Source organism: Gorilla gorilla, chromosome 3, assembly GCF_029281585.2.
Source record: "Gorilla gorilla gorilla isolate KB3781 chromosome 3, NHGRI_mGorGor1-v2.1_pri, whole genome shotgun sequence".
NCBI lineage: Eukaryota > Metazoa > Chordata > Mammalia > Primates > Hominidae > Gorilla > Gorilla gorilla.
This window is the reverse complement of record NC_073227.2, coordinates 137,155,830-137,227,918: the sequence shown is the minus strand read 5'-3', so window position 1 is coordinate 137,227,918 and position 72,089 is coordinate 137,155,830. Positions and strand designations below refer to the sequence as shown.

The following is a 72,089-nucleotide window of genomic DNA, read 5'->3' as shown; positions in this document are numbered from 1 at the left end:
GATGAATTCTTGTCCTTTGTAGGGACATGGATGAAGCTGGAAACCATCATTCTCAGCAAACTATCGCAAGGACAAAAAACCAAACACCGCATGTCCTCACTCATAGGTGGCAACTGAACAATGAGAACACATGGACACAGGAAGGGGAACATCACACACCGGGGACTGTTGTGGGGTGGGGGGAGAGGGGAGGGATAGCATTAGGAGATATATCTAATGTAAATGACGAGTTAATGGGTGCAGCACACCAACATGGCACATGTAGACATATGTAACAAACCTGCATGTTCTGCACATGTACCCTAAAACTTAAAGTATAATAAAAAAGGATATCAATTTGTAGTGTTTAAGGTATCAACCTTGAGGCAATTTGTTAATGTAGCAATAGAACATAAATGTACCAATTGTATTAAACATTGTTATACAACAGTTTTGTAGTCTCTGAATATTATGAATATCCCTCAGTTTAACAACCAATTGGCTTATATTGTTTATAGTTTTAACCATTGTTAAGTAATAGATGAATATGATAGCGTATACAGAATAAAAGGATGCCAGGACATAAGCAGCTCATGGGATGTGTTTCTCAGGAAATGTCATTTGATTGACTCTGGAAGATGGTCCACTTAGATATGATGGTATATACGTAAAACTCAAATTTTTTTTTAGTTAAACATTTTTTAAAATTTAAAAACATGAATGTCATACAATATTATGATATTCATGTATTAAAGATTTATTTAAATATATAATAAGAGCATCAGCAGGATAACAAAGTTGATTATCCATAGATTATTATTGTTTATTTCTGAAGTCTTCTGAGTGCTCTGAGAAGTTTTCTGAAGTCTGCTTAGGTTTACAAAATGAAAGAAGGAGAACAGCATTAAGATTTCTCATTTTGGATAAGATGAATTACAAATACTATTTAATTAATGGTGCTAAAGTAATATACATTTGAAATATTAGATTATCTGAATTTTATTTTAAAAATGAACAATAATTCTGTTCAATTATTAAATAAGCTTTTTTAATTTTTTTTTTTTTGGCGGAGAGAAGAATTGGCAAGTAACAAGCCAAGCAAGAATTTCAATGGAAAATTACAGAGATACTAACAGGTGACTTAAAAATGGGAGTTTGAAACAGAACCATTTGTAAAGTAATAGTTGCTTCTCTGCATAGAGATAAATGCCAATCAGTCATAAAGATATAGGCTTTTATGTATAAAATTATTATTTAGATTTTAATAATTATTTTCTTCCTACATAACCTATCCCAGATTTCAGTATCTATATGATAACAGAAGGGGCTTAAGTCCTTTTGTGTTTTCACAGACTTTGTAATATTAGATATACATCTGTTATTTCTGTTTCATTTACTTTCTATATTGCCTTAGATATGCAACAGCTCTAATACTTGTTTTTATCTTCTCATTATTTAAACATTTTTATTATGTTTCAAATATGTGTGTATATAATCTAATCTTAGAAAGTGGTTTTTGAATTAGCACCAACTTTCAGAAATAGGGATAGTTTTACTGGTAGAATTTAGTTATAATACCCACAGTGCTAAGATTATGGATAAATAACAAAGATTGCAAAATGTTTGATTTTTATTAATTTTGCATTTCCAATCTCTTTTGTTTTTCTGCTTCCAGGTTTGAGTACTTATGAATACAAAATAAATAAACGGATTTAAATTACTTTATTATTACAATGCAGAAATGAGGAAGTGTAATAGCCAGCTAGTCTTGGAACATGGCACTGTGAATGTAAGTACAATCCAATAAGAACAGTCATGAGTTTCAAACAGCAATTGGGCTCACATTGAATTTTCTCCATAAAAATTATTAAAGGCATTGTCTAAAAAGGTATGGGGTCTCTGACTAACCATGAGTTAGAAAAAGTAAATGATATGAAAATAAACAAAAGATGTCAAGGTTTAATAGGAATATTATTCAGCATTACATGTAATGTTAATCTGATTTCTACATTTCTGGGATTTGTGCAGTCCATTTTAGAAGCTGCTATCTCATAATGCACTAAGAGATGTTATTTAACATGCCATTTCTAAAAGGTATGAGACAACTGACACTTTACAATTTAAAGTTCTCCCTTCTATAACTGGTACATTAGCCTAGAAACTGAATTATTTTAACCAATACAAATGTGCTACTTGAAAAAAATACATATTAAGCATTTGAAATGCCATATATTGTAGCACAAGAAAAGAGTATTATCTGCAAGTAAGTTTCATTATTAAAAGCCTCAAATATACTTTTATCATTTATATAAAAGATAAACTGTGCTATACAATACTGCAAAACATACATAAATATACTAATATGTTTTGTTATATTTAGCATTAAAGTTAACTGTCTTTGAGATCTGCATGCCTGATGATTGAGATTAGTCATTATCTAAAATAGCAGCACAAAATCTTGTCCTCAGAAAATGCTTGAAATATTTAGATGTAGAAATAGAATTGCTTTAAGAAAGAGACTAGCACTTCAATTACAATTGTACAGTATAATATGTAGAAAGTATTTTTGGATTAATAGTCATTTCAATACTTAGAGCAATGGTAAGGTGTAAACTTTTGTTTTGTTTTGTTTTACTTTTTTATTTATTAGCTTGTATTTTAAGTTCAGGGGTATATGTGAAGGTTCGTTACATAGGTAAACTTGTATCATACGGGTTTGATGTACGATTATTTCATCACTCAGATATTAAGCCTAGTACTCATTAGTTATTTTTCCTGATTCTCTCCCTCCTCTCACACCATGTATCAATAATTTTTAAACTGTTGTAGTAGTTTTATCATTATCATGAGTTTTATTATGTTAAATTAATTATTATTCTAAATTTGTGGAAATTCTATTCAGAATTTCCACTTTGAATCTTAAGGTTTTAAAATGTATTGCATTCTTAAATCTATCCTGAATTTTTTTTTCTAGGAAATGATTAATTGCATATTCATCTGGTCTCAGATACAGGACATTCTCTTGCATAGGTTAAATGTATTAATGGTAGAGAATTATGCAAAAAATACTCATTTTCTCCAATACCAGAACATACAGGAAGCAAGTAAAGGTAATTTCACAATTCATCTAATTTCTTGTACTCCTAAAGAAAAGTAAAACTTGAGGATCAGTAGTGGCCATGGTATGGTTTGACTATGTCCCCTCCAAAATCTAGTGTTGAAACTTAATGACCATTGTGATGGTAGTAAGAGGTGATTGAGTCGTAAGAGCTCCTTCCCTCATGATAGGATTAAGTCCCTCATAAAAGAGGGCTCATGCAACATTAGATTTTCTCGTGTCTGAAGCTATGTGAAGCCAGATGAGGACACAGTGTTCTTGTCTTCCGGAAAATATAGCAAGAAGGCATAATGTTGGAAGCAGAGTAGCCTTTGTCAGACAACAGATCCTACTGGTGCCTAGATCTTGGACATCCAGCCTCCAGAACTGTGAAAAAAATAAATTTATGTTCTTCATAAATTATTTGGTCTCAGATATTGTGTTATAATAGCACAAAATGGAGTAAGGCACCATTAGTTTTTTATTGGTGTGGAAACTGTAGCTGAATAGGTTTGCTGATTTATTTCCAGAAACATACGACTAATGGAAGTTTTCATTCTTAACGAAACAGTCTTTCCCCTGTATTATTTTCTACATTCTAAATCCAGAGGTATAATGATAACAGGATCACACTTCTAGGACATAGATCTTAAATGCATGTTTTGCTCAAAACTACATTTTCAAAAATAAAAAAAAAAACCCCGATGTTTTGCATCTTCTAAGATCTAAGAATACTATCTGTGAAAATAAATTGCTTATATGCTTGACAATTTAGTACCACATTGTAAAACCATCTTATAGACTAGTGATAAAAAAGAACAATTGATAAGTAAAACATTTTAGTACACTGGGCATGAACACTTAAGTAGAACATAAACACTACTAAAAAAGGCACACTAACTATAATAGAAATTTAAAGACAGTAGATTACATATAGAAAGAAGTATTGTTTTTGAAAAAATTAAGTCCTTGCATTATACAGTTTATACATGAAGTGATACCTGATGTTCCTTTACATATCAAATATGCACTATATAATTTGAAGCAAAAATACATTACAGTGTATTCTAATTTAGTCTCTTCAATTTAATTTCATGATTATAACTTTGCTTCTATCTTAATTTAGTATTTTAATTAAATCTGTAAGTATTTTTCTTTCTAAAAGATATCCTTCATTCTGTAATATTGTATAACTAATCCCAAATGAAGTAATTTTCCATCCCAATCAACAATATATAGTTATAATTTTAATAGGTTCTAAATGATTTAATGTTATTTTTCAACTTACATCTTGAGGAGAATTGAATAAAACAGGCTTTGTAGGCTCTGTTTATTCATAACATTTAAATATATATTATAATTTCTGTTAGTTATAATATTTATAAATGAAAATGAGACAAAATAAAAAGTTCATGAATAGTTGGGAAAGTATTCTATCTCAGATAGCTTGGTTAGTGAAGATGTCTGATAGTTAAGCAGAGACTCTTGCTCACTGCTGTGTTCCCGCTGCATAAAACAATTCTGGGATGAAGTAATTATGTTTGTTGATGACTACATGGTATTCAGGGAAATCTCAAAATAGTGGAAGTAATTTGACTTGGCAGAATAATTTTTCTTGTATTATTTACTAGATATTCAATATATCAGAAATATTTTCTAATACATTAAATCACACTTACGCTTCATTACAAAAGAACTGAGATATAAGAAAGTTGTGAGTGATGCACAATATCAAACATGACTCAGCATGGAGAAGGGAACTGTTGTTTTTCTCCAGGTTTGTAAAGTTTTATAGTCACAAAATAGTGATACCTAGAAACTTGGGTTACAATGTAAGCAAGAAGATTTAAAATTGCAAGAGAAAAGAGCTCATGTAGAAAACAGTAATGTACGAACATTTAGTCATAAATGAATAGATTGCATTTTTATACTGTATGTCATATAGTGTATGAAATGCTTAAAATAGATATAATGAAATAATCCCTTTAATGTATGTCATGTGTAATGTATCAGTAGTATAACAAATGCCAGTACATATATAAAGTTACTAGCTAATATATATTCACTGCATACTCTAGTTCAGTTATTTTTGAAGGATTCAAAGGTATTAATCCATTTTTTATTGCCTATATAACTCCATGATCTAGGTACTATTATTAGCCACATCTTATGATTGAGGAAACTGAGGTTAAAACTGAGACTGATAACTTGTCCAAAGTCACACAACTAAGTAATGGCACTATCATGAGTCAAACTGAGGCAGTCAGGTTCCAGATCCTGAGGTCTTGATGCTATTGTTATATCATCTTGCATACATAGCCTCAATATGATATATGCATATATAAGTACAAATTTTAACTCTCATGTGTGCTACATATCACTTGATTTTGTTAAATTGTCTTTTACTTTTAGCTATTACTTTAGACAATATATTTTAGAAGTAGCAACAAATTAATGATTGCCAATTAACTTTGAAAATATGGCATCACATACTTCATTTTGGATAGTCAATAAATATAAAAATCATGAGCTTGCTTACATTTCTTTAAAATCGAATTTTTATTCACATCAATATACCTTTTTGGTTTTCTTTATTAAAGGTGTTATTAAAATAAAACAGATCTATAATTTAGATATATATTATCCTTTCTGAGTCATGTTGCCATTAATCCAGCCTATATTGCATATTTTATCAAGTAAGAAGTGAACTTATCAAAATAAGATCTTTAAATATTGACGTACATAGTATTGAAAATAATTTCTAAAAGTTAATAGCTCGTTCTTAAATCAAACTGTCTCCGTGGATCCATCCTTCAAAATATTAAAATCAAGGAATAGTATAAACAACATCATCCATAGTTTATCACTTCAACCTCACTAGGAGACAGAGAATACCAAAAACTTCAAATTGTCCCTATGTGAAGAAAAGACCTCCAAATTCCAAGGTAGTTCCCACTATCTATTCCTATAAGGCAGAAGGGAAAGAGAAGGCTTACGGGACTCGTTAACAAAAAGAAAGGGAGGGGTGTTTGGAGAGTAAATTGAGAAGAACAGAAAAATTTTTGTCTAAAACAAAAAAGTTCAAGACTAATTGTTGAAATTAGTATAATTGTGACCTTGTAGTGTTCAAGAAAAGTGCTTAAAAGTGTGCTGGACTGTAGGGGCAGTTGGATGGAAGCACTGATTATGGGGAATAATCATGTAAATGGCAGTGAAGGAAATGAAGGCACTAATAGGGAAAAATTAAGGATCCTGCAGAAATGTAAAAGACTCAGAAACTAGGCTGATCCAACCATTTCTCTACCACCAAAGCTGTCCAATGAAAAATTGTACTCTGCTATACTGAAAAAAAATGATCCTCTCAAACATCATAATTTGTCCCCCAAAGGGATAGGGACGGAAAGCAAACAAACGAACAAAGAAAAACCCCTGCAAAAAACCTCCATAGCAGTGTACTGTAAGAAGAAATCAGAAAATATAAGTTGTAATATTTGATATGATTTCGCGCTGTGTCCTCACCCAAATCTCCCTCAAATTGTAATCCCCATGTGTCCAGGGAGAGACCTGAATCCCCACATGTAGAGGGAGAGAGGTGATTGGATCACAGGGGCAGTGTCCCCCATGCTGTTCTCACGAGAGTGAGTGAGTTCTCACGAGATGTGATGATTTTATAAGTGTTTGGAAGTTGCTTCTTTGCTCTTTTCTCTCCTGCCACCTTGTGAAGAAGGTGCTAGCTTCCCCTTCACCTTCCACCATGATTGTAAGTTTCCTGAGGCTTCGTAAGCCATGTGGAACCGTGAGTAAATTAAGCCTCTTTATAAATTACCCAGTCTCAGGCATTTATACAGTATGAAAACAGACTAATACAACATTTCAGCTGATATAAACATCCAGCATAAGAAATTTAAAACATAAAAACAGAAATGAACAAAAATAGAAATGCATTGAATTGGGTTCAAACTCAGCAAAGAAACTGAAGTAAAAAAAAATCCATCTTAAAAATAAAAAAAAAAATTACGAAGAAAACAGATAGGAGAAATAAGAAAAGTGAGGAAAACAAATAAGAAATTGAAATACATGCTGTCTATCCAAAGTATGTATACAGGGATATAATATGGGGAGTTAATACTTCACTCATAATTTCACTTTCAATAAACATCTGCAGTTCTAGACTTCTTTTTTCCTTATGCTGTATTTGTCTTTATAGTGTTTACTAAAATGTATTTTCATGTGTATATCTCATAATATGCATTTTTATAACTCCCTTATTTAAATTTTCTACTAATTTATTATTTTCATCTTACAAAGTATCAGTGTGCATTGGATTTGGGGGAAATAGTAATTATCACAGATCATGTGAGAAACAATATGATTCATATACTTAAAATGCATATATAAAACATCAGTACATACTTCATAAGGACTGTCAAAGTTACACATCAAATAATATATTGGCTGCATTTTGACAGAAGTGAGTGTTGTGGTTAAAATAAGTATATAAGCACACATATTTTATTTTGTGGTTAAAATAATTATATAAATACACCCCATGAATGGGGTCCTGTACTAACTGATAATAACAAAGTTTCATTAGCTGAATAATGAGATGACCTAGTCCCTCCGCATTCAAGATTTCAAGAAAATAAAATATGTACAACATAAAAAAATATACCAACTGTAACAACCCAAAATATGCTCTAAGCCTTTATTTGTATTTTGAGAACATCTGGAAAATGATCCTAACCCTTTGTCTGCAGCAGCATTAAAAAAAATTTAATTTTTCCTTCCATCTATTTTCAACACACTTGGTAATTCTGCCTATGCTTCTGTCTTTGTCTGCATCCCTGTCTGAAATGACAAACATGTAGAAATATTTTCTTTCAAAATTCTAATATTAGGACTGTATTCCCCCTTTGTCTTTCTACTGATGTGATAGTACATAATTGCTTTTGCACTTGGAGTTCAGCCTTCTCCCCTTTTCTTTCAACTCTGAAACTCAGTCACTTTATTTCCTTCGTCTTTTACCTTATTAAAACAATGTTATAATACCTCAAACTCTTATCTAACACAAAGTATACTCTTTGGAAGATTTGGAAAATGGTCCTCAGGCAGAGGTATGTCAGGGTGACAGGACAGGTGGAGCTGCAAAGAAAAGTGGGTGCAAACAGGAGAAAATTAATGAGGCAAGCTGGAAAAGGAAGATTGCTGTAAATATTCACAGTGATGAGGGGTTTATTCTGTCATACATATAAGACAATTTCAACCTCATCAATGTTGAAATATTTAAAAACTATTTTTCATATATCAAATAGCTGAAATTAAATAAATCTAATAGCATCCAAAATTCACATTTTATATAAGTCTTGATATACATTGATTTAGTGATACTCAGTGTAAAAATGAGGGGTTTTTGTTTGTTTCTTTGTCTTGAAACAAGGTCTAGCTGCGCAGGCTGGAGTGCAGTAGTGGTGTAATCTCAGTTCACCACAGCGTCAAACGACTAGGCTCAGGAGATCTGATTCTCCCACAGCCTCCCAAATAGCTTGAGACTACAGGCATGCACCATTGTGTCTGGCTATTTTTATTTTTATTGTTTTATTTCTATTATTTTTTTGAAGCGATGCGGTTTCACCGTATTGCCCAGGTTGCTCTTAAACTCCTGAGCTCAAGCGATCCACCCTCCTGTGCCTCCTGAAGTGTTGGGAATACAAGAATGAATGACTGTGCCCAGCCAAAATGAGCTGCTTCCTACATCAAGAACTTCATGTTGTTTTAAAATGAGGAAGATACATATAATGAATGTACAAAAGATAGCTTTCATTCACTGGTGAATAAAAATTAATTCCTTACAACAATCTCTAAGATTTTAAAGCATTATCCTAACCTGTATGAGACCATTCACCTTAAATACTAAAAAGTAAAATCAGTCAAAATAATGAACCCAGCAACCCCTGTGTGTGTGTGTGTGTGTGTGTGTGTGTGTGTGTGTGTGTGTGTGTGTGTGTGTATGCGGGGTGGGGGTGTAGGTCTGTATTATTATTATTTTTTTAATAACTGATAGGAAAAGTCTTAAGAGAAGGCCAAATTGGCTTCTGGAGATTGAAAGAGTGGTCATGGTGCCATGGACTCTTCTGCAAAAAATCCCAGCCACATGGAGAGGCCACAGTCCTTGGTCTTCATCCAGGGAGGGATAAAGAGATAGTATCTGGTCTCTCAGTGAAGGAATTTGTGCTTTGTCCCTCAGGGGGTTCTCACTTTCAGAATCTAAGGAGAATCTCAATTTGGTTAATTTCTTCTTCAAAGTTAGTACAGAAATGGCCCCGGTCACGAATTCCCAGTTGGAAATGACTAAATTTCCTTTCTCTAACATCATTTCCTTGTTTTATTAAAGTATTTCCAAGAATAGTTATAAGAATAAGTATTCACAAGGCATTGTTAAAATCATTGATTATTTAAAACATCCTGAGGCATGCACATTAATATTTCACTACTCTTGCACTGTCCACACCAAAAGCCAATATGTTTTATAAATCTAATTGAAATACAGGTAACATTTATAATAGTCAACGCTCATTCCGTGCTTGCTATGTATACATTGTATGAATATATTCAATATTAATGTCAACTTCATGAAGTAGGTACTGTCATCACATGCATTTCTTGGATGAAGAATGAACACATAAGGATTGTACGCATATTGGTCAAGGCCATGGGGCTGATAAGAAGCAATTTCTAATCCAGAGAGTGTGACTCCAGAGTCGATGTTTGGACTCACCACACAGTATTGCCTGAAGCAACACAACACAAATGCCATAAAATAAACGAGTCATATTTGAAAAAAAAAACATTTTTAAAGAATACTTAAAATTTTTATTAAAAAATTAAATTGAAGTTATAATAGAATTTGTAATCAAATTTTAGTTAATGTTTACACACAATGTAACAACACTTCAAAAAAGCAATTGAAATAACTTTTGCTTTTCTGTTAAATGAGTTACATACCCCTAATTAAAAGCATTTCTTTGATACAACAATACAATTAAAAACATGTAATGATACATTACATATTATGTTGGCAAGTCAAAATCAATATTCTATGTAGAGTAACAAAAATTATACAAAATATTCAGCTAATGTAAATATAGCAAGATGCTGGGTCATAGTGTGTTTACAGTCTACTCGGTAAGAATCCTATCACCTTGGCATTTTCCTGCAAGCTACCTGATTGTGTGCTACATGAGCACAATTAAAATGCAGAAACCCATGGTGGTAGACTTGTGTGCTCATTGATGGTTTATTTATTGATGTAATTACTTATTTTTTTCAGGGAATATTAGTTAGAGCCTTAAATGTTAAGGTAACTATGCTAAACAATGGGGATACAGCATAGATAATGGTATCTGGAGTCTCTGCTCTCACAGAGCTTAGTTCTAGGAGAGGTGAGAGCCAAGTAAACAATATTAGCACAATGCCACATGTAATTATTCATTGCATCAACAGAGAAGACTCTCTTGGAGCACTTAGGAAGGACACCTCATCTGTTGGAGTAGGAAGGACTTCCTGGAGGTAACTTCCACATTCTGACATAAGGAATGAGGAAAAACTAGCTAGGGAAAATAGAAGAGGTAGTAGAAAAAGTGAACAGCTAGTACAAAGGCCTAGAATTAGTAGAAACCTTAGTGACCTGGAAGAAATAAAATAATATTCTGTATATTTGTTTAGTTTGTGATGGAGAATAATAAAAGATAATATTAGGGAAGTGAGGCAAGAGCAGACTTGAAGAACTGTTTAATCCAAGTTCAAATTTGATTTTTATCCTGAAGGCGGGTGATAAAAATAATTAATATGTTTTTAGAAAGAGCATAATATCTTCAGATGTGTATTTTATAAATATCACTATCATTGCAAATTCTATAGTTTTTCAAGTGAAAGATTATTAGACATAGGCAGATACTATATAATATAGTCTATTTAATCATTCCACACATCTTTGTGAAGTTCTAGGTAGTCATATAAGTGAGAAAAACAGATAGAAAACCTTGCTTTCTTAGAGCTTACATTCCAGTAACAGGAAAATAAATATAATAAAATGATACATTACATATTCTGTTGGAAAGCCACAAGCACTGTCAAAAAAAACTAACGAGCAGCCAGAGCAAAGTCACAGGGAGTGAGCGTGCCTAGATTGTTCAAGGAACAACAAGCAGGAGCCTGGTGGTTGGGGAGCAAGTGGAGGAGAAAGATAAGACTTTGTAGCCCCCTGCAAAGACTTCACCTTTTACTCTTGGTACAAAAGGACCTCATTGCAGAATTTTAAGCCCAGGAGTAACATACTGTGTACTCTTTTAAACATTTACTTTAAAAGAATCACTGAGTACTATTTTGAGGGGGAAAAAAAACTGTAAGAAGGCAGGTGTAGCAGCAGAAAGCCTTGTTAAGAAGCTATTATACTGACCCCTGTCAGAGTAGATGCAGAGTGATAACAACAGAGGCAATTAACAATGATTAAATAACACATATATTTTCAAGTTAGAGGCATCAGGAATTTCTGATGTATTGGACAAGTGGTATGACACACAATAGTCAAGGATGGCCCCCATTGCCTGGGCAACTGAAAAATTGCTGATACCAAATAAATTGTAATCCCAAATCAGTATGGTGGCATGTGGATAAGTTTTGGGGAAAAAACATGGGGTTACTTTTGTATATGATAAATTTGGATGTCACTTCACATTGTAAGACATGTCAAGTAGTCAGTTTGATATGAGTATGTAGTTCTAGTGAGGCATCTTGGCAGAGATATAAATTTGGGAGTTTTGCCAGCACAGGTATTAAAGCTATGGGACTGGATGAGATTAACTAAGGAAATAAAGGGAAAAAAAAGACTGAGACAAAAGACACCTCAGCATTAAAAGATCAGAGATATCTAGGGTTCCTCTGTCAGTAGTCACCTTTAAAAGGCAGGGAGGAAATGGAAGGGCAGGTTTGGGCCAGAGGCTTTGCCTGCTGAGTGTGGTGCTCTGAGGTGTGTGAGGTGCAGTCTGTTTCATCACCAGCAACTCACCACCAGGAAGCTCCTCATTAGAAGATTTCTGTAAAAGTGCCCTATGGAGTTGCTGCAAAATCTCGGGAAGTACTAGGTTTCTGCATTATATGAAAAGTATCTGGAGATTGCAGGTACAAGATTTATAGGTTAGATCTTGCAAATAAAGAATATGAAAATCCAGTCAAATGTCTTAATGAATTCCTTTTCTCAGAGAATGTTAGCCGAGATAACTGAAAATAGCCAAAATGACTGAAATATTTTACATTTCCTGAGAGACTTTTGCAAATGGAAAACAATTTCACCATGTGCTGTATTCTTAACTAATGGGGATTTATTAAGTCTGACAAGCTTCAGGAATTGCATTGCAAACAGAATGTCTCAGCATTTTAGCAGTGACTTGTTGAAATACTGAGAAATATTTACCTCAAATTTTTATGGGTAGAACATATCTCTGAATAATATCATGAAGACTAGTGAACTGAATAAATTTTATGTTTTATCTTCAAATATAAATATCAAGAAGAAATACATTTTTAAATAAAAGTATATAAATACCCATTAAATGATGTTCAGTGGCATACAGAGATAGCACGTTAGGAGTGGGTACAATGAAAACATTCTGAGAACATTATTTTATTGTTGAAGAAGCTTTGAAAAACTTGGTGAGAAAAAGCAAGGTATTCAAACTCTAATTTATGAAAAAATTCCAGTCTATACTGAAAAAAATTTGTTTTCATTTTCACCATGCTATCTATTTTGTTGAAAGACTTTGATGTGTAAATGGAGGGAATTCAAAAGATTCCATGATTACAATGCTACATGTTCAGCTTGTTATTTAGGGCAATGAGAGAAAGTCACAGGAATTCCTTTTATAAGACAACATTTAGTTTTTAAATTCTTCATTAACTTAGACAGGTTTTCATCTAATAAATGGCTATGTCACTTTGACCATGTTAATTATACAGATAAATCATCACAGCATGCTACATGGAAATGCCTTATCATATTAGCAGATTAGAAAAAAACTATACATATATTTTCAAAACAATATGCACGAAAGCACTAAAAAGCTGGGAGAAGGGGAGAATCCATAAATGAGACTGAGATAGAGTGAACAGTTAGACAAAGTGAAGCCACGTGGAGAAATGGATCAAAGAGGAGGGAGTGCTGCTTCTTAGCTCAAACAATATGTGAACTGAAAATTGACTATTGAATTTTCCAAAATAGAGCTTATCGCTGCCCTTGAAACAGCAGTTTTTATAGAATGATGAAGTAAATTGGGTTTCAGAAGGCATGGGAGGAGTGGAATGTGAGGCAGAGAGTATAAAGGACTCACCCACAAAGTTTTGCTATCTAGTGTAGCCAGAAAAAAATGGACAGTAATTGACAGAAGATTATCAGGAGAAACTTACATGCTTGCATGAAAATGATGGGGTGATGTGGTAGAGAGTGAAAATTTGATATTGTAGACAAGAGAGTAGAGAAATTTCAAAGTAATATGTTTAGGCAGACAAGAAAGGATTGGGTCTCATTCACAAGAAGAGATATTTTATCATCAGATCATGGATATTTCATCCAAGGTACAAAGGCAGACGTAGTGTTTGCCTATGTTGGTAGTTGGATGGTTGTGGTTATGAGAGTCTGCAAGATTTTGTGGATGCAACATTCTTAGTGAAATGGGAAGCAAAGCCATCGGGTAATAGCAGAGCTGGAGCAGTTGATGTGGTTTGAGGAGAGAGGAGAAAGTATAAAATAACCACATAAGAGGGTGGTATGGTTTGAGGACTGACAAGTTCGTCTATGGATGCTGCACAGTTTAAAAGGTCAATTTAATGTTTGTAGCCATGAATTTAAGACAAAATTCTTTAGTGTGGCTTCATGCTTTTCTCCTACTGCATTCTGCTATTAATAAAAGGGTACAGACATAGAATACGGACTATAGCAGTGGTAGTATTTATCAAAATAACTCCACAGATATGTAATTTACAGTACTTGGTAAATATTGTTTAGATATTGGGCCTGAGGAAAAAAACGGGGTCAAATGTAATACCAACACTAGTAGCTTTGGCTGCATGTGAATCAATTCACATTACTAAGAAACAGAAGGGGCCAGGGTTGAGAAAACACACAAATAAACTTATGCAGTTTAGATATTTGCCTATTTTACTTATGGATTTCTAGTGTAGATATGCTTAGGCTCTAGGGTCTGGGGTTCTGGAAAGCAAGGTGCACTGGAGATGTAAGTTAGGGAATAATCACCACATAGAACATGATTAATCCTGTAAAAAGAAGTATATGTTAGAAGAGGTCCATCAGTAATTTCAAGAAAAGAAGACACAATTAATCATACCAGACCACAAACATTTTTGAAATGGGAAGATGGTGAGCAGCTGGCAGAGGACCTTAAAAAGAGAACCAAAGACAGAGAAATAAAATTCTGAAGACACAGGAAGTAATTGGTTCAAAAATTTAGAATGTGGTAGGGAAGTGGTAGGGAACTGCGTCAATGGATGGTGCAACATGTCCCAAAGTGAATAGAATATTCTTGGTCATTAGCACATTTGAATTTTACCCAAAGTGCATATTTTTAATTCCAGGGGGACTAATATTTAGGAGCCATATCAGTATCCAAATGCTATTATGAGAATACAGTAAATAAAAACTCAAGACACCTAAAACTTTGTTATTAATGCAGTATTAAGAGTTTTAGTTTTTGAGTTATGATTTTCTTTAAAAGTTTAAGTGGATTTAACTTGATAATTTTAATAACTGAAGTTTCATAAAAAAAGAATACCTTGTAACCTTGAACACAAATGTGGGACAATGACTAAAATTTTACTGTAATGAATGATATTCAGTAATTGATCAGTCAATAATTTGAGGTTACAGGCTAAATCCATATTTATTTTTGTGAAATTAAGATAATATCATTTAAAAACAGATTTCTGGAATTTAAACTGAAACAATGAAATTTAGCGCCAAATTTTGAACTCCTTCAAGATAGAGTATAATAAATGGCCATTCAATTTCAAGCATCTACAAGTTTTTCAAAAAGTTATAACTATCATTGGCAACATTTTTCAAAGAAGCATAAAATTAGTCTCCTCTCAGTTTCGATTTTCATTTGAGAAGTTTAAATCCAAATTAAGCTTTAAAGCAAAAAGTAAATAGTTTCTGAAATACTCCTTTTGAGAAAGCTCAGAAATATCTTATTTCTTTTGCTTCTTATTTTCTCACGTCAGCTACAGTAAAAATATGTTCTTTCAAATAGTTCACAGTTGCATGGGAAAGCCCGTTGTATTTATAGGTTAAATGAATGAAAATTTGGCTGTCCTTTATATTAGGCAGGCTTCAACTGTTCTTTGTATATTAGGATGAAGTGCTTTACCTCTCAAGTGAAGGCTCCCAGGGGTTACAGTCATTTATGCCTTTAAAGAGAGAGTCATGCAATGAATGATGTCTAGGTACAAACTATAAAATAATGTGTATATTTCATATACTTATCTGCTAAATTAAATAGTTAAGAGACAAATTAGTAGGAATTATGAGCTGCCATACATATTTCTACAAAAACATCTCTACCTCCACCTCACAAACACTTCTTTGAAACATCCTGATATACATGAGGAATAAGTAATATCCCACTTCCCTTTAATTTTCATCAGAGTATCTAATCACATGCGCTCTAGCCGTTTGGATATATTTGTAAGTATGAATTATCCATTCCTAACCTTTTTTTTCTGTCAGTTTTTCTATGAGTTGTCTAAAATTCCATAAATGTAAGTCCTCAAATTTGTATATTACAGACAAATAATCAGTCTTCTGGTTTAGCATTTTGAATAGGCCATATCCAAAGATACACATATGAGGAAAGTTAAGATATTCCTGGTGCAGTTATACATTTCTCAAGTACATTAAAATATAAAGTACATATCAAACATTTAAATATTGTTGGACTAAAAATTGAGTTAGGTTCATATACGATGAACATGATTTTAAAGTCAGACAACCTGGATTTACACCCAAGCTTTGCTAACTTCATAGATTTAGGCAAAATTTTTGTTCTGACTCAGCTTTAGTAGAGTTTATTTTGTTAACATTTTTTATTCATTTGTTTGATTTGTGAGAATGGGTGGGGAGAATGAGACTGAATATAAGATGTATGGATATTATTACAAATTATATTCATCCTCCTTTGTGTTTCACTTTGTTTTGTGGTGAACTCTTTTGGAATTTAATATTAAATTTAAGAAATTACAAAACTTTTAGTTTTTTATGTTACAGTTGTAAGTAATTCATACTGATATATTTTATTTTTATGCAATTTAATTAGCATCGTATTTATAAGATAGTATATATCACTTAAAATTTTTAAAAACATATTTCTAAATTATTCCCTTTCTTTATTCAAGTAGGCCATTAAAATATTTATCTTTATGACCAATTCAGAGTTGGATAAAAGTTTTGGATGTTTCATTCAGCATCCCTCCTGATAATGAAGAAAATAATCAGTGTCTTCTGGTGGTCTGTCATCATTAGGCGAACAACTAAGAACTAGACAGAAAAAAGTGATATGCTGGGTTAATGCCTTGGTCAAATGTGGGTATGAGCATTTCAAAGTCATTATCTGCCAACCATCTATATTGAGCTGATGATACTCACTCACCAGCAGTGAGGGTCTTTACTATGTAATTTAAATGCCTGGATACATTTTTAAAAGTAAAAATTTTTGCGTCTAACCTATGACATTTCCTCTATACAGAAATAACCCTTCGGGAAACATCTAAACTTCTAGAGCTTATGTGTTTCCAACAAGTAATTCCATTCCTTGGTTTTCCACTTCTGCTTCAATTTGACACTTAAATACATCTAGCAACTTTGCCTAAAGCAAATTGAAGGCTTTCTTTACTTTTGCATGCATTATTAGAGACTCTAATCTCTCATCTATGGCAATTCATATTTTATTTCACTGAAGTGTAGTCTTTAATTTGCTCCTTTTGAAAAATGCTCCACTCTTTCATTACCTTATTAGATTTCTAGTCAATTCAATTAGATTCACTGCAACTAAATTTATTTAAAAGGTATTATATGCCAAAATATAAGTCATCCTTTTGCAAAGATAAAATATGAATGGTACTATTTTCAGGTAATGAACTTGAACAATCGTAGATTATTTCTCTAGCTTTTGGCATCCACAGAGTACTTAATTAGAATTCATTTGCCCATAGGCTACTAATTTTATAAAGATTGACATCAGCTGCAATACAATGAAACCTACCAAGTCATATCAGTAAGAGGGATAGTGTTGCTTATAATCCTTAGATAGACAATTCAATATGATTTTGATATTTAAAAAAATAAGGCTCCGCAGCCATTACCTTTATTTTCTTGACAATTTTTCCATTAGAATGTTCTAATTTATGACTATAAACAATAAGAATGTTGGCCTTATTTAAATTTCAGCAAATGAATATGAATCCAGAAATTACAGAGAAATTTCTCTTTGAAGACTACTTTAACAACACATTTAGAAGCTAAATTAACAAACTTATTACTCACATAAGTTGAAACATTGCATTTGTCATCTTGAGAGGCAGTGGGAAGTGAATTGTTGTACTATTTTCTTAAATTAGGCTCTGCAATGTATTTCGGTATCAATTGAAGCATTTGGAATTGTTTGTTAAAATAAACAACACACACCATCAATTTCCCTTCCTCATGGATTAAAACAAATCATCAAGCATTTGGGAGCCATATTTAAATTCTTAGTATATGAACAATTTAATACCGTGATCATTATTTAAGGAATTATCCTCAATCACAAAAATATCATATTTTGGCTACAAAGTTATATGTTGAGAGTATTCAAATCCTGACTATATTACTGACATACAATAGTTGAGCGAGCCACATGCAATCACAAAAACATATTGCCATTAACGGTGTCATTACAACATGTAATGCACAACGTATTATATTATTTCTCTAACTTCTGGTAGTTCTCATCTTTCCTCTCGAAAATTGGTGAATTATCAATTTTGTTAATAAAATAGCATCAGCATCTTTATATTCACTGTTTAATTCAATACTAATTCAAGACCAGGAGGCTAAATTTTGACTAACAGTTGTTCCCTGAAGAAAGCACTGTTTCATTTTACTGGTGTATGCTTCGTTCTCTACAAATAGTGTTCCAAAAGCTCTTTAAAAATCTACATAATAACAAGACAAACAATTATTATTAAAATGAAATACACTTTGTAAAGCATAGAATTTTAGAAACAGAAAAATAATGCATTTTATTTCCTCTAGATGTGTATTATTTTTATACAATCAGTAAGTCATTGGTTTTATACCATGGAAAAACTATACGTTTGGTTCAATATGTATGTGCTATTGCTCATCCACATTGTATAATATCTTAGTCTGTCTTGTGCTGCTTTTATAGAATGCCATATGCCGGATAATTTAGATAGAACTGAAATTTATTTCTCATAGTTCTGGAGATTGGAAAGTCCAAGATAAAGATGCCAACATTTGGCAAGGATCGTCTTGCTGTGTCATCCCATGGCAGAAGACATCCCATGATGGAAGGCACAGAGACGGTGAAAGAGAGACAAAAGAGACTGAACTCATCCTTTTATAAGAAACACACTTCCATAATAATAGCATTAATTTATTCATAAAGGCAGAACTTTTATGGCGTAATCATCTCTTAAAGTTACCACTCCTTAATACTGCTAAAATGGCAATTAAGTTTCAATAAGAGTTTGGAAGGGAACAAGTATTCAAACCATAGCATTCTGTCCCTGGCCCCCAAAACTAACATTCTTCTCGCATTAGTCCATTCCAATATCCACAAAAGTCTTAATTCATTCTAACATCAACTCCAAATTCCAGTCTCATCTAAATCAGAGATGAGTGAGATTCAACGCATGATTAATCCTGAGAGAAACTTCTTGTCAGCTCTGAGCCAGTGAAACTAGACAAGTTATATGCTTCCGAAATACAATGGTGGCATAAGATGGGCATTTCCATTCCAAAAGGAAGAAGTAGACAAGAAAAGAGGGGTATCTGATTCCAAGTATCTTCAAAATCTAATAGGGAGAACAGCATTGAATCTTTTTTTTTTTAATACTTTAAGTTATAGGGTACATGTGCACAACGTGCAGATTTGTTACATAGGCTCCGTAATAATCTCATTTGACTCCATACCCCACCTTCTGGGCATTTTGAGCTAGGAGTTAGGCCCTCAAGGGCTTGGGCCTCCTGCAAACCACAACTTAGCTGGGCTTAACCTATGCAGCAGTTCTCATTGGTCAGAGTCTTGTGCCTCCAGCTCTCGGGCTGGGGCTGCACACTGGTGTCTAAGAGTTCTGATGTCTCAGCAACAGCCACGCTCTTTTTGGCTCTACTAAGCATTGCCAACATGAAAATTCCCTGTGGTGGTTCTGCCCTTGTGGCAGATTTTTGCCTGGGCCCCCAGGCTGTCCAATACACTCTTTAAAATCTAGGTGGAGGCCACCCTGGCCCTACAGCTTACAAACTCTTTGTACCTGCATAATTAGCACCAAATGGACTCCACCAAAGCTTACTGCTTGTGCCCTGTGGTGCTGCCACTCAGGGTGCACCTGAGCCTGCCTAAGTCATAGGCTGCTTCTTACCGGTCTTACAATGGCAATTCAATTCCAACATGAGTTTGGGAGGGGTCAGGCATTCAAACCATAACATACGCCATTGCTATTATGTGTCATCCAAAAATATCAGTGGATAGAGATTGATGACAACTCATGGTTTTGTCTAAATTGGAAAGTTACTTGGCTTTAATGTTCTAACTAGACCTCTACATTTTTCAGCAATAATGTGAAGTTATATTAATTGTGGCAAATATTTATTGTATTTTCAAAAGATGTCCTCCACAATATTTCTCATTACACATACACATACTAAGGTTGGCATTCTTACAAAGAAGTGTTTCCTATGTTCACTCAATTTGAATACAGGTGGGATTTTTATCATTGCAAAGTGAATTTTAGTTCATTTATACTTAAAGACTACATTGTATTCCTGTTCTCTAACAGTCAATTTTCAAATTATAAGAACATTTTCCACTCCCATTGCTTTGTTCCTATTGTATTATATTTGTAAATAATTTTTTATTGTGGAAAATATGTACAACACAACTTCTGCCATTTTAATCATTTGTAAATATACGTTCACAGTGTTCTACAACCATTACCTCCATTTATAAAAGTTTTTCATCACCCCAGAAACTCTGTAACCATTAAATAATAATTCCTTTTTTCATCTACTGTATTATTTTAATAATTAATGTATTTACTGTAAATGCTTGCTTAATTTCATCTTCAAAATTATCTGATGACCCATTATGTAATCTTATCAATATTCACTAAATATTAATGGAATTGTAAGCAAGTTTTTTTCTAATTAATATTCTCTTAATGCCATTCCCTGAAGGTCAGTTCTGTTAATGTCATCCAGAGATTATTAACAAAGACGCCATTGGAAAATTCAGTAAGAGAAATTTTCTTGTTTAAATGAGACAACTAACATTAATTAAAAAAACTTGTTTCAAATAAGATCAATTAATCAGACTCTACAGATTTGTAAATATATTGACAAACCATAACACTTAAAATTAATTGTGTTCTAATAATTGTTTCAGTGGTATCCAAAGACATATAAGGATTAAATATTTTCAACTAATTAACAGTTTTCATTGGTCAAGAATAAACAATAACAATTTTTGGGGGGGAGTTCTACAGAAACATTTTCTAATAATATAAACTAAATGAAGTATTCAGAAATATATGTTGGTATAACAACTTTTCCTGCTTTTATGAGAATAACATTTTTCTGACTAAAACTGTCAGATCAAAATTTTTCTGGAATGGTAGTTAATCATCCAAGTTCAAAGTAATTATTAATGCTTGTTTACTTTTCAAAATTAATTTTAAAGAATTCATTCATTCATCTACAACAAGTAGTCATAAGACCTCATATGTATGTAAAAAGAACATATATAGGAACATATATATTCCCTATTTGATACATATATAAAATATATATGATATATATATACATTTTATATATAATATACATATATATATATAAAATTTTCTTTCCCTGTTTGAGACACAACTAGCTTCTTCAGCAAACCTGTTCAGACAGTGACAAGCATTCCACTTGAACTAATAATCAGAGTACAGACTACTTGCTTTCAATATTATACTTTATCCATGTCATACTTTGCATCAAGTATAACACTGATTTGATGAATTTTAGAATCATTAACATTTTTGTTTTATTTTCCTAACATCCTAGCAGAGGAGATTCTATAAGTGAATAAATTACCATTATTATCTTAGTTCATGGTAATATTTGCTATATACTCACTAGAGATTTTATGCACTTTCTTATATAGTTGTAGGAATGGGATTTTAGTTTTTATTTAGGTAGTTTGTTACCTAGTACGTTAAGAATCATATTTATAGCCATTTATATGAACTCATTAATTATCCCTTCTTTTAAAATAAAAAAAATGTTGGTCAAAATCTCCTGCTGGAAGCATCTCTATCCTCTGTTTTCTTCTGAGATTTTGGTATTTTTCATTTTACAGTGTCTTTTTTTTCTATATACCTCTTCAAGGTTGGTTTCCTCTGCAACACCACTTTGCTATTATCTTTTGTTTTATGTACTTTACCCATAGGCAAAATTTAATCCTTATGAAAGGTAATGGCTCTCAGAAATAAATACATATACATAGGCATGTGCATGCACACACACACACACACACACACACACACACACACGTCCCAAGAGTTGTTGCTTTAGATAACCATATGAGCATATCTTATCTTAGAAGTTGTCCAAGCACCTGAAAACTCTCATATTTAAACTTTCTTAAGGATTGGTCCTCCTCATACCCCTCCTTTGCTTAAAAAAAAAAAAAAAAAAAACTGATGTTGCCTATATATAAACATCTCAGCTTAGTAACCTCAAAACACAGCTGCAAATAATCTTTTTAAGTTTCCACACCACTCCTCTGTGTACCACGGACTTTCGTTAAACATAATCGTTAAATGTCTACATATTCCCGTTAGAGTTTTGAAATATTGCTTATCTCTTGTTCACATTCCTGTTTTCAAATTTGAATTTCTACAATATTTTCGTACTTCTCTTGTAACACTGATAATACAATATCTTGCCATAGTACACTTGTCTTACATTCTTTAGTACATCTTCTTGTGCATGGAATATTTCTTGTTTATTTTTTATCTCCTATTATTCCTTGTACCTCTTATAGTTATTGCATCATTGGTAGGAATTCTATTTTATACGAATCTCACTACCATTTGAATTATATTTTCATGTTATGATATTTAGAAAAACAAATCTAAAAATTATCACCCTACGTTTCCTTTTAAACAGAGTTTTCTTTCAATTTACATTTTCGGTTTATTATATATCAGCACATATTTGTCTATTTGCTCACTGATTCACTCTTTACTATTTTTGTGGCCACTCATATACCTATTTTATGCATGTCTAAACTTGGCTGTCTACCAGCTGCTAAAATTTTATTTATTATTTTATCATTCAGTAATTTTTGGACTTCCATGCAAGAAACCAATCTGTACACTTATAAAACAAATTTATTTGTTCAAGGAATGAATATTGTTGGGGAAGCTCAATGTCATTATGAGGAACAAAAAAGTAGGACTCACTTTATAACACCAAGGTCATTATCACTTCTACATTCTTAGAGCTGGCATCTTTCTGATTTCTCAACAGATACAATCCTATTGTCATAGCCACGGCAGCTTAAATTTCCCAGCCTATACTATCATGCCTAGAAGGGGAGATAGAATCTGTACCTTCAACTACAATCAAATATTTTTAGCTTCACTCAAATTAGATTAACTTAGTTCACATACATTTACCTTTCAATCAATTTCCATGGTTCAGCGTATGTTACACATTTGTTGCATTAAGAAAATGAATGCTGTATCTAGAAATATGAAAGAAGATGGCAATCCCCCTCAAATGAAATATGTAAAACTAGTGAACAGAGTGTTTTCCCTTGAAAACTGCCAGGTTTTATTTTCAGAAGAAAGTAGAAAGTTACACAACTGCTCCAGGAAACTGCACTGTTTTAAAACTACTTTATAGACTATAAGTGTCTTGAGGGCAAAGCCTGTTTCTTAATTGGCTCTATGCCTGCAGTGTCTAGCCTAATGTAACAAACATAGTGGTTGAATGCATATCATGTATTTGTTTTATGCCAGGAGACTCTTAGTACAACTATAAGCCACATATTTAATCTTTATGAGTTTTTTTCTGCCATTGCAAATAGAGGCTCAGTTTCTAATTTCTCAGTATAAATTATCTTCCCAGAATTTGGAGAACATGATTTTATATATATATATATATATATATATATATATACACATAGGAAATGTTTCTTCCATTTCCTCTATTAATTGTGTTCTTACTTTGGTGGCATGAGGAGTGGTGGTGGTTTGGTAATGTTTATAGATTATGACACTCAGGATTGCAAACTTGCAAATATATTTTCAGATATATATATATATTTTGTGTGTGCGTGTGTGTCAATAGATAGATAGAAAACGAACATGTTTGCTAAGGATTCAGCCCTGAGAAAATAAAGAGCTAAGAGTTCATTATATATACAAAAATATATGACTTTATTGCCTCCTTTCTCCTGACAAAGACATATTCAGTGCTTATTTTTTATTTTTCCTTTTTATGAGCCTTAAAATATTGTGAGTTATCTTGTTATTACATGCTCTTTTATTAAAATGTTTATGGACATTCTTTATCTAATCCTCAACTGGACTAAAACCTGAATTTAATAAACTCAGCTAATTGATATATATTCTGTAACTCTGACACTAATACATAGCATAAGAAAGGTATAATAGGCACCACTTTTTAATTTACCAATGTAAACAAATTTTCAACCATATAGCTGCCTATATTTAAGATGCCTTATGAATCATGCATCTATGGAAAGAATATATCTTTTAAGATGAGTGTCAATCACAGATCCCAGTAATAAAGTATGGATTAACCCCATACATTGTTAGTGAAGCAATTTTTTAGTCTTTGAAAGTCACAGGTCAGTTTACATAGCTAGTTAGCTAGATAGACACTAGACATATCTAGATATATCTAGGTGATGTTATCTAGGTGGTGTTATCCCAAATCTATATTATGTCTACCTGTTTCAGTGATCTTATACACTGCATTACACACAATAAATTCTTTTTAAAATCATAGAGAATAGATGAATATATGTATAAATAGATGTAGATGAAACCTAACATAGTATTTCCTGCTGGATTTTAATATGGCAAATGTCTTTGCTTGAATTATACAGGAGATTCATTCTTATTCACAGGTAACAGGGAATCGTTGTTGGCACAAAATTTGTGTCCTAAGCCAAGCATGTAAGCTTTATCAGTTTGCATGATAAGGAGGGAACAAATTCCCTTGTGAGTTTATTATGACTAATTTTCAGCTAGCTGGTGGATTTATGATACATTATATGATGTTTTTAATATGTTTCAACCTTCAAAATGTTATACACATCCTATAAAATTGCAACTTTCTGAAGTTTTACAACAACCTCCTTTTTATAACAAGTCATTATTTTGATTTGACAATGCCAAAGAAAAACCCCTCTCTCTCAGTGCTATGTTTTACTTTCAGTACAAATTTCATGGTAATAATAAAAATATTTTCTATTTAAAGACAGCACTTTATCATAAGAATCTGAAAAAACAATTCTTGTGATATTCCTCTAGGTTGCATTTTTCCAAAGAAAGTCATTTAGTGTTTATATTCAAAAGCCCAGTAAAAGTATCATATCTTAGCTAAGAATCCATGTTAGACGTAGAAAACCATTCCAACTCCGCACCAGGGACAATGTACCCTGATCGGGTTTGACCTGCCTCATTGTTCTTCTCTGCTACACTCCAGCCATTGCCCTTCATTTTGTTGCTCATATACAATACACTTACTGGATTTATTCTAAACTTGGATATAGCAAATAAAAAGCACATTTCACCTGTGGGACAGAAAGGAAAGAGGAGATATGTATAGGCTACTTCTTTGCAGTCAGATGATGTCAGTTAGCTAAGTCTAATTATGGCAGAGAGATTGTGTCTCATGAAACAAATGCTTTTAGACCTCTATTCTGGTTACCAAATGTATGCTGTGCAACATGTTTCTCCAGGCTAGTGAGGACCATGGCAATGCTGGCCATACCACAGGCCACCAAGTGGGTCACTGTTATAATATCCAAATTCAACCAAGCCAGAATTAGACATAGATTATTACAATTTAGAATCATTTTAAAAGAATGAGCCTTATATTTTTAGATAATCTTTAGCTTTTGTGTGGATATTTTATTCAGACCCAGTCATATTATTTGTATCTTAGATAATAATACATGTCCTATCTAATGTCCTTGAAACCTTTCTAAAAGGCCTTGATAACACATTCTCTGAGAAGTCTAGGTCTGAGATAAAAGCAGATGTAATTTCTGATAACATGTGTTTGTAGCAAATGGCTGCCCTTGTCCTGAAGAAAAATATCCTAAGGAAAAATAATCAAATTTACTCATGCTCTGGGACATTCTCAAGGTAGTGGACATGAGAGCCCAGTCCTAGGTCTTCTGAAGATCTGGTATGCTTCCTTCTGGACTCGATGGTATAGGGCAATTGTGCAAGAAGATTTGGAGTCCCTTCTCTCCCTCCCGCATATCCATCCCTAATGGGACTAATTAAAGCTAGCCAGAGCTCAATAACCATGCTTCTCACTGTCGTATAAGCTATTTGCCTGGCTTATTATTTTTTCTTTTTTTTTTTTTTTTTTTTTTTCTGAGATGGAGTCTCGCTCTGTCGCCCAGGCTGGAGTGCAGTGGCGCGATCTCGGCTCACTGCAAGCTCCTCCTCCCGGGTTCACGCCATTCTCCTGCCTCAGCCTCCCAAGTAGCTGGGACTACAGGCGCCTGCCACGACGACTGGCTAATTTTTTGTATTTTTAGTAGAGACGGGGTTTCACCATGTTAGCCAGGATGGTCTCGATCTCCTGACCTCGTGATTCGCCCGCCTCGGACTCCCAAAGTGCTGGGATTACAGGCGTAAGCCACGGCGCCCAGCTGCCTGGCTTATTTTCTTTTCTCTTTTTTCTTAAACAATTGTGGCCGTAAAAAAGTGTTCTTCTCTCTCACTTCTGCTGCCCCAAGGAAACCTCACTTGGTCAAAACTTGCTTATCTTGTAAATCTTATGTGCATTCTCTTATGAATATGTTCCATCTGAGGAAAACATAATAGCATAATCTCTCTGCGATATCTTGTGCATAAAGTGCAAATCATAATACATATTTGCTTGGTTTTTCCCAAGGTAAGAGATGATGTAACTCTTAGAGATGACGGTGATAGAGTCATAAGACGTGACAGAGGAGGATGAGGATAATAATATCCTGTCCCACACTAAGCATTAAACTTGAATATTTAAATGACTGAGACAAATTTCTTATCGAGTCATGTCAAAGTTTAAACACAAACTAAGGTTTCTTATTTTGGTGTGTGTGTAGTGGGGTGGGTGTAGGTGATATTTAGAATACACTTTACTGTCTTTTCAGGAGTTTTAGTTTAATAATTTCAGACTGTTTGAGTAAATGACCTACTGTGAGAATTGGCCACTTGCATCCTACGTTTGGAAGCCATACAGTAAATCATAAAACTCCCTTTTAATTTTGGTCATACTACATATGTGAGTGCATTAAATATTTCCTAAATATTGATCATTTTTTATTTTAATTTGACAAAAGAAATTATATTACTTACATTTTGTTTGATTGCAGCAAACCATACCTTAAGAAAACAAACATTCCTGCTGAGATTATTTGATAAAAACATTAAATTTATTTTATTGTCATTCAATTTACCAGTAGATGGACAGAAATAGAGATAATATTATAGGTATTAAAACTTCAAAATTCTAGGAGAAAGTTAAGTTTAACAAAACAAAAATTTTGTTTTTTTAAAAACAATTTTAAAAAGCAGCAGTTTTTTAAAAAAGCAGCATTAAGGAATGTATTTTTTTAGGAGCCAAGATGGCCGAATAGGAACAGCTCCGGTCTACAGCCCCCAGCCTGAGCGACACAGAAGATGGGTGATTTTTGCATTTCCATCTGAGGTACTGGGTTCATCTCACTAGGGAGTGCCAGACAGTGGGCACAGGTCAGTGGGTGCGCACACTGTTAGCAACCCGAAGCAGGGCGAGGCATTGCCTCACTCCAGAAGCGCAAGGGGTCAGGGAGTTCCCTTTCCTAATCAAAGAAAGGGGTGACAGACGGCACCTGGAAAATCAGGTCACTCCCACCCGAATACTTCGCTTTTCCGACCAGCTTAAAAAACGGTGCACCACGAGATTATATCCCGCACCTGGCTCTGAGGGTCCTACACCCAGGGAGTCTCGCTGATTGCTAGCACAGCAGTCTGAGATCAAACTGCAAGGCGGCAGCCAGGCTGGGGGAGGGGCGCCCACCATTGCCCAGGCTTGCTTAGGTAAACAAAGCAGCCTGGAAGCTCGAACTCGGTGGAGCCCACCACAGCTCAAGGAGGCCTGCCTGCCTCTGTAGGCTCCACCACTGGGGGCAGGGCACAGACAAACAAAAAGACAGCAGTAACCTCTGCAGACTTAAATGTCCCTGTCTGACAGCTTTGAAGAGAGCAGTGGTTCTCCCAGTACGCAGCTGGAGATCTGAGAACAGGCAGACTGCCTCCTCAAGTGGGTCCCTGACCCCTGACCCCCGAGCAGCCTAACTGGGAGGCACCCCCCAGCAGGGGCACACTGACACCTCACATGGCAGGGTACTCCAACAGACCTGCAGCTGAGGGTCCTGTCTGTGAGAAGGAAAACTAACAAACAGAAAGGACATCCACACCGAAAACCCATCTGTACATCACCATCATCAAAGACCAAAAGTAGATAAAACCACAAAGATGGGGAAAAAACAGAACAGAAAAACTGGAAACTCTAAAAACCAGAGCGCCTCTCCTCCTCCAAAAGAACGCAACTCCTCACCAGCAACGGAACAAAGCTGGACGGAGAATGACTTTGACGAGCTGAGAAGAAGGCTTCGGACGATCAAATTACTCTGAGCTAAGGGAGGACATCCAAACCAAAGGCAAAGAAGTTGAAAACTTTGAAAAAAATTTAGAAGAATGTATAACTAGAATAACCAATACAGAGAAGTGCTGAAAGGAGCTGACGGAGCTGAAAACCAAGGCTCGAGAACTACGTGAAGAATGCAGAAGCCTCAGGAGCCGATGCGATCAACTGGAAAAAAGGGTATCAGCAATGGGAGATCAAATGAATGAAATGAAGCGAGAAGGGAAGTTTAGAGAAAAAAGAATAAAAAGAAATGAGCAAAGCCTCCAAGAAATATGGGACTATGTGAAAAGACCAAATCTACGTCTGATTGGTGTACCTGAAAGTGATGGGGAGAATGGAACCAAGTTGGAAAACACTCTGCAGGATATTATCCAGGAGAACTTCCCCAATCTAGCAAGGCAGGCCAACGCCCAGATTCAGGAAATACAGAGAACACCACAAAGATACTCCTCGAGAAGAGCAACTCCAAGACACATAATTGTCAGATTCACCAAAGTTGAAATGAAGGAAAAAATGTTAAGGGCAGGCAGCCAGAGAGAAAGGTCGGGTTACCCTCAAAGGGAAGCCCATCAGATTAACAGCGGATCTCTTGGCAGAAACCATACAAGCCAGAAGAGAGTGGGGGCCAATATTCAACATTCTTAAAGAAAAGAATTTTCAACCCAGAATTTCATATCCAGCCAAACTAAGCTTCATAAGTGAAGGAGAAATAAAATACTTTACAGACGAGCAAATGCTGAGAGATTTTGTCACCACCAGGCCTGCCCTAAAAGAGCTCCTGAAGGAAGCGCTAAACATGGAAAGGAACAACCGGTACCACCCGCTGCAAAATCATGCCAAAATGTAAAGACCATCGAAACTAGGAAGAAACTGCATCAACTAACGAGCAAAATAACCAGCTAACATCATAATGACAGGATCAGATTCACACATAACACTACTAACTTTAAATGTAAATGGACTAAATGCTCCAGTTAAAAGACACAGACTGGCAAATTGGATAAAGGGTCAAGACCCATCAGTCTGCTGTATTAAGGAAAACCATCTCACGTGCAGAGACACACATAGGCTCAAAATAAAAGGATGGAGGAAGATCTACCAAGCAAATGGAAAACAAAAAAAGACAGGGGTTGCAATCCTAGTCTCTGATAAAACAGACTTTAAACCAACAAAGATCAAAAGAGACAAAGAAGGCCATTACATAATGGTAAAGGGATCAATTCAACAAGAAGAGCTAACTATCCTAAATATATATGCACCCAATACAGGAGCACCCAGATTCATAAAAAAAGTCCTGAGAGACCTACAAAGAGACGTAGACTCCCACACATTAATAATGGGAGACTTTAACACCCCACTGTCAACATTAGACAGATCAATGAGACAGAAAGTCAACAAGGATACCCAGGAATTGAACTCAGCTCTGCACCAAGCGGACCTAATAGACATCTACAGAACTCTCCACCTGAAATCAACAGAATATACATCTTTTTCAGCACCATACCACACCTATTCCAAAATTGACCACATACTTGGAAGTAAAGCACTCCTCAGCAAATGTAAAAGAACAGAAATTATAACAAACTATCTCTCAGACCACAGTGCAATCAAACTAGAACTCAGGATTAAGAAACTCACTCAAAACCGCTCAACTACATGGAAACTGAACAACCTGCTCCTGAATGACTACTGGGTACATAACGAAATGAAGGCAGAAATAAAGATGTTCTTTGAAACCAACGAGAACAAAGACACAACATACCAGAATCTCTGGGACGCATTCAAAGCAGTGTGTAGAGGGAAATTTATAGCACTAAATGCCCACAAGACAAAGCAGGAAAGATCCAAAATTGACACCCTAACATCACAATTAAAAGAACCAGAAAAGCAAGAACAAACACATTCAAAAGCTAGCAGAAGGCAAGAAATAACTAAAATCAGAGCAGAACTGAAGGAAATAGAGACACAAAAAACCCTTCAAAAAATTAACGAATGCAGGAGCTGGTTTTTTGAAAGGATCAATAAAATTGATAGACCGCTAGCAAGACTAATAAAGAAAAAAAGAAGAATCAAATAGACGCAATAAAAAATGATAAAGGGGATATCACCACCGATCCCACAGAAATACAAACGACCATCAGAGAATACTACAAACACCTCTATGCAAATAAACTAGAAAATCTAGAAGAAATGGATAAATTCCTTGACACATACACTCTCCCAAGACTAAACCAGGAAGAAGTGGAATCTCTGAATAGACCAATAACAGGATCTGAAATTGTGGCAATAATCAATAGCTTACCAACCAAAAAGAGTCCAGGACCAGATGGATTCACAGCCGAATTCTACCAGAGGTACAAGGAGGAACTGGTACCATTCCTTCTGAAACTATTCCAATCAATAGAAAAAGAGGGAATCCTCCCTAACTCATTTTATGAGGCCAGCATCATTCTGATACCAAAGCCAGGCAGAGACACAACCAAAAAAGAGAATTTTAGACCAATATCCTTGATGAACATTGATGCAATGTTCTCAATAAATACTGGCAATAAAATACTGGCAAAACGACTCCAGCAGCACATCAAAAAGCTTATCCACCATGATCAAGTGGGCTTCATCCCTGGGATGCAAGGCTGGTTCAATATACGCAAATCAATAAATGTAATCCAGCATATAAACAGAGCCAAAGAGAAAAACCACATGATTATCTCAATAGATGCAGAAAAAACCTTTGACAAAATTCAACAACCCTTCATGCTAAAAACTCTCAATAAATTAGGTATTGATGGGACGTATTTCAAAATAATAAGAGCTATCTATGACAAACCCATAGCCAATATCATACTGAATGGGCAAAAACTGGAAGCATTCCCTTTGAAACTGGGACAAGACAGAGATGCCCTCTCTCACCACTCCTATTCAACATAGTGTTGGAAGTTCTGGCCAGGGCAATTAGTCAGGAGAAGGAAATAAGGGGTATTCAATTAGGAAAAGAGGAAGTCAAATTGTCCCTCTTTGCAGATGACATGATTGTATATCTAGAAAACCCCATTGTCTCAGCCCAAAATCACCTTAAGCTGATAAGCAACTTCAGCATAGTCTCAGGATACAAAATCAATGTACAAAAATCACAAGCATTCTTATACACCAACAACAGACATACAGAGAGCCAAATCATGAGTGAACTCCCATTCACAATTGCTTCAAAGAGAATAAAACACCTAGGAATCCAACTTACAAGGGATGTGAAGGACCTCTTCAAGGAGAACTACAAACCACTGCTCAAGGAAATAAAAGAGGATATAAACAAATGGAAGAACATTCCATGCTCATGGGTAGGAAGAATCAATATCGTGAAAATGGCCATACTGCCCAAGGTAATTTACAGATTCAATGTCATCCCCATCAAGCTACAAATGCCTTTCTTCACAGAATTGGAAAAAACTACTTTAAAGTTCATATGGAACCAAAAAAGAGCCTGCATCACCAAGTCAATCCTAAGCCAAAAGAAGAAAGCTGGAGCCATCACACTACCTGACTTCAAACTATACTACAAGGCTACAGTAACCAAAACAGCATGGTACTGCTACCAAAACAGATATATAGATCAATGGAACAGAACAGAGCCCTCAGAAATAACGCCGCATATCTACAACTATCTGATCTTTGACAAACCTGAGAAAAACAAGCAATGGGGAAAGGATTCCCTATTTAATAAATGGTGCTGGGAAAACTGGCTAGCCATATGTAGAAAGCTGAAACTGGATCCCTTCCTTACACCTTATACAAAAATCAATTCAAGATGGATTAAAGACTTAAATGTTAGACCTAAAACCATAAAAACCCTAGAAGAAAACCTAGGCATTACCATTCAGGACATAGGCATGGGCAAGGACTTCATGTCTAAAACACCAAAAGCAATGGCAACAAAAGACAAAATTGACAAATGGGATCTAATTAAACTAAAGAGCTTCTGCACAGTAAAAGAAACTACCATCAGAGTGAACAGGCAACCTACAGGATGGGAGAAAATTTTCGCAACCTACTCATCTGACAAAGGGCTAATATCCAGAATCTACAATGAACTCAAACAAATTTAAAAGAAAAAAAAAAACAACCCCATCAAAAAGTGAGCGAAGGACATGAACAGACACTTCTCAAAAGAAGACATTTATGCAGCCAAAAAACACATGAAAAAATGCTCATCATCACTGGCCATCAGAGAAGTGCAAATCAAAACCACAATGGATACCATCTCACACCAGTTAGAATGGCAATCATTAAAAAGTCAGGAAACAACAGGTGCTGGAGAGGATGTGGAGAAATAGGAACACTTTGACACTGTTGGTGGGACTGTAAACTAGTTCAACCATTGTGGAAGTCAGTGTGGCGATTCCTCAGGGATCTAGAACTAGAAATACCATTTGACCCAGCCATCCCATTACTGGGTATATACCCAAAGGACTATAAATCATGCTGCTATAAAGACACATGCACACGTATGTTTATTGCGGCATTATTCACAATAGCAAAGACTTGGAACCAACCCAAATGTCCAACAATGATAGACTGGATTAAGAAAATGTGGCACATATACACCATGGAATACTATGCAGCCACAAAAAATGATGAGTTCATGTCCTTTGTAGGGACATGGATGAAATTGGAAATCATCATTCTCAGTAAACTATCGCAAGAACAAAAAACCAAACACCGCATATTCTCACTCATAGGTGGGAATTGAACAGTGAGATCACATGGACACAGGAAGGGGAACATCACACTCTGGGGACTGTTGTGGGGTGGGGGGAGGTGGGAGGGATAGCATTGGGAGATATACCTAATGCTAGATGACGAGTTAGTGGGTGCAGCACTCCAGCATGGCACATGTATACGTATGTAACTAACCTGCACAATCGTGCACATGTACCCTACAACTTAAAGTATAATAATAAAAAAAAAAGAAAAAAGGAATGTTATTTTTTAAAAAGTTTTTTTAAAAAGCAGCATTAAGGAATGTATCACACTTGAGGGACATAAGACATGAATTAAATTATTTTGCATTGAAAGGTTTATCGATTTAATCCTGCAGCCAATTTTCAATGTTTTAATTTTTATAAATAGGTGAACTTTATTATTATATTTTAGCTACATCCACAGCAATATTTGGTGATTATTCAGTTAATCAGGTTATGTAAGTCCTGAATGATTATTATGTCCTCTCTGTTAGGCAACCTGAAATGTATACAATTAATTGCTGATTTTGAATCACTGGCAAAATAAGACTATTACTAGCTAAATAGGGCTTAATGCAGAAGATACAGGGTGGAGGCTCAATATTCGCTTACAATTTCAATCCCATTTTCTACTGAATTAGAAAAAAATAATTTCTTTACATTTAAAACATTATAGATATATCAACTTATTGATTTAGACTATGTATTTTATGTAAAATGTCCCCAATATTATTGAAACCACATTTATAGACTACCCAACATGGGCATTAAATATAAAACATGGGAGACAAAAAATTGGGCGTTACAAATATGAATATGTAATTGGTAATTAGGAGAAACAGCATCTTGGAAGACGTCTGGGAGGCACCAATCAGAGGTGGAAAAAGAGGCTGCTGCTGGGATCTATGTTGATTTATTCAGCAATTTTCAACTCTGGTCACTTTTATCTCTCACCTGCCCAGGGGTCATTTGGCAATGTCGGAAAACATTTAATTGCCACAGATATGAGGTACTACTGGCATCAGTGAGTAGAGACGAAGGAAGCAGCTAACATCTTGGACTTCACTGTACAGCCTTACCAAAAGAATTATCTAGTTCACATGCTGCTGTTGAGAAAAGTTAGTTCGCATAAATTTGAACAACCTAATAAAAAAGCAGATATGAAAAATTATAAACTTTAATTTTAAAATGCTAACTGTAAAATTATAAAACAATATACTTTAATCTATGCTACTGCTAAGTAGTGGAGCTAAAATTTTTCAGGATAACATAAAGTGACAGCACTAATATCTACATTTTTTAATGAAAGAAGTATATTTCAATTTGCGAGTTTAACCACTATTATAATCAAAATATAATTTCAGAGAAATAGTAATTGAATATCAGTAGGCAAAATATATAACCTGTTTAGAAATAATTCTAATGTAAATTAAAATAAAATAGTATTTTCAGTTTGTAAGGATATGTTTAAAGCATTTTATGTATCAACATAAAAAAGAAACATAATTAATAAAGAAAATGCAGTAAAAGACAAAAAGGAAAGCAAGCAGAGGGGAAAATTTAGGTATAATAAGGGGAAACTGATGTGTAGCTGCAAGAGACATCTGAAGCACTACACACAAAGTCTTATAAGAAAAAGAGAGAAGCAAACTATGCATTGAAGTAATAACCCAAGGTTATCCTACTGCTGTCTTGAAATTCAGCATAAAATTGTATAGACATACGAACCTTTCTTGACTTAGAATTTATATACCATAACATATATCCTTTTAAAAACATATAAATTTTTTTAGTATATTTACAATCTAATTTTAGAATATTTCTATCCTGTTAAAAGAAACTAAACTTTATTCCACACCCTTTTCTCACTTAGCCCTGAGTTATCACTAATCAACATTTTTCTCTCTAGATTGACATATCTGAAAATTTTATTTAAGTAAAATTATTTGAAATTATTATTATGAAAAAATAAGTTGTTAGTATTAGATTTGTTCTAATAAACTCAAGTTACACTTAAAACATTCTAAAATATTATAAATATTTTAATTATAATTAAAATATTCAAAAATATTTAAATATTCTACAGTTAAAATATCCATCACATTTATCAAAAGCTAATATAAATATATTTTATCTTTCTTTGGAACTTAATATTTTTAACATAGTTTCTAAGGGGAAATGCAGGTCTAGATTTAAAATTATGATTAATACATTACTATTACATTTCAACTATTTTCACAAACCAGGGACAACCTAAAATGACATCAGAGCTTTGGGGGAGTATGACAATCCATAAGAAAATGCAAACACATGACAGTTTAGGAACATACTAAGAGCTGCCGGAAAATTCTTGAGAAAATGTACGTTTTATCAGGCTTGTGCATTAATTCAAAATAATTACCTCGTACTTTTTCATTAATGTATGCTACTTTTTTTTTGCATACAGTGAGTGCCTTTTTACCAATAGTACCAACAGATAAGAAGATAAGATACAGAAAATAAAGCACAGCGCATTGCACAGATCTGCACCAATGGATTGGAATGGAATGTAGGATTCTTTTCTTGCTGTGGACACCATCATAATGTGAGATCACTTCTCTGCTCAATAGGACAATCATACCGATTCCTTAGGAAGACATATAGGAATCAGTAGAGGGAGATCCTACCCTGGAATCATTTGATGTCCTTGTGTTATCTTCCTCTACAAAAAGGTAAGCCCTGACATTAAGTTGATAAGACCTATCAGAGGAGAGTTGGCTCACTATGTAAGCAATCTATAAACCGTATCTCTCCAGAAAGAGTTGAGAATTATATCTATAACTGACTTACTATATTGGCCACATTATCTATCTATGCAATAAAATAAAAATTTTAAATATATACCTGTGAAATTTATATGTATTTAATATTTTTAGTTCATCTTTGAAAAAATGAGTTGCTAAAATACTGAAGATATTAACTGGTTATTTCCCGATTGCAACAGTCACATGATTCAGTGATTACATTAAACTCTGTCTTCTATATCAAGTTATGGAAAAAGATAGATATAAGCTCTTCTTTGAACACGATAACAGCATGATATAAAAGAAGATTGGGGGAGCTATAATTTTGAAAACTAGTTACCTATTATAGCATTCTGAATTCAGGTCTGTTCGATTTCTGGATAGCTAGCTAATTACTTTAATATACATTTTATATATATATATATATATATATATACATGTATATACACACACTTTTGTTTTAAGATAGTTTTGCTTCAGCTAAGTTTAACATCAGACCCAGTGGTAATTTAATTACTTCCTGTAAATTGTAATCAACTCACACATTTGGGGTAGATTAAAAATGTATTCTACATCTTTAAACCATTTATAAGCTCTGAACTTCAAATACTCTTTTTCGTATAAAGTTAAATTAATCGTATTTTGAAAAATACACTCTACAAACATAAAAGGATTTTCTAATTCATATTCACAATATTTGGCTCAATTTTGGGCAGCATTAAAATAATTGAGTGTTGTATCCACCCATTTATTTGTTGGCAACTGGAATAATTTTATTTTAATGATGACAAATGAATCAGAAATACGATATGAATTCATAATCAATATACTGTATTACATACAGAGGAAAAATACATTTAGATTGACATTTAGAGTATATATTAACACAGTTAAATTACCTTCTTTAAAAATAATCCGTCAAAATCTAAATAAACGATGTGAAAGGGGAAGAAAATTTGCTTTTCTTTTGCCAAGTTGAATCTAGATGTTTAGGTGTTTGATAATACATAATTGCCCATATTTGAGAATGACTTTATTAATTATGTTGTTTCTTTCATTTAGGGCTAGTTGAAATAATGACATGTGGGAGATCAGCACTCCAAGTCAAAATTGCAAAACAGAAGAAAATTCCAGAGTTATATCACTGTTGTAAGTCGATCAGTCATTACTGGGTATATATCCTAAAGTTAAAAAAAAATCATTCTACCAAAAAGACACATGCACTCTCATGTTCATCACAACACTATTCAGAATAGCAAAGACATACAGTCAACCTAGGTGCCCATCAACAGTGGATGGGATAAAGAAAATGTGGTACATATACACCATGGAATACTACACAGACATAAGAAGACCAAAATCATGTCCTTTGCAGCAACATGGATAGAACTGAAGTTCATTTCCTAAGCGACTTTACACAGCAACAAAACACCAAATACCCCGCCCGTTCTCACTTATAAGTGGGAAGTAAACATTGGTTACTCCGGACATAAGGATGGTAACGATAGAAACTGGGGCCTACTTTGGGCAGTACGGCCATTTTATGTATATTGATTCTTCCAATCCATGAGCATGGAATGTTTTTCCATTTGTTTGTGTCATCTACGGTCTCTATTAGCAGAACGAGGAGGGAAACAGGGGGACAAGGTTTGAAAAATTAACTGTTGGGTATTATGTTCAGTACCTTGGTAATGGGATCAATCACACTCCAAACCTCAGAATCACACAATATACCCAGGTAACAAATCTGCGCATGTACCCACTGAATCTAAAATAAAAGTTGAAATTCTTTAAAGATTACAAATAGGACCGGGCGCGGTGGCCCACGCCTGTAATCCCGGTACTTTGGGAGGCCGAGACGGGTGGATCACCTGAGGTCAAGATTTTGAGACCAGCCTGGCCAAAATGGTGGAACCCCGTCTCTACTAAAAGCACAAAAAATTAGCCGGGCGTGGTGGTGGGCGCCTGTAATCCCAGCTACTCAGGAGACTGAGGCACGAGAATCTCTTGAACCTGGGAAGCAGAGGTTGCAGTGAGCAGCGGTAGCGCCGTTGCTCCCCAGCCTGGGCAACAAGAGCTAAACTCCCTCTCAAAAAAATAAAATAAAATAAATTAAAAGAAAAAGAGAAGAAAAAAAGAAATGGAAATCAAATTGGGTATTTTGTTTAAAAAAAGCATATGTTACTACCGTAAAAAGAAGGAAAAAGATAACATAATGAAGTAATTTTTGCTTTATTTGCTTTCTCCTATTTCTAGGACTTGCTATACTGCATCTCCTATGTATACTTGCCTTCATTGAAGAGTGGGTAAACGATTGGAGAAAGAAAGAATGCTTTTCTCTAGAGCTAGGGAAGTCTATATTTTATGATTATTAAAAAAAGAAAAATAAACTTTTTCATATATGTACCTGTGAGAGAAAGAAGCGCCATAAATTTATAGCTGCATTATGATGATATGATGTCCTTCCATTCCTTTAAAAAAAGAACAAGGAATCAAACCTGACTGAATTCCCAGAGATGCTTAGAGTTCAAACACTATCACATTCACTTCTCAAATCCTCATGCTTTATATAACATTCCACTTCTCTTCCCAAATCTTCCTGATTGCAAATTCCATGCCACTAATGATGCACAATTAGTTGGGCTCATCTTTTCAAACTATGGTGTTTAGCATTAGCTCTGCTGTGCATACTGTGCCTATTATAAAATATATATATATTTATATATATAAACATGTATAAATTTATACAGATATTTAAATATATATATAAATACATATAAATATATATATATACTTCAACCAAGCACTTTTGTTTTTTGAACAAATCTACAAATAGATAAATTTTTATCTGCATTTCATTTAAGTTCCTGGCCAATAGCAGAACTTCAGTAATAAAATTTGGATACTTGATCCAAAATCTTCTGGCATAAGACATATATAAAAACTTAATAATATTCACATAGTAATATTTTATGTCATAAACATTGCATGACTTGATTTAAGTAATTTTAACTAATTTTAAAATAAAAGAAACATAAAGAGCAAATTCTAAATGTGAAAGATAAATGTAGGAATATAAGAAAATTATTTTGGCAGCATGTCATTCTTTTCTGAAATTTTTCCCACATTAAATTTTCTCTAGTTTCTCTATTATCAACCCCTATTTGGCATTGTATGTGTTGGGAAAATGGTTCACTTACAGATGACTAAACTGCTGATTTCTGCGAAGACTAGTTGCTACCGCTGTGTATATGAATATATGGCTTATTATTACATGTAATCAAACTCCATCTGCCTATCCATCATCTCCTTTACAATTTCCCACTTTGCAACCTATGTAGTAATGAAGTTAAGTATTAAAAAACTTCTAAATATTTCTGATTCTATGTACACATCCAGTCCTCAAATTTGCCTAGCATAACCAAAAAGGCCTATCTAAACTAATTGTTGATTTAACTGAAATTTTTAAAATATAACTCCCTGTTTTCAAAGTTGAGTAATAAATTTTAAATTATAAAATTAGAATTCTGAAAATAATCTTTTACTTTTGTAATCTTTTCAAATTTCCTAAAGGATTTCATAGCCTTAAAATGATAGATCTAACCTATAGATACCTAAGAAGTTAATGAATAATATTCAGTGACTACCAATAACTAATAATATCCATTTTATATAACAACAATGAAAAGAGACACAGGAAAATGAGGTAGGTTGCTTTGAGCAGTGATTCTCATCCTTTACTTCAAAATCATTTGGTGAAGTTGTTATAAAATACATGTCCAGATCCCTCTCCAGTCCTATTAAATAAAAGTCCTTGAGAATTATGCTCTACAAACCTCGAGAATTATCCTTGAGGACCACACCTCCTAAATAACAACAGGCTTTTCAGTAAAATGTAAAGTGCTATTACTTAACTGAAGCAAAATCCACTTGCAGACAGGAAGACAGCTATAGGTGCTATTTACCAACTTGCTTTGCTCACACCCTGGCAACTTGTATTGGTTGTGTTTTGACCATGGAATAAAACTGTGCTCAATGTGAATATACAATATATGCCATGCCATGATTAGAAATTTACTACATAGGGAATGGGGTTATTATTATTTTTTCTTTACTACATAGAAATTGTAACTAGTACTATTTTCTCTTTATTCCAAAGCATCTCTAAAAATTTTGAATATTTCTTGTGATAGAAAAATTAGAGTGAGCAAATAGATTGCAACCATGAGCCTAAATAAATAAATTTTAAAAAAACTAAGCCTCTCTTTTATTATATCTGTCTATACTATTATTTTAATAATTCATAATTCAACTTAATAAGTAATTTTTTCAGAGAAACCTGGATTATAAAGCAATTAATTTATTAAATGTGTTATGTAAAATTAAAAATAATAGCGTATTTTAATTAACATCAAGATAATTTAAAATTTTTATGTATGGGGTACATGAGATATTTTGATACTGGCATATAATATATAATAATCATATTAGGGTAAATAAGTTATTCATCACTATAAGCATGCATCATTTGCAAGTGTTTTTTTTTTAGTACCACAGGAAATTTTTATTAATTTTTATTATTTGACTTTTATTTTAAGTTCACGGGTACATGTACAGGTTTATTATACAGGTAAATGGCATGTCCTGGGGGTTTGGTGTATAGATTATTTGCAAATCTTTAAAAAAATCCTACTTATTGCAGCACTGTTCACAATACCTCAAGCCACGATAAATTTTTTTTTATGAGTTGCCTGTGTTTTCAAAATGCCGAAATATTTTTGGATATCAAACCCAACCTTTATAATATAATACAGATTATAATTTGGAATACCTATTACATGACTTCATCATGAATAATTACAATCACATGAAAAAATTTAACGTAATAAATTGTCTTTTTCTCTAGATACAATTGTATCTTTCCTAAGATTGCAAATAGTATCATAGAAAATTTCTAAAATAAAAGTCATGTTGTTTACAAATAAATATTAGTAACAATTTTAGATAAATTCAATAAGAATGAAATAGAAGTTTCAAGCCATTTTTACTCTATTATTGTGAAAGGAAACTGTGAGTAGTTGGAGGTAGGCTGGGAAGAATTTTAATACCAAATTCAATTAATGAATATTTATTTCACTCTCAAGTCCTTTTACATTCGTACACCCCTGTTGTATCACCTTTATATTCTCTTGGGTGTATCGAAGGCAAATTAACCTTAACTTTTTAACACTGTTTTACCTCCTTTATTATCCATGTGATTTATCTCATAGAGCAACTCTTTTTATTTAAACATTTTTTTAACAACAAATTCACCCCTGCTCACACTTTGTCAATCCTTTTTTTTTTTTTTTTTGGCATCATGTCTGTCATATTTCTCCAGAAGACATTAACTGACTCTATTTCCTTTTTTATATTAATTTTAAATTTTTAGGTGTACATAATAGGTATACATATTTATTAGGTACATGAGATATTTTGATACAGGCATATAATGCACAGTAATCACATCACAATAAGTTGGGTTTTCATTATCTCAAGCATTTATTATTTCTTTGTATTACAAGCATTCCAATTATATTAATTTAGTTATTTTTAAATATACATTTAATTATTGTTGACTATAGTCACCCTGTTGTGCTATCAGATACTAGATCTTATTCAATGTAACTGAATATATTTTTGTAACCATTAATTATCATCACTTCCTTTCATCCACTACCCTTCGAAGCCTCTGATAACCATCCGTTTACTGTCTATCTCTATACATTCTATTTCTGTGAAATAGAAAAAAATGTATTTTTCTGTGTGTTTTGATAGTGACTAGATTGAATCCGTAGACTGCTTGGGGTAGTATGAACATTTTAGCAATATTGATTCTTCCAATCCATGGACATGGAATATCTTTTCATTTTTTAAGTTCTCTTCAATTTTCTTCATCAGCGTTTTATAGTTTTTTTGTAGAGATATTTTAGTTCTTTGGTTAATTTTTTTCCTAAGTAGTTAATTTTCTGTGCTTTAAGATTTTTGTGGAGTCTTTAGGTTTTTATTCCAGATCTTAGGTGAAAAGCTTTCAGCTTTTCACCATTCAGTATGATACGATTTGTGGGTCTGTCATATAAGATTTTATTGTATTGAGGTGTGCTTCTTCTATACCAAGTTTTTTTTAGCTTTTTTTTTCCATTAAGAGATAACTGAGTTTATCAAATGTGTTTTCAGTAATTGACATGATCACATCGTTTTTGTACTTCATTTAGTTGATATGTATCATATTGACTGATTTGCATATATTGAATCATCCTTGCATCCCTGGGATAAATCCAACTTGGTCATGATGAATGACCTTTTTAATGTGTTCTTGAATTCAGTTTGCTAGTATTTTGTTGAGGATTTTTGCATCGGGGTATTGCTCTTTGGTTTTCCGTTTTTTGGTGTGTCTTCCTCAGGTTCTGCTGTAAGTGAATGCTGGCCTTGTAGAATGAGTTTGAAAATGTTTCTTCCTCTATTTTTCAGAATAGTCTGAATAGGAGTGTTATCAATTCTTTTTTAAATGTTTAGTAAAATTCAGCAGTGAAACCATCAAATCTCAGGCTTTTCTTCGCTGGGAAACTTTTTATTACAGCTTTGATACCATTACTTGTTATTGGTGTATTCAGGTTTTGGATTTCTTCATGGTTCAATCTTGGTAGGTTTTATGTGTCTAGGAATTTATCCATTTTTTTCTAGGTGGTCCAATGTATTGGGATATAGTTGCTCATAGTAGTCTCTAGTGATCCTTCGAATTTCTATTTTTTCAGTAGTAATGTGTCCTTTCTCATCACTGATTTTATTTATTTCCGTCTTCTCTGTTTTTTCCTTTGTTAGTCTGGCTAAAGGTTTAGCAATTTTGAATATCTTTTCAAAAACTACTTTTCATATTTTTGATCTTTTATATGTTTTTTTTCTATTTCACTTATTTCTGCTCTGATCTTTATTATCACTTTTTTTCTGCTGATTTTCAGTTTGGTTTTTGCTTTTATTCTAGTTATTTAAGATGCATTATTAGGTTGTGCATTTGAAGTTTTCTCTACATATTTATGTAGCCATTTATTGCTCTAAGCTTTCCTCTCAGTTCTGCTTTTGATGTATTCTTTTAGTTTTGGTATATTGTGTTTCCAATTTCATTTGTTTTAAGAAAAAAATTTAATTTCCTTCTTAATTTTTTCATTGACCCTCTGGTCATTCAGGGGCAAATTGTTTAACTTTCATGTGCTTATGCAGTTTCTGGAGTTCCTCTTGTTACTCATTTCTAGTTTTATTCCATTGTGGTCAGAGAAAATACTCGATATGAATTTACTTTTTAGTACTTTTTTAAACTCATGGTGTGGTTTAACATATGGTCTATCCCTGAGAATAATCCATGTGCTTAGGAGATGTGTATTCAGCATTTGTTAGATGAAATGATCTGTAAATATCTATGAGGTCCATTTGGTCTACAGGAGAGATTGCTTCTGATGTTCCTTTGTTTATTTTCTGTCTAGATAATCTGTCCAATGCTGTAAGTGGGGTGTCGAGTTCCCCAGCTGTTATTGTATTAGGATCTCTCTCTCTCTCTCTCTCTCTCTAGTTCTAATATTTTCTTTTTATATCTAAGTGGTCCAAGGTAGGGTGACTATATACTTAAAATTATTATATTATCTTGCTAACTTGTCCTCTTTGTCATTCTATAATGACCTTCTTTGTCTCTTTTAATAGTTTTTGTTTTAAAATGTATTTTGTCTAATGTAAGTGTACCTACTCCTACTCTTTTTAGATTTCTGTTTTTAGATATTCTCTTTTTAGAGAATATTACTTCATTTACATTCATTATTACTGTTGATAATTAAGTACTTACTGTTACCATTTTGTTGCTTTGTTTTCTGGTTATTTTGTGGTCTTCTCTTCCCTCCCTCCCTCCCTCCCTCCTTCCTTCCTTTCCTTTTGTGAAGTTAATATTCTCTGGTGGTATGTTTTAATTTCTTGCTTTTATTGGCGTGTGTATCTGTGGTAGATTTTTTAAATTTGAAATAACCATAAAGCTTGCAAATAATATATTGTAACCCATTATTTTAAACTGATGACAACTTAACTCTGAGTGCAAAAACTAATAAACAAGCAAAGAGAAAGCGAATGCAAGCTTGACACATCGTGCACCCTCTTTTTAACTTTTTAACTTTATGTTGTTTCCATTTATATTATATTACACTATGTATGTCCTGAAAAGTTGTTTTTGTTAATATTTTTGATGGATTCCTTTTAGTCTTTCCACTCAAGACATGAGTAGTTTACACACCAAAATGACAGTATTATAATATTCTGTGTTTGTCTGTGTACTTATCTGTGTACCTTCAGATGATTTCTTATTGCCCATTAATATGTTTTTCTGTGAGGTGAAGAACTTCCTTTAGCATTTCTTGCAGGATATGTCTGGTGTTGATGAAATCCCTCAGCTTTTGATTGTCTGGGAATGTGTTTATTTTTCCATCATGTTTGAAGGATATTTTCAGACTTACTACTCTAAGATAAAAGTCTTTTTGCTTCAGGACTTTAAATATGTCATTCCATTCCCCAGTGGCCTATAAGGTTTCTACCAAGAAGTCTGCTGCCAGATGTATTGGGGCTCTTTTATATGCTATTTGTTTCTTTTTGCTTGCTAACTTTAGCATTCTTCATTTATTCTTGACCACTGGGAGTTTGATTATTAAATACCTGGTATAGTCTTATTTGGGTTAAATCTGCTAGGTTTTCTATAACCTTCTTATATTTGAATATTGATGTCTTTCTCTAGATTTGGAAAGTTCTCTGTTATTATCCCTTTGAATAAACTTTATTCCCAATCCCTAGTTACCCCCTCTTTAAGGCCAATACATTTTAAATTTGCCCTTTTGTGAATATTTTCCAAATTGTGTAGGCATGTCCCCTTTTTTTATTCTTTGATCTTTTATATCCTCTGACTGTATTTTTGAATAGCCTGTCTTCATGTTTACTAATTATTTCTTCTGCTGGTAAGAGAATCTGATGCATTTCTCAGTATGTCAATTTCATTCTTATACTCCAGAATTTCTGATTGATTATTTGTAATTATTTCAATCTTTCTGTTACATTATCGAATAAGATTGTGAATTATTTCTTTGTTATCTTGAATTACTTTGAGCTTCCTGAAAACAATTACTTTGAATTATCTGTCTGAAAAATCACATATCTCTGTCTCTCCAGTATTGGTCCCAGTTGCCTTATTGAGTTCATTGAATTTATGTTTTTCTGGATAGTCTCAATGGTTGTGGATGCTTTTTGGTATGTCAGCATAGAAGGGATAAGTATTAGAGTCTTTGCATTCTGGGCTTGTTTATAACCATCCTTCTTGGGAAGGCTTTCCAGGTATTTGAAGGGACTTTGGTTTTGTAATCTGAGTTTTTGGTCACTGCAGCCATGTCTGCATTAGGGTACACCCCAAGCCCAGTAATTCTATGACTTGCAGACTCTTGGAGGTACCACCCTGGTGGTCTTGGGTAAGATCCAGGAGAATTCTTTGTATTAGCAGGCAGAGACTCTTCTTTTGCTTCCCTTACTTTCCCCTTAATGAATGGAATCTCTCTTTGTGCTGAGCTACCTGGTTCCTGGGGAGGGTCACATAAGTACCCTATGGCTACCATGACTAGGATGGTGCTGGGTTAGACCCAAAGCCATCACATCACTCGATCTTGCCCAAGGCCTGGGGTGACCACTTCCTTGCTACTGCTGATGTTCCCTCAAGGCACAAGGGCTCTACAGTCAGCAGGTAGTGAATTTGGCCAGGCTTTTTTTCTTCCCTTCAGTGTCTTTAGCTCTCCCTTGGCTTAGAGAAGGTCCAGAGATGCTGTTTGAGAGCCAGGGCCTGGAGTCAAGAACCTTAGGAATCTACATGCTGCTTTATTCTACTATGGCTCAGCTGGCATCTAAGCTGCAATACAAAGTTCTTCCCACTCTTCTCCTTTTCTCAAGCATAAGGAGTCTCTGGGGCTACCACCTGCCCAGGCCTGCAGCAAGTACTGCCTGACTACTCCTGATGTTCGCTCAAGACCCCACGGCTCTTCTATCAGTTTCTGGTGAAAGTTGCCAGGCCTGGCTCTCTCCCTTAAGGGCAGTAGGCTTCCTGCCTGGCCCAGGACAGGTCCAGAAATGCCATTCATGAGCCAAGGTCTGGAATCAGGGACCCCAGAAACACACTTGGCACTCTACCTCACTGTGGCTGAGCTGCTACCCAGACTGCAAGAAAAAGTCTTCTATACTCTTCCCTCTCTTTTCCTCAGTCAGTCCCTCAGTCCCACTGATGGAAATATGGTGGGTCATACCTGAAACCAGCACAGCACTGGGTCTCGTTAAAGCCCACAGGGAGTTCTGTCAGACTAACACTAATATTTATTCAAGGCTCAAGAGGCCTTTAGTCAGAAGGCGGTGAATCCAGCCATGACTGGATCTTTCCTTTCAAAGGCAGTGGATTCCGTTCTGGACCAGAGGGGGTCAAGAAATGTTGCCCAGGAACTAGGGCCTGAAATGGGGGTTGTGGGTGGCCTCAGAACTCTGCCTGGTGCTCTATTCTACTCTGGCTGAGGAGGTATTCAAGTTGCAAGACAAAGTCCTCTTTACTCTTCTCTCTTGTCCCCTCAAGTGGAAGTAAAAAGTCTCTCCTGGAGCTGAGAACTGTGCTCCCTGGGTTTTTTGGGAGCTGGGACGCAAGTACTCCTTTGGCCACTCCAGCTGTCTCACTAGATCACAGGCACCCTATGTCCGTGTCCCCTGGCCCCAAGTCTAGCACAACACCAGGACTTGCCCAGGAATTTCAGTCCTTGTGGCCTAGACTCCCTTTCAAGTTTATTTAAAATGCCAGAGCACTTAAGCAGAAAGGAATACTCCATCCCAGTGGTCAGAACCTTAGTTGCTAGCCGGAACTCAGGTTCTGATCACTGGGGTGGAGTATTCCCCTTTGCTAGGGCTGTTCTGCAACCCTCCCTCCATGGGCACTGCCTGAATTCTGCCCTGTGTTGCTTTCTGCTGTGACAGTGCAGCACTGAGTACCAATGCAAAGTCCCACAATCACCGTGCTTCCCCTCCCTCAGGCACACAGATTCTATCTCCATGCCATGAGGCTCTTGCCAGGAGAGGTGGAAGGAGTAGGGTTGGCAATTCAAGATTGTCTTTGCTACCCTTTTCAGTGTCTCTTTAATATGATGTTAAAACCGATACTGTTCACTCATCTGACTTTTAGTTCCTATAAAGGTGCTTTCTTGAGTTCGTAGTTGTTTAAGTTGGTGTTTTTGCAGGGGGAGGCAATTGCTGGAGAGTTCTACTTGGCCACCTTGATCCACTTCCTCCTCTATTTTAGTGTTTAACAAGCACAGTTCTTAAGGAACTATTGTAATTGCCTGTTTCCCTGTCTCAGCAATTCTACTCCCAGGCATTTACCCTAGAGAAATGAAAGCATATGTATTCACAGAAAGATTAGCATTTAAGTATGCCATATTATTTATTCATAATGACCAAATTTGCATCAAATTTTCTATCCATATGATAGAAAAATATTTAGCTATATAAAGGAAAAAAAGATATTCATGCATAATGAAAATCTATGAAAAGCCTAAGATTTTACCGCACTCTCATGCTAACAAGTCAGTCTGTAACAGTCTTGAATGATAGTAAAAGAAATGTGAATTCTTGTTCAAAAAAATGAATTTTTTACTCATGGCACAGAAAGCAGCATATGCACCAGAATACAATCATATCTCAGTATCAATGAGGGATTGGTTCCAGGACCTATGCAGATACCAAAATTTGATGCTCAAATCTTTAATATAAAATGATGTAATGTTTTCATATAATCTATGAACATCTTCCTGAAAAGATATTATTTCTATATTACTTATACATATTATATATGTGTGTATGTGTGAGTATATATGCAATTATACATATATTTTATAATTATATATGTGTATGTATAAATATAACTACATATAAATGCATGCCATATATATATACATGAATATATAATTACAAAATTTCAACAAGATTGTGAGGTAGCTTTATCATCCATTTTAATGCCTCTGAGAAAACAGAGCTAATTAACTTTTCTGTGTCTAGCCATATAATCAGTATAGAGCACAAATTTTAATTCAAGAATACTTGACTCAAAGCTATGCTTATTCCACTATGGTGCATGTCTCTAATTGATGTATTATAATTAAATGATGTAAACATTCACAAGATAAATGGGTCAGTATCATATTTTAAACAGAAAATTTGTTTTCTAACTTCTTTTCCTCTGAAGGTGTTTTTATGCCAAGAATATACATAACAATATCATACATTCTAAAAAGTTATTAAGCCTGTAGTTACGATGAATTCAAATTTATTAAGTTAAAATATAATTATGATGTTGAAAGATGGTATCTGTAACCTAAGCCAGTACTAATATGTGGTTACCAAAGAGTTCAAATGTGTTACTCAAATTGAATTAGACAAAAACATATACTTATAAAATTATTGAATATATTTAAGGTGTAAAACATTCTGGGTTTTGAAAGGATTATTAATACTAAAGCCATTTATTTATTTCTCAAATTATCTATGTAAGATTTATACATCCATGAGTGAAGGAATACATTCATATATCCAAAAGTATATGAGAGTAACTGTAAAAACGTTTACTATTTTTAAATAGAACTAAATTAATGCTTTTTTACCTTGACATCTATTACATCAGCAGACTTTCTTTTCCATCTGCTTAAAACACTATTTAGTGCTATAAATCCAGCGGCATCCAAAAACACAAGCCCACATATAACATTCTACTAATGCAAATAGTGCATCTGCTGCTATATGAGAAGGCCAAATATGATTTTTAACTAGATTCAGACACCCCTAATGCTGTAAATATTAAATTGATTATAAGAAAATTCTATTAGAAATATTTAAAACATTAAAATGTTCATTGCAATATCACTATGTACAACCGGTACCTGGAATCACTTTAAGTTTCCTAGGATATTTGGATGTCAAATTCTATTTTCAACTACCAATGCCCATTGTCCCTAGAGAAGAAAAGTTCCTCTGCATTTTAAAGAGTATAATTACTATGATTCCACAAACTATTTTATAATGTTATCATATTAACAATTTCTTTTCTGCTTATTATTCAAATCTTCCCAGTATTCATCTGTATAAGAGAGTTAAAGCAAGGGTAATACAGCACAACAATTTTCTTATATTTAAATATTTCATAGAATCAAAAAATCAGGAAAATTTTGGTTGCACACTCATGCTTTTAATTGCTTCATAATTTGTATAACTTAAATAAAAATAATGCTTTATGGCACTATTAGAAAAGTGCTTATATACCATGAGTGAACTCCCATTCACCATTGCTACAAAGACAGTAAAATACCTAGGAATACAGCTTACAAGGGATGTGAAGGGCCTCTTCAAGGAGAACTACAAACTACTGCTCAAGGAAACAAGAGAGGATACAAACAAATGGAAAAAGAAAATTCCATGCTCATGGATAGGAAGAATCAATATCGTGAAAATGGCCATACTGCCCAAAGTAATTTATAGATTCAATGCTATCCCCATCAAGCTACCATTGACTTTCTTCACAGAATTGGAAAAATAACTACTTCAAATTTCATATGAAACCAAGAAAGAGCCCAGATAGCCAAGATAATCCTAAACAAAAATAAATAAATAAATAAAGCTGGAGGCATCATGCCACCTGACTTCAAACTATACTACAAGGCCACAGTAACCAAAACAGCATGGTACTGGTACCAAAACAGCTATATAGACCAGTGGAATAGAACAGAGGCCTCAGAAATAACACCACACATCTACAACCATCTGATCTTTGTCAAACCTGACACAAACAAGCAATGGAGAAAGGATTATCTATTTAATAAATGGTGTGGGGAAAGCTGGCTAGTCATATGCAGAAAACTAAAACTGGACCCTTTCCTTACACCTTATGTAAAAATTAACTCAAGATAAATTAAAGACTTAAACGTAAGACCTAAAACCATAAAAACCCTAGAAGAAAACCTACGCAATAGCATTCAGTGCATAGGCATGGGCAAAGACTTCATGACTAAAACAACAAAAGCAATGGCAACCAAAGCCAAAATTGACAAAATGGGATCTAATTAAACTAAAGAGCTTTTGCACAGCAAAAGAAACCATCATCAGAGTGAACATGCAACCTGCAGAATGGGAGAAAATTTTTGCAATTTATCCGTCTGACAAAGAGCTAATATCCAGAATCTACAAATAATTTTAATAAATTTACAAGAAAAAAAAAACCATCAAAAAGTGGGTGAAGGATATGAACTGACACTTCTCAAAAGAAGACATTTATGTGGTCTACAAACATATGAAAAAAAGCTCATCATCACTGGTCATTAGAGAAATGCAAGTCAAAACCTGGGGTGGGGTGCTGGGGCAGGGACAGTATTAGGAGAAATACCTAATGTAGATAATGAGATACCATCTCGCACCAGTTAGAATGGCAATCATTAAAAAGTCAGGAAACAACAGATGCTGCAGAGGATGTGGAGAAATAGGAACTATTTTACACTGTTGGTGGGAGTGTAAATTTGTTCTATCATTGTGGAAGACACTGTGGCAATTCCCCCAGGATCTAGAACCAGAAATACCATTTGACCCAGCAATCCTGTTACCCAAAGGATTATAAATCATTCTACTATAAAGACACATGCACACATATGTTTATTGCGGCACTGTTCACAATAGCAAAGACTTGGAACAAACCCAAATGCCCATCGATGATAGCCTGGATTATGAAAATGTGGCACATATACACCATGCCATACTATACAGCCATAAAAAAGGATGAGTTCATGTCCTTTGCAGGGACATGGATGATGCTGGAAACCATCATTCTCAGCAAACTATCACAAGAACAGAAAACCAAACACCACATGTTCTCACTCATAAGTGGGAGTTGAACAATGAGAACACATGGACACAGGGAGGGGAAGATCCCAGACCAGGGCCTGTCACGGGGTAGGGTCTAGGGCAGGGATAGCATTAGAAGAAATACCTAATGTAGATGATGAGTTGATGGGTGCAGCAAACCACCATGGCATGTGTATACCTTTGTAACAAACCTGCACATTCTGGACATGTACCCCAGAACTTTAAGTATAATAATAAAAAAAGAAAAGTGTTTACATAATAGAGTCTGGCTCCAGGCTAAAATTTTATGTATAATTTTTCGGGACAGATTGTAAGCAATTACAAGGTTCTACTTGGCAGGCTTCATGGGGGAGAGAGTTGCCCTCCCACACCAGACTTGGTGCATAGTCAATGCATTAGTATTTTCTGAATGGAGACAGAGTCAAGAATTTAGTTACGCCGCCCTTCTAAATTCCTTCCTGACCAACCATGTTCATATTCCTATCTGCATTCCTGTATTCCTCCTAGTTCAGGAACTTCCATTCAGAGAAGCCTCTGCTTAGGAATGGGTGGTGAAAAGCTTGAGTAAGACTCTTCTTTTCTCTGATTCAGGACTTTTCTTGTCTTCTTTCATCTCCCTCTCTCTCTTGTCCAGACTCCTTAGGTTCATAAAATGGCAGGAACATTTTATTCAAGCCTCCTTGGCAGTGAGGTGATGACCTGGATCTGTGCTACCTGTCACCTGACTATGATAGTACCATGGACAGAAATTGAATATTTATGCCATTCTTTTTTAGCCTCTTGTTTACACTGTTGCAGTAAGTGAATAAAGGCTGGAATATTATTTTCGGTTTAGCTCCTTGTCCTAACTGACCACCTCAACAACTCACAGCTAGACACTTAATTATATGTTTCTCCCAACAACTCTGGGAATAAAGCTGATCAAGTATTGATTGTCAATATCTCAAAAAGAATATCTGATACTCATTTAGGAAATTTGTGCTTTAAATGTAAGACGTAGTTTTCTGAATTGACATTTAAATTTGCTAAATAATATGGCGACTAAGTTATGTTGCTGTGCTAAATACGTCTGAATTTAGTGATATTAGGTATTAAATTATTCACAGGAGAAACAATTTCTAGTACTTATGTTGTTCATGCATAGAGTTCAATAAAAAGGAAAGTAGTGACCTCCAGAGTGTGTAATTTATGAAGCAGTTATTTATATTGCTTATCTTTAGGAAGGGATTCATATTTTACTCTCAAGATTCCTCTGAGCCTATTTATTACAATTGTTCTTTACCTAAGGGTATAAACACTTGTCTCAATATCAGGGACCAACTTTTCACTATAGTCTGTTGGAATGAGGTAAGGGGAGAGGATGTAATTAGAAGGATCTCTGACAGGGGGTTCTTCTCTCACCTCTCATTAGGGTGCACTGACATGTATTCTCCCCAATGTTTCACACCACTGACAAAACAGAAAAATATACAACAACAAAAAGAGATGAACACCCGGCACTCTGCAACTCCTTCTCAAAATTATAATTTTTAAATTTTTATTTATGTGTTTTTTTGTATTAATGCACTTCATGTTTCCAAACTTAAAATCTGCAAAATAATATATTGTGAAAATCTAGCTCCCATCATTGTACCCCTTATTATCAGTCCTATATGTAAATGCAAATTATAACATAGAGTATTTGAAGAACGTTTTGAGACCATTTTATGCACATTCAAGCCAACACATATACTCCCTTTTCCAGCTTAAACACTAATGGTGGTATATTATTAACAATGTTAGGTACTTTGATTTTTAATATATCTCTTTACATCTTTTATGTCTGCATATCTTAGTGACCAATTCATATCAATATGAAAACATCCCTTATTATTTCAGCTACATAGATGTTTTATGGTTATATAATAATAATTTACTCTGCCTTCTATAGATGAACATCTTGTTTCAACATCATTTTGCTATCAGAAACAATGATACAGTCAAGGATGGTGCAAAAAATAGCCCTGCATATATTATTATATACCTGCAAATCTACCCATAGGTTCTATTCCTTGAATGAGGATTTCTAGGTCAAAAAATTGTATGATGGCATCTTGGAAAAATATAACTATAAATAAATGATTTACAGATAATCAATTACTTAATTACTATATCAACCCCTAGAATTTTAGCTCTGTAACTTTGTCTTCTTTGATAAAATGTAGTGCTACTCAAGTGTGTAATTCACTGTTTTGCATCATATAATTATTGCTGTTATTGAATAAATGAACTTGATGGACCTTATAAAATGCCATATTGTACATATATATGTATATATACATACACATGTATGTAATATTTTGAATATATATTTTAATGTTCTACATTTTAAATGTGGAAACCTTACTGCAATATAATTCCCTTTACCCTTTCCACTTTATGCTATAGTTTTCTTATATATTACATCTATATTATACAGAAAATCCTGTCAGACATACATATATAATAAATATTGTTTAAATATTTACAGTTGCTTTTCCTTCCTTCTTTATATTTTTGTGTACTAGGTTTCCTTCTGGTATTACTTATCTTCTGTCTGAAGAATTTACTTTATTCTCTAGCAATAATTTCATAGCCTGTGTGCTGACTATGAATTCTCTTAGTCTTATGAATTTTTCTTCTCTGAAAATACCTTTATTACACCTTTATTTCTGAGAGATATTTACCGTGTCTATAGAATTTAGCACCAAGAATTATTTACTTTCAGTATTTTAAATATTTTGTGTGGGTTCCTTCTTATACTACTTGGCTTCTGATGAGAAATCTCTCATTGTTTCAATTACTATTAGCCTGTAGTAATGTATTGTTTCTGTCTCTGCTGCTCACCCACTGCCAGTGGAATTCTAGGGTCTGAGGCATGTGAGAAAAGAAAAAAGTACAAGACAGAACAAATTTAAAAATACAGGAAAATTTGCCCATTTACTCTGAGCTTTAGGAATTCAGTTTCCTGTTGCTTTAGGCAGAAGTGGAAGGCATCTCTTGGAGTTTTCTATCTGTACCAAGCTTTGCTATCCAAGGTCTTCAACTAAGCTAAGTTCATGTGGAGGACTAGAGTGGTTAGAGAGGAAAATAAAAAATAAGCAGATTAGTGGCACTTTGAGTTTTGGTGCCTTCTCTTGTCCAGCAGCTTCTTTACTTTTCAAAGTCCTCAAATACCCTCCCCATTCATTCCGTCCACAGATGATTGTTACATTCAGTGGGAGAGGCAGGGCTCTGTATGGCGCCTCTATATCACCTGGATGGAATCCTAGAGAAATGTCTTGCGATTTCATTTAGCATTAGAGAAATAAAGGCTATACAGAAACAATTTAAGTGGGCAGCAGAGACGAAGAAAAAATAATCTTTCTGTTTCTATCTCATAATATACTCTATATTTAAAATAATATTCATAGAGTATGTTCAATATATCAAATGTCCTATTTTATATTTGTAATCATAAGCCATGCATCTCACATCTTGTAAATAGCTGGGGTTTTTTTTTGAACCAGCCTTTATCTCAACCAACAGAAATTAATTTGAAACTTGATTCTGTCATCCAAGCTACCGTAATGAACTCTGGAGATGATTCGATCAGTGTATCTTTGGTTTGTATACCAGGGTCATAGTAAAAAAAAAAAAAAAAAAAAAAAAAAAGATTGAGTTAACAAAAACATGATGTGTTGGGATACGTTCATATGTTTGGGGCAATTTATAAGAATATTAGGTCTAACAATGCTTTTGAGTTAAATAACTGAAATAAGATATGTAACTAAAACCCCATAGCAGTGTTTTCCTACACTGACTGATGCTCAAATGGCAGTTTTAAAATCAGACTCATTATGGTCCCTTTCATGCAAGAAGTTCATTTTCTGTGAGACTCATATAATAATCATTCTGAAATACCTGTAGTCATTGTATTATAAAGTTGTGAAAAATTTGAGATCGCTTTCCTATAAAATTTAGGAATGCTAAATTTTCCTTTATATTATTTATAGGACTTTTCTATAGCAAAATTACAGTCATTTGAACAGAAAACAAAATTAACAATTTAAAATAATTTTATAGCTAGAATCCAAAGTATACAATTTTATTATTTACATTGTAATAAAAATGTTATCAATGCAATCTATTAATAAATTTTATTTATAAGTTAGAAGCCTGACATTTACATCTAATTGTGAGTAACTGATTAATATTTTGTACTTATAATGAAGTTTTAGAAGCAATTATTGAAAGAATAAGCAAGATGTGCTAACTTTGCCAAAATGCCAGTTTATAGAATGGCTTTGTGGGAAAACCACTATTAACGCTTGAACATTCTTAATGCCTTAGGGCTCTCATCATTTGCTAAGACATGATCAACAGCTATGCTGGGCTGCCTTGGCCTCTGTCTCTGCCAACTCATGAATATGTCTTTCAAAAAGTGCCATAAACAGAACAGAGTATAAGCTGCTTCTGTTTTCCGAGCCTTCTGTCAGGAATTTAAAAGCGCTCTTGGTTGGGAAGAGAAAGTTAAATAGAAGCCAGATAGAAAATGGTGAGTCTTATCAGGAAAACAGTATTTAGATGATACTCAACTCTAAATTATCTTAACATCATAATAAAAAATGCAATCTCTAGTTGAAAATATTTTGATATCTAAAATATATGTCATTGGGACCTACTATTCAAAGTGCTCTAAATTTTGTGAGAAAGTATCTGTTAATCTTCTGCTTCATCAAAATAGTGTTACACATAGCTGGTTTCCTGGATTTGTTAAGGTTTACTCTCACCGTTTTTAAACACCTGAGTTTCTTATTTTTTACTTTTTAAATATTTAAGGGAGAACAAAGTTAATTTTCAACATAAGAATATAGTGATATGCATTTGTTTGTTTATTTTTAATGCAAGATGCCACTGAAAGTTACAATATAGAACCACAGTATGGTAATTTGCAAAAATTGCCCCAAATTCATCCTTTCTTTGTGCCCACCTCCTTTGTTGTTATATCATTTAACCATGTGATTTCATTTAGAGCACTGAAATATTAGCCAATTCGATCTCGTGACTTGTTTGCTGCTAGCTTTATGAAATGTAATAGGCTACATTTGAGAAGCAAATGTAGGCTTACCTTGGAGAAGCATCTCTCAGTCTTCAAGGAAAGACTTCCTGTACAACTTCAGGTAGTGCAGTTAGCAAACAATCTAAAGCTATCAGCTCCTTCAGAGCCTGCCTCAGCTGCAGTGATTCACGCTGCTGGAGGTGAACCCTTTTGGATAGTCTACTTACCTTAGAGCTCCTAATAGACTGGAGCAAGGATTTGTTGGTACTGTTTCAAAGTTTGCCTTCTCCCTCTTTCCAAATGTGTTTTTCTTTTTTGTGCTCTTTTTTTAATAGAAGATAGCAACAAATAAATAATTTGCACCCTACAACCCATGTGTGAATTTAATTCTGGAAAACCCAATCTGAGACAGGGAAATCCATCACCATGTGAAAAAGCCGGGGATAGTCTGCTGGAAGAAAATGTAACTTGCAGAGAATAGGTAAGCTGTAGCAGCTGTAGCCACCTTGGACCAGCCAAATCTAAGCCAGCTGGATAACTTAAAGACATGAGTGAGCCTGGCTGAAACGAGCAGGAGAGTCACACAGCTGAACCCAACCCAAACTGATAATCCACGATTTTTTATTGGATTCATGCTTAAACCAGTTAGTTTTGTTTAGCACAGAGTTTCAGGAAATTTATTTAAAAACTTTGACATCTAAAACTGAAGGACTACTGTGAAAAACAAAAACTTGAAACATGCAGCCTTGACTAAAAAGTTGATGTAGCAAGAGGGCCAACAGCTTGGACTAAAGGGGTCCAAGTTAACTCAAACTGTGAGAAGGTCTCCGGACCCCCAAATGTTTACAAGCAGAAAGCACACTGACAAAACTATTTAGCAGCATTATAAACCATTTCTTAGGAAAAATAAAGGAAGTCTTGCAAAAGAGTTAATAAATCAGAGGGCAGAGCCAAGAGGCTCAAAGAATGGTGAGAGAAGCCCCTTCCAGTGAGCAAAATAAAAGCCTAATGAAAATGTATTATTTTTCCCCAGAATAGATAAACCTTGCAGTGTACCCAGTTGGATTTCAGAACATTGAAGAGCAGCAGCTTTTATGGGAATAAGAGTGTCCCTTACAGGTAATCTCCTTCTCGACATTTATATTGGGTGAGTCACAGAAAATATCTTAGTTTGTAACTTTGAGGATGAAGAGTAGGTGTATTCAAGGAGCTACCTTCTTGAACACAATTGAAGGTCATGAAATTCTGAACTTCAAGGTTGATACCATGATTTCATGAGACTTTTGAAAGTCCTAGGATGGCAATGAGAATATTTTTTATGTGGAAAAATTGTGGGTAATTTGTGGCCAGAGGTTGGACTGTGGTAGATTAGAAAAGTGGCTGCAAAAGTTTTCCATTCTTGTTTCATGTCCTTCAGTCATGACTTCTCCTAGTGACTTTAAGATTATCCATGTGATTTGCTTTGCCTATGAGGCAATAAGCAAATGTGACACAAGCAGAGGCTTAAAAATGCATATGCTTTAGGAGAGGTTAGCTGTTGCTCTTGGGAAACACAGAACCATATAAAGCTGCTAACCTTCTGGCAGATGAGAATCATCACGGAGCAGAGATGAGGCTAAACAGCTGAGGCTTCTCTAAAAAACAAAACAAACAAACAAACAAAAGCAGTGCACTCCTCAGGTGATTGGCATTGGATAGCAGAAGCATTGGTGAGTCAGCTGAGGTACATAGAAGGAATGCCTACCTGAGCCAACCCAAATTGCCAACCCACAAAAATCTGAAGCCAAATAAATTGTTTAAAACTACTAGGTTTGAGAGTATTTTGTTACAAAGCAGGTTAACCAAGGCAATTAAATGTAAAAGGTATACTAAATGAATAACTTTATAAACATTAAGCCATAATGACATCAAATTGATTTTGAAGTTCATTAATGCATACAGTCCTCAAACTGCTTTATTCATTGTATACTGTAATGTTTCACATTTAATTTCTGTATCTATTCCACTAAAGTTTAGTTTTTACTTGAGAAGACAAAAATATTATTATAGGAAATTTTATATCATACTCATAATTTGATTTGTGAAAATAAATAAAATTCAGATAATGTTGATTTCTGTTAATGATGCTGATTGCTTATTAGATCCTACACATATAAGTGAATCATTTGCCCATAAATATTATAGATTATTATCATAACAAGTATTGAATAACCTATACTTCTCATTTTGAAGAAGTGTATTCTATCTTTAATCAGTTTTGCCTAAATTTAAATGTGTATACATTTAAGAATTTTATCAAAAAATGTCTTTAAAAAATCAAAAACATCATCAAACTGCCAAAAATAGAAAAGCTGGGGTAGAGAAGTGAAACTAGTGCTCAGTGATACAGTCCCTTTTTGTGCCAGCAACAGCTGGGCAATCAACTTTCATTTATAACTATCTACCGTAAGCAGCTTGCCCGTGGCCAAGTCAATAATTATAGAATCTAATGGTACATCAATTTTCTTCCAAGATTTAATTTGGCACACAGGGTTTTGAAAAAGAAGACTATCATAAAATATTGCTACAACTCTGGAATCTAATATCTTACTTGTGTTTTGACCCCATTAGATAAAATAAATTGAAATCCTTTCATTAATGTGTTAACAGAGTCATTTTAAAATTGAATTTTCATAGTGATCTCCTTGAAATTGCTTATAAAGAACTAAGTTGTATTGCTAAGGTTCTTATGCAAATTTTAAACAGATAATATACCTTTTTGTCTCACAACCATAACACATCAATGCAAGGTTCTGTGTTAACCAAATTCTTACCAACAAAATAATTTTTAATTTGATTGTTCTTGGTTTGAACATTTGCTACTTCTCTTGTTTAATTTGTGCAGAATAAATTTTATTAGAGTCTTTTACAGATATCTTATGACAGTGGGGAGTACATGTGATCATATTTCATAAATATTTTCAAGTTGGTATCATGCCTAAATATCCTAAGTAGTGATTTGTGAATAATGGCAAATTAAAATGAATTAATGAGAAGTTTGTTAAAAATGCAGATGCTCAAAAGATTATATTGCTAGCAGTGTATGGCTAAGTAGAAGTTAAGGGTTCCAGGATTTGTGAACCATCATTTTAAGGACTGAATTGATGATGAAATCACTTAAGTGAATATATTAGCTACTATACAAAAGAAAAAATAAAAAAAGTACGTTTTAGATAACAGATAACAGCAAAATGAAGCATATTGCAATAATACTTTATCTATAATTCTGGAAACATAATTTTTAGTTCTTAGGAATCATAGGAATTAGGATATAATAAACATAAAAATGAGCTCAAAGATACAAGTCCAAAATACAAATTTTTGTTCTTTTTCTCCTTCCCTATATGAATCAGAATTTGAGGAGGTGTCATAGAAATCTGGATTTTTAGCAAGCCCAGAAGTTAATTGTATAAATGGTTCTCAAAGCAGTACCATTTTGCTGATGTACTTACCATTGCTTACTAATCCCCACTCTTTGACAGGCATTGCATTCAAGTGCCTTTCAATTTTGTTTATTTAACTGCTTAAAACTATTATGTTGTAGATATTCTTGCGCCTATGTTACAAGGGTAAGAAAATGATTAAATAATCATCTAAAGTCAAAAAAATAATAAAAATAAAGCCAGGAAGCAACTCAGGTCTGTCTGACTTCAAAATATGGATATGTTTAATTATTTTTATATAAATACCACAATATTTTATTTGATTTTTTGTGTCTCAGTCAAAAACGCAAACTATCATAACAAAATTTAGTAAAATTATTTAAACTTTGAGTGTAGATATTTAGATATCTATATATGTAGATATTTAGAAGTAGATGTATGAAGAAACATTGATAATAGATCACTAAAAGAAATAGTGATATCTAAATTTATGTAGATTTAAAGTCAGCTTTAAATATTACCATTTTTCTATAATTCAAAATATATATGTGTATATACATATATAATAGCATGGAAAAATAAATATTTGCAGTATTAAAAGCATTGTAAGGTAAGTGAAATTACTAACAGATGGGGGTTGGAAATATTCTTATAGAAAAAAATGTTTGGTGGGCGTGGTGGCTCACGCCTGTAATTCCAGCACTTTGGGGGGCCAAGGCAGACAGATCATGAGGTCAGGAGTTTGAGACCAGCCTGTCCAATATGGTGAAACCCCATCTCTACTAAAAATACAAAAATCAGCCGGGTGTGGTGGCGGGTGCCTGTAATCCCCTCTACTTGGGAGGCTGAGGCAGGAGAATTGCTTGAACCCAGGAGGCGGAGGTTGCAGGGAGCTGAGATCACGCCATTGCACTCCAGCCCGGGTGACAAAGCAAGACTCCAACCCAAAAAAAAAAAAAAGTTTATGAAATATTTATTACTTTGTTGATGGATTTTTTTTTGTATTGTCTTTTCTTGTAATGTCTTCTCTTGACTTTGGGATCAGGGTAATGCTGGCTTCATAGAATGAGTTGGAAAGTGTTCCCTCCTCTTCTACTTTCTGAAAGAGATTGTAATATATCAGTGTTAACTCTTCCTTGAACATTTGTAAAATCCAAAGTGAACCCATCTTTTCCTGGGCTACTCTGTTGAAAATCTTTTAAGTTATCATTGTTAATACAATGACTTTCATTGATATGGAATTATTCATACTTTGTTTTTTATTCAGTTTTGGTAGGTTGTGTCTTAACCATTTGCTCATTTTATTGAGATTAATTTTTACTTAAAATTATTCATACTCTTTTTATTTCTATAAGAGCTATAGTAATGTTCTTTCATCCTTCATTTTAGTAATCTGACTCTTCTCTACTTTTCTCTCACCTAATATAGTTAAAGGTTGTCAATTTTGTTCATCTTTTTAAGAAACCAAGTTTTGGGTTCATTGTTTTTGTCTAATGCTTTTCTATATTCTATTTTATTTATTTCTATTCCAATCTGTATTATTCCCTTTATTCTGCTCGCTTCAGATTTAGTTTGTTCTGTTTTCAATTTCTTAAGGTGAAACCGTTGGTAGTTGATATGATATTTTTCCCATTTTCATTATAATATTTACATCTAATAACAGTGTTCAAAGCTTCCTTGTATAAGTTCTGGCATGTTGTGTTTCATTTTCATTTGTCTCTAAATATTACTTAAACGATCTTGTGATTTATTTTTGAAGTATTAGTTATTTAGGGGGGGATTTTTGAAAATTTTTTGATATTTTTAATTCTCTAAATTTGTTTCTGTTATTGTTTAATAATTTATTTCTGCTATAGTTGAAGAACATACTTTACATGATTTCAAAGCTTTTATATTTATTAAGGTTTGTTTATGGCCTAGCATATGTTCTTTTCCGGAGAATATTTTTGGCATACTTGAGAAGAATGTATATTTTGCTATTATGGGTGAAGTGTTCTATAGTTGCCTGTTAGGCCTCACTGGTTTATACTGTTGTTCAAGTACTCCATTTCATTATTGCTCTTTGGACTTGTTATAATGATTATGGGAAGTAGGACATTGAATTTTTCAACTATTATTTTTGTATTATCTATTTTTGCACTCTGTTCACTTTTGTTTTATGCATTATGAAACTCTGTTGGTACATGCATGTATTTTTATTTTTAAGGCTTTTTTTTGGGGATGGAGTCTCACTCTGTCACCCAGGCTGGAGTGTAATGGTGTGATCTCGGCTCACTGCAACCTCCACCTCCTGGGTTCAAGAGATTCTCCTGCCTCAGCCTCCCAAGTAGCTGGGATTACAGGCACCTGCCACCATGCCCAGCTAATTTTTATATTTTTTATTAGAAACGGGGTTTCGCCATGTTGGTCAGGCTGGTCTCGAACTCCTCATGTCGGGTTATCCACCTGCATTGGCCTCTCAAAGTGCTGGAATTACAGGTGTGAACCACTGCGCCTGGCCTAATTTTTAATGGTTCTTAACGTATTAACACTTTTAGCATTATAAAATGATTATTTTGTTTCTAGTTATAATTTTTTACTAATGTTTTACTAATGTTTACTAATGTCTTATCTAACACTGGTGTATTTACTCCAGTTTTCTTTTGTTTACGATGTGCATACATATATTTCTATTTCAATAGAATTCATCCATTTTATATTATTTATCCATTGACTTTTCACAAACTTGTGTCTTTAAATGTAAAGTGAATATTTTGAAGACAGCATATATTTGGATCAAATTTTTAAATCCATTCTATTAATCTGTGCCTTGTTAATGAGATGTCTAATTAATTGATATTAAATATAATTACTGGAAAATTTGAAGTTATTTCTGTAATTTAGCAAATGGTTTTCTATTTGTCTCACTTTTATGTACCTCTTTTTTATGATATTCTTTTTTTATAAATTTTTATATATCTTCAAAAGATTTTTTAAATTTTACTGTATATTATTTTATTTAGTTTTAAATGGCTGATTTGGGGATTATAATTTTCATATTAATTTATAATAATCTAGATTTTCCACCTTTATAATTTACAAAGATATGCTCTATCCTCACCTCAACTTTGTGCTATTATTGATATACAAATTATATCATTATTATGTTGTTTGCTTATTGATACATGTTTAAACTTACTGTTTGCTGTGGTTGTCTTTTAAAATAGATAATAGACAAAATTAAAACAAAATATTTAAAACCTCTTGTGTATTTACGCATGTTACTAATCTTACTGGTAATATTTATTTATGTGCAGTTGAGTTAGTATCTGTTGACCTTTCCTTTCATCCAGAAAGACTCCCTTTAGTATTTTTTTTTTTTTTTTGTAGACCTGGTCCTCCAGCCATAAATTCTCTCAATTTTTGCTTATCTGGAAATTTCTCCTTGATTTTTTCAATGTTAGTTTTGCTGGTGATAGAATTTCAGGTTGACAATCTCACCTTGCAGCATTTTGAATATGAGATATCTCTGCTTTCTGAACATTAAAATTTCCAGTGAAACATAAATTGTTAAATTTATTGAAGATTTTTTGTAAATGGACTGTTGACTCACCACTTACTGCTTTAAAGATTCTAGCTGTCTTTGGCTTTCAACAGTTTCGATATGTCTGCTTGCAGATCCCTTTGACTTTATTTTTCTTGTAGTCCACCGAGCTTCTTAGATATGTAGATCAATGTTTTTAATTAAATATTGAAGGTTTTCAGCCATTATTTCTTCAAGTAATTTTTCCACCATTTAATCTCCACTCCTAGGACTCCTGTTATATGTTTATTGGTATACTTGCGGGTGAGCACAGGTTTCTGAGATCTCTTCATTTCCTATAATTTTGTTTGCTTTATAAACTGGATTATTTTAATTAATCTCTCTTCAAATTTACGGACTGATTCTTCTACCAGCTCAAATCTGCTATCAAAATCTCTAATATTCTCTATTTCTCTTTTTATACTTTTCAAATAAAAACTTTCCATTCAGATTTTTAATAATTTATATCTCTTTATTAATATTTTATGTTTGGGCAGACATACTTCTCATATTTTCCTTTACTTGTTTAGACTAAGCTTAATTGTTTTATACTATTGTTTTCTTTCCTTCTTTGAAAATATTTAGAATATTAAAATTATTATCTAAATAAAATCATTGTCCAGCAAATCAATCCACTGGGCTTCTTTGGAAACTATTTCTATTGATTGTTTTTGTTACTGCGTATTATCCATACTTACTTGTTACTTTGTATGTTTTATATTTTGTTGTTAAAAATGGACATTTTAAATAATATAGTGTGGCATCTCAGGAAATGGGATTCTCTTTATGTCACCAGAATCTGGTTTTGTAGATGATTATTACTGTCATTTGCCAATATTTTGGTTAGTAATTTTTCTCAACTGTCTTTTTATGTCTGTGGTTTCTGTCCTTTGCGGCCACTGAAGACTCCATCAACTAGCTTAGTAACCAGCTAATGATGGATCAAGATATCTTTAAAAAACTGAAACTAATATAATCATACCTGATTTTATTTCACTTCACTTTATTGCATTTTGCAGATATTGTGTTTTTAAAAATTAAAGGTTTATAGCAAATTTGAGTGAAGCAAGTGTATCAGTGCCATTTTCCCAAAAGCATATGCTAACTTCATGTCTCTATGTGGCATTTTGCTAATTTTCACAATATTTCTAACTTTTTAATCACTACTCTATTTTTTAAGTGGTCTGTGATCGGTGATGATCACAGGTGAGATCACTAGGTGAGATCATTGATGAACGTGGCTATACTAAATAACACATTTTCTTTCTTTCTTTATTATTATTATTATTTGAGACGGAGTCTTGCTCTGTTGCCAGGCTGGAGTACAGTGGTGGGATCTCGACTCACTGCAACCTCCGCCTCCCAGGTTCAAGCAATTCCCCTATTCCCTTGCCTCAGCCTACCTAGTAGCTGGGACTACAGGCGCACCACCACGCCCAGCTAATTTTTTGTATTTTAGTAGAGACGGGGTTTCACCATGTTGGCCAGGATGGTCTCAATCTCCTGACCTCATGATGTGCCCACCTCGGCCTCCCAAACAACAGATTTTCATTATAGATAAAACAGTCGGGAAGAAGATGCCATGTAGAACTTTCATACCTAAAGAAGAGAAGCCAATGCTGGGCTGCAAAGTTCCAAAGTACAGGCTGACTTATTTTATTAGAGAATAATGCACCTGCTGACTTTAAGTTGAAGCCAGTGCTCATTTACCATTTTGGAAATCCTAGGTCTCTTAAGAATTATGCTAAATCTACTTCTTAGCCTGTGCTCTATAAAAGGAGCAACAAAGCCTGAATGACAGCATATCGGTTTACAGCATGATTTACTTAATATTTAAAACCTACTGTTGAGACAACACTCAGAAAAATTATTGTTTTCAAAATATTATTTCTTATGGACAATGTACCTGATCACCCAAGAGCTCTGATGGAGATGTATAAGGAGACTAATGATGTTTTTATTCCTGCTAACGCAACATTCGCACTGTAGCCCCTGAATCAAAGAGTAATTTTGCCTTTGAAGTCTTACGATTTAATAAACACATTTCATAAGTCTGTAGCTGCCAGAGATTCCTCTGGTGGGTCTGAGCAAAGTAAGTTGAAAACCTTCTGGAAAGAATTCACCATTCTAGAGGCAATTAAGAACATTCATGATTTATGTGAAGAGGCCAAATATCAACATTAACAGGAGTTTGGAAGAATTTTAGCTTTCATGGTTGATGTAAAAGGTTAAAGACTTCAGTGGAAAAACAACTACAGATATGGTGGTAATGGCAAGATACGTAAGACAAGAAGAGGAGCCTAAATATGTGAGTGCATTGCTATAATCTTATGAAAAATTGCAACAGATGAAGAGTTGCTTCTTATGGATGAGAAAAGAAAGTAGTTTCTTGAAATAGAATTTATTTCTGGAGATGATGCTGTGAACAATGTTGAAATGACAACAAAGGATTTTGAATATTTTATGAACTTAGTCGATAAAGCAGCAGCAGTAGGGTTTGAGAGGATTGGAGTCAGTCCTCTCAAAAGTTCTACTGTAGGTAAAATGCTATCTCACAACGTCACAAGCTTCAGAGAAATATTTTATGAAAGAAAAATCACTGGCTATGGCAAACTTTGATGTTGTCTTATTTTAAGAAATTGCCACAGCCACCCCAACTGTTAGCAACTACTACCCTAATCTAGTCACCAGCCATAAACATTAAAGCAAGACCTTTCACCAACAAAAGAATTATAACTCACTGAAGGCTCAGATCATCATTAGCATTTTTCAGCAATACATCACTTATTAATTAAGGTATGTTCAGTTTTAGACATAACACCATTGCACACTTAATAAACTAGAGTGTAAACTTAACTTTTTTTATGAACTAAGAAGCTTGAGAATTTGTGTGACTTGATTTATTGCTGTATTTGCTTTACTGTGGTGGCCTCAAACAGAACCCACTATATCTTTTAAGTATTTCTGTATGTCTCCTATCCTTTTATTATGGTTTCTGTGTGTATGTTGAGGCACATGACCAGTGTTTAGGCAGGAAGTTTGCAATACTTCTATAACCTTCATTCTTGCTTACACACCCAGAGGTGAGGTTGGTAAGGAACTTCTCTACTTTTTCCTGCGCATGCACACAATTATGGGCATACACAAAATCCTTCAACTACAATTGGATTTATGGAGTCCCAAGACTATGTCTAAGCTTTTCAGTTGCTCTTATCATTTTCCAGTTTTCTCTTTCCAGGTTTGTTGTGTTGTTGTTGCTGTTAGTTTGTTTTCCACAACTGTTATCGCTGCCTCAGGCAGCTATGATGTTAAACACCTGTCACTGATTGTCATCAGCAAATATTCCTGGGGAAAAAGCTTCTCTTACTGGATAGTCTCTGAGTGAGGTAAAATAAAGACAAGACTTGTAACTGATGTTTTCCTGAGGAACAGCCACACAGGTCAAATAATGATATTATTTGATAATGGGGATTTGGAGGAGGTCCAACCCCATTCTGTCACTTGCCATGGTTTTTAGGTTGCTAGTTTTTACTACATTTGAAGTTCTGTTGGTTTTCATACAAAACCCATAGCTGTAGAGAAGAGGATGGGAAGAAAGCACTTTAAAATACTGTTAAATGCACAGTTCTTAACAAAATTCAATTGTTTTCCTTGAATAAATGCTCAACAGATTGTTGCAAGCATTTAATTTCCAGAATTCTGAAAAAGTTGATTTTGACTATTTTTTTGGCCAGTATCCTCATTCACATTTCTTTTTGGAGGATAGAATATTTGATAGTTCTTGCTCTGCTATTCTTTCTCATGTCATCTCTATGGGTCATTTTTGATAGATATATTTAAAATAATGTAATAAATAATCAGATTACAGTCTGATATTTCTATCTACTAATGTTAAAAGGAATGAAAGTGAATGTACAGTGTGATTAATTTATCTGTTATGATTTTAAAGGCCAAATTTCTGTCACCTAAATTATCAAATTCAATATTTTAATAAATCTATAAATTTATTTACTTATTTAATTTTATTTATTGTATGGACATTAATTGCTCTTGGATATTGGCTATCTTTAGTGATTTTCTGGGCCTGTATAAATGGAGACAGTGATATTCTTGAATGTCTGAGAATAGGTCCTATTCAACTTTGTAGTTTCTACCCAAGCCCCTTGGAATGTTCACTCTCAAGATTTACCTCCTTAAGGTGTTTCCTTTCAAAACATAGCTGCCAACCTATGGAAACTCAAGCCGTATGAAGAAGGCACATGTAGGTAATCCTCTTTAAAACAGCTGAATTCCTAGCGGCTATTTAGCAAAAATAAACTGTCAGTGATGTCTAGGTGAGTGAGACAACTTGAAAATCTACCCTGGCTGGCATTTAAATGACTGAAGCCTCAATGCCTTCTGCTGCAACCATACAAAAAACTTGAGGCCAAAACCGCTAGCTGAAGCTGTCAATTCTCAGGATCATGAAAGGTAATAATAAATTGTTTTAAGATGTTGAGTTTGGGGTCTTTATTTTTTTGGCAAAGAATAACAGGAACTCAAATAGACTCTTGTTCTGAATATAATTTTTGTATAGAGGTAGGTTCTTTGTACTAATTTATGCATTGCAGTGCTGGCTAATCTCAGAGCATATATTTAAATATTCTAAATCAAATTTTAAACTAAACAATTAAATTACATTGCAAATATATTTTATTGCAAAAATATAAATATTATCACATCTTAAGGTCAGATCATATTTCTTAAAATTACATTTTCTGAGGGATTACCAATTATTTGCTTGTATTTAATAACAATAAGTTCACATTTTACCACATACTATTAATCAGTATTTAATTTTTGGGTTTAAAAGCCTGTGTATAGGATCTCATATATTAAATATAAGAACCTGAGGATTATTTTTACACCTCATGTTGTAGCAAATGATAAGGATTAAAAAAAAGAACAAATAACCAAGTAACATAAAAATTTCTTATGAAGTGTTTGAAGTGAATATCCAAAGAATAAGAAACACCTATGACAAAATTTATATAATCTTTTATATTTGAGAAAATAATTGTCTTTAGTTTTTTTCCTGTCTACCCTTACAATTCTAACTTAGATGTCAAAAGTTTCCTTTAGTCTTATAGTGTATTAGCCACTATTTTTAACATAAGAGTAAGAAAGAAAACTAATCTGGTGAAAAAATAGGGACCAAAAGAAACTAATAAAATTTCAACAATTTATTTGTAGATTTAATATATTATAAATTCTTTTTAATTGTGCAAAGCATGTATACAGATTCTTTTAACTTTTTCAGTGCTCCCTTATATTTGACAGTGTATTTTTTTAAAAAATAGCAATTGGAAAAATATATTAGTATCCTAGATTTTTAAATCTATTTTTAAGATTTGCCTATGTTTAGACAATGTATATATTTTACATAAAATGTGATCATTATCTTTTTTTTTTTTTTTTTTTTGAGATGGAATCTTACTCTATCACCCAGTCTGGAGTGCAATGGCACGATCTCGGCTGACTGCAACCTCCACCTCCCGGGTTCAAGTTATTCTCCTGCCTCAGCCTCCCAAGTAGCTGGGATTAGAGGCATGCACAACCACGCCTGGCTAATTTTTGTATTTTTAGTAGAGACAGGTCTCACCATGTTGGCCAGGTTGGTCTCGAACTCCTGACCTCAAGTGATCCACCCACGTCAGCCTCCCAAAGTGCTGGGATTACAGGCATGAGCCACTACACCCAGCAGACAATTGTATTTTTCAAATAAATTTTCTAATATAATTTTCTAAAGCTAGGTATAAACAAATATACATTGTTTGAAATATTATTGTTATTAGTGTCTTAAGGGTCTTTTTTTTCTAATGACTAGATTTGAATAAGTTTCACAATGGTAAAGGGATGTTAACAAGACCTTATAGGTAAGGCCAATTCAATGAACGAATTCAATATACTGTTGTTGTAGATTCTACAACTTGATATACAGTTGGAGTAGATTTGTTATATACTTGAATATGTGTGTCCTATAAGTGTCTGAGATAATTCACTCAGTTGGAAAGAGCTGCATATAGAGAAGTGCTAAAACTGTTAGGTCTGCATAAGGTTAGTGGTTTTTTAATTTAGGAGACTCTGTGATTTATGGCTTGATGTTGGAGTCTCTGGGAAAGGAAGGAAGTTCTACCCAAAAAAGCCTCTGGAAGGTGCTGTAGTCATAATCTTTCTCACAGAACTACCAGGGAGTCCTCTTGAAAAGCAAATTTCTACTGAACTCATCAAAACTTACAACCTCACCCTTGAAGACTATGTGATTCTCCCACATGATGTCCCCATTTTGAGGTGGGTCAACTCAGACTCAACAAATTTGGAAGTGCCCAAGTTCCTGACTTGTCAAAACGAAATAGTTCATTTAAGAACACAGCTGACATGCCCTCCACACTACCTTGGCTTTAGATTTAAAAATTGGTATTTATCTTTCCAAAATAAATCTTATTTCCACTCTGCTGTCTAAAGCAACACTGCAGGCTCATTGATGCTTCAGTTCATAAAGGATTCCCTATATAGCTGGTCCTGGCTTTCTGATACTTCAGCTAACCTGGAAACTGAAAATGTCCACTGAGCCCTTGTGGCTATTCAGCTTCAGAGGTAGCAATGCAGAACTGAAAAATTGACATGTTCATTAGTGTAAGTAGGCAAAAATCAAGCTTATTTCCATAACTATTATCAATATTCTCCTTGATCAACTTGTTATATTTTTATTGCCTCTTGTACTCTTGCCAATGACTTAGCTCTTTGGGCTGCTACTTGGAAAACTAAAAACTGGCTGGTTGAATTGGGCTGTGGACTGTAGAACAAATCATGGCTTCTACATTTGAGTTACTAAAGTAGATGCCCAGGATAAGGGCAATTCTTTGATGTGAGAACTAGATTGCCACTAGTGCTTTCTAGAACCGTGATCATATCAGGCAGTAACAACACATCTACCAATCAAAAAGCTAGGCACACAGTATGAAGACTTTATGATTCTGATGCAGAGACTGCTACTGCATGTCAGACTCGTTATTCCTGTCAAAATTTGAATCATTTTTCTCAACATTAGAGAGACCGTATGGCATGGGCATGCCCTCTCCCCACTCCCTGCTTGCTCCCAGCAGTTTGACTACATCAGACCTTCAACCTCCATTGACGTGTCTCACTCTTGTTGACAATTTAGGGGTTATACTTTTGCTATTCTAGTACAGACAACTGACCGCAGCTTCATTATTGTGGCCCCTAAAGCTAATTTGTTTTATGTGTTTGGCTTTCCAGACAATAGACAACATACTTTGTTGCAAAAGCCACTCAAAAATGGACTACTAGTCAATGTATTCAATGTACCTTCAATGTCCTATCCATACTGTCCATCCTTCACTGTAATCTGATATTATTGAACATCAAAACAACTTTCTAAAAATTGACTTAAATCATCAATGACATATCTCCTTTAACCCCTCCTGCTCCAAACTCCCTAGAAAGGGAGATTAGTCACTGAATGTATTTGTCACTAGAAAAGAATTATCCTTTCTGTACCATTCCTGGGTAATGATCAGGACACAAGTAGTGAGGGATTCCATAAGCCTCTTTGGAATTCCTATATTCTTTCCTGAACATCCCTTGGCATAATGATTTTTTTTTTTTTTTTTTTTTTTTTTTGCTCAGGTGGGTCTTCATGGGGAATATAGTGGGTCTCTATAAGATTTATAATAATATTCTTGTTCCACTTGCACCTGACCCTTCCTGCCACAAAGTTTTGGTGCAAATAGGGGTCATGAGAATTAATCATTGCCATTAATCATCATGTGTCATTCCAACAATTACAACAGTAAAGTAATTATTAGAATGACAGTAGAGTTGCAATTATTGGAATGACACATGCTGATTAATGGCAGTGAGAGTGGGAAACTCCAGCACTTTAGGTATGAACAACCTAGACACCAGAAAGCACAAAGGGAGAGATGAGCATTAATGTTCTCTTTCACAATAGACCCAGGAGCCTTCTTCAAGAAGGAAAAAGCCCTGGCGAGCTCTCCAAAACTACCATAAAAATCTTAAATTGAACTGACTCTTGGACTTGCCATCACCCCATCCCTAAACAACTTCCTCTAAAAATAAGGACTGAGCTCAATTATTTGAAATCTCTGGTGAGCCTAAGACACCATATGCAGTGTGGTCTGTTACATGCAGACCAACACATGAGGAGGCAAGTTGAATGTGCTACCAACCCAAAACCCCAACTGTTACGGATCTTTTTTAGGTGAGGGGTTCACAACAATTGCAAAGCACATTTTGTCTCCAGGATCACTGTGTTCTCCAAAAATATTGCACTTCTTGTGTGGATGCTGAGTCTTAATTGACCTTTCTCATGAAAACATGATGACTTGCATTTTAGGGCTGTCATAAAAGACCTTAAAGAGTTTAATAAAATATCACCAGTAGATGTACAGGGATCTATGTGTAGCACTCTGATGACTGTAGAGGTGTCTTCAAATTGAAGTTATCCTTAGCTAACCAAGGAATTTTCTGGAGAAATAACCAACTATTTATGCACACTATGTGAAAAGCATTCCCTATGTTGATAGTCAAACAATTAGAAAAGCTGTTGCAAAATTTGGTTCTTACTTTAGTTGGAGTGATTAATGATGTAACTTCAGGCAAGCCTCAACTCTAATATTGTTGAACTGGCCAGTGTTGTTACAAATAATGGAATTGCCCTAAACTTCCTCCATGGAAGCTAAGAATGGGCCAGTGCAATGCTGAATATATCTTGTTGTACCTATGTTAATGCCACATTCGAAGTGAAAAGGCCGATCCAAACTTAAGGAGAAAGATACCTGGATTTCTAAGGTGCATCCTGATGGTTTATAAGACTTGCTAAGTTGGCTGGGTCCGGGCACCTGCCTGTGTGGTTGAGGTCAATAATACACATTGGCCCTATTCTGCTTATTAGAGTCCTGTTGATAGTAATTTTAATTAAATATTATGGAAGACAAACTAGACATATTTTGTCCAACCACCACTGATCAGATTCATCGGTGGGGCTAACCAAGTTATATACTTATGGAAAAAATCACAAGAAGCCAAGAGTGGTATGGAAACTAGCAGCAAACATTGTTGAGAGACAATTCTCCAAATGTCTCACATTTCTGCATCTATTACCATAAAAGGC

At 34.1% G+C, this 72,089-nt stretch overlaps 1 long non-coding RNA gene across 1 annotated transcript; it reads left to right on the top strand.

The window, feature by feature from the left end:
- The first annotated feature begins 35,563 nt into the window (after positions 1-35,563).
- LOC129533002 (uncharacterized) lies at positions 35,564-56,395 on the top strand. The gene is made up of 3 exons (XR_008678996.2): positions 35,564-35,799; positions 36,934-37,020; positions 56,245-56,395. It is a non-coding gene; the product is annotated as an uncharacterized lncRNA (long non-coding RNA).
- Positions 56,396-72,089: the final 15,694 nt, after the last annotated feature.